Below are 71,034 nucleotides of genomic sequence, written 5' to 3'. Positions count from 1 at the left end.
CAACTGTGCACATTGCTTCAGATGTGGTCTAACCAGGGGATATGAAGACTGGAACTGTGCACAGTGCTCCCAGTGTGTCCTAACCAAGGGATATGGAGACCAAAACTGTGCACAGTGCTCCAAGTGTGGTCAAACAAAGGGATATGGAGAATGGAAATGAGCACAGTGCTCCAGGTGTAGCCATCCAAGGGATATGGAGAACAGAACTGTGCACAGTGCTCCAAGTGTGGTCCAACCAATGGATATGGAGACCGGAACTCTGCACAGTGCTCCAAGTGTGATCTAACAAAGAGATATGGAGACTGGAAATGTGCACAGTGCTCCAGGTGTGGCCATCCAAGGGATATGGAGAACAGAACTGTGCACAGTGCTCCAAGTGTGTTCCAACCAATGGATATGGAGACTGGAACTCTGCACAGTGCTCCTAGTGTGATCGAACTGAGGGATATAGAGACTGGAATTATGCACAGTGCTCCAAATGTGGTCTAACCAGGGGATTTGGAGACTGGAACTGTGCACAGAGCACCCAGTGTGTCCTAACCAAGGGATATGGAGACTGGAACTGTGCACAGTGATCCAAGTGTGGTCTAACGAAGGGATAAGGAGAGTTGAATGGTGCACAGTGCTCCAAGTGTAGTCTAACCAAGGGATATGGAGACTGGAATTGTGCACAGTGCTCCAGGTGTGGTCGAACCAAGAGATATGGTGAATCGAACTGTGCACAGTGCTCCAAGAGTGGTCTAACCAAGGAAATGGAGGCTGGATATGTGCACAGTCCTCCAAGTGTGATCTAACTGAAAAATATAGAGACTGGAAGTGTGCACAGTGCTCCAAGTGTGGTCTAACCAAGGGATATGGAGACTGGAATTTTGCACATTGCTCCAAGAGTGGCCTAACCAAGGGATATGGAGACCGGAACTCTGCACAGCACTCCTAGTGTGGTCTAACCAAGGGATACGGAGACTGGAGCTCTGCCCAGTGCTCTAAGTGTGGTCTACCCAGAGAATATGGAGAACGAAACTGTGCACAGTGCTCCAAGTGTGGTCTAACCAAGGGATGCGTTGAATGGAACTGTGCACAGTGATCCAAGTGTAGTCTAACCAATGGATATCGAGACTGGATCTGTGCACAGTGCTCCAAGTGTGGTCTAACCGAGGGATACGGAGACCTGAACTGTGCACAGAGCTACAATTTTGCTCTTACCAAGGGATAAGGAGATTTGAACGGTGCACAGTGCTCCAGGTTTGGTCTAACCAAGGGATATGGAGAATGGAACTGTGCACAATGCTCCAGGTGTGGTCTCACCAAGGGATATGGAGACCAGAACTGTGCACAGTGCTCCTAGTGTGGTCTAACAAGGTGACATGGAGACTGGAACTGTGCACAGTGCTTCATGTGTGGTCTAACCAAGAGATATGGAGACTGGAACTCTGCACAGTGCTCCAGGTATGGTCTAACTAAGGGATTTGGAGACTGGAAATGTGCATAGTCCTCCAAGTGTGGTCTACCCAGGGGATATGAAGACCACAAATGTGCACAGTGCTCCTAGTGTGGTCTAACCAAGGGATATGGAGACCAGAACTGTGCACAGTGCTCCAGATGTGGTCTAACCAAGGGATATGGAGACCAGAACTGTGCACAGTGCTCCAAGTGTGGTCTAACCAAGGGACATGGAGACCAGAACTGTGTACAGTGCTCCAAGTCTGGTCTCACCAAGGGATAAGGAGACTGGAACTGTGCACACTACTCCAAGTTTGGTCTAAGCAAGGGATATGGAAACCAGAACTGTGCACAGTACACCAAGTGTGGTCTAACAGAGGAATACAGAGACTGGAGATGTGCACAATGCTCCAGGTGTGGTCTACCCAAGGGATATGGAGACCGGAACTCTGCACAGTGCTCCAAGTGTGGTGTAACCAGGGGATATGGAGACTGGAACTGTGCACAGTGCTTCAAGTGTGGTCTAACCGAGGGATATGGACACTGGTACTGCGCACAGTGCTCCTGGTTTGTCCTAACCAAGGGATATGGAGACTGGAACTGCGCACAGTGCTCCCGGTTTGTCCTAACCAAGGGATATGGTGACTGGAAATATGCACATTGCTCCAAGTGTGATCTAACTGAGTGATATAGAGACTGGAACTGTGCACAGTGCTCCAGGTGTGGTCTAACCAAGGGATATGGAGACTGGAAATGTGCACTGTGCTCCAAGTGTGATCTAACTGAGGGATATGGAGACTGGAACTGTACACAGTGCTCAATTGTGATCTAACCAAGGGAAATGGGGTCTGGAACTGTGTACAGTGCTCTAAGTGTGGTCTAACCAAGGGATACGGATACTGAAACTGTGCACAGTGCTCCAAGTGTGGCCTAACCAAGGGATATGGAGACCGGAACTCTGCACAGCACTCCTCGTGTGGTCTAACCAAGGAATATGGATACTGTAACTGTGCACAGTGCTCCAGGTGTGGTCTAACCCAGGGATATGCAGACCAGAACTTTGCACAGTGCTCCAAGAATGATCTAACTGAGGGAGATGGAGATGGAACTGTGCACAGTACTCCAGGTGTGGTCTAACCCACGGATATGCAGACCAGAACTTTGCACAGTACTCCAAAAATGATCGAACTGAGGGAGATGGAGACTGGAACTGTGCACAGTGCACCAAGTGTGGTCTAACCAAGGGATGCAGTGACTGGAAATGTGCACAGTGCTCCAACTGTGGTCCAACCAGGGGATATGGAGACAGGAACTGTGCACAGTGCTCCCAGTGTATCCTAACCAAGGGAAATGGAGATCAGAACTGTGCACAGTGCTCCAAGAGTGGTCTAACCAAGGGATATGGAGACTGGATCTGTGCACAGTGCTCTAAATGTGTTCTAACCCAAGGATATGGAGACCAGATCGGAGCACAGTGCTCCATGTCTGGTCTAACCGAGGGATATGGAGACCAGAACTGTGGACAGTGCTCCAAGTGTGGTCAAACAAAGGGATATGGAGACTGGAAATGAGCACAGTGCTCCAGGTGTGGCCATCCAAGGGATATGGAGAACAGAACTGTGCACAGTGCTCCAGGTGTGGTCCAACCAATGGATATGGAGACCGGAACTCTGCACAGGGCTCCTAACGTGATAGAACTGAGGGATATAGAGACTGGAATTATGCACAGTGCTCCAAATGTGGTCTAACCAGGGGATATGGAGACTGGAACTGTGCTCAGAGCTCACAGTGTGTCCTAAGCAAGGGAGATGGAGACTGGAACAGTGCACAGTGATCCAAGTGTGGTCTAACGAAGGGATAAGGAGACTTGAATGGTGGACAGTGCTCCAAGTGTGGTCTAACCAAGTGAAATGTAGAGTGGAACTTTGCACTTTGCTCCAAGTGTGGTCTAACCAAGGGAGACGGAATCTAGATCTGTGTACAGTGCTCCAAGTGTGGTTTAACCGAGGGATACGGAGATGGTAACTGTGCACAGTGCTCCAGGTATGGTCTAACCAAGGGATATGGAGACTGGAACTGTGCACAGTGCTCCGAGTGTGGTCTACCCAGGGGATATGGAGACCACAAATGTGCACAGTGCTCCTAGTGTGGTCTAACCAAGGGATATGGAGACGAGAACTGTGCACAGTGCTCCAGGTGCGGTCTAACCAAGGGATATGGAGACTGGAACTGTGCACAGAGATCCAAGAGTAGTCTAACCAAAGGTTAAGGAGACTTGAACGGTGCACAGTGCTCCCAGTGTGTCCTAACCAAGGGATATGGAGACCAGAACTGTGCACAGTGCTCCCAGAGTATCCTAACCAAGGGGAATGGAGACCAGAACTGTGCACAGTGCTCCAAGTGTGGTGTACCCAAGGGATTTGGAGCCTGGAAATGTGCAAATTGGTCCAACTGTGATCTGCCTGAGGGATATAGAGACTGGAATTGTGCGAGATCTCCAAGTGTCGTCTAACCAAGGGTTATGGAGACCGGAACTGTGCACAGTGCTCCAGGTCTGGTCTAACCAAGGGATACGCAGACTGTCAAAAGTGCACAGTGCACCATGTGTGCTTTAACCAAGGGATATGGAGACTGGAACTGTGCACAGTGCTCCAAGTGTGGTCTAACCAAGGGATATGGAAACTGGAATTGTGCACTGTGCTCCAGGTGTGGTCTAACCAAGAGATATGGAGAATGGAACTGTGCACAGTGCTCCCAGTGTGTCCTAACCAAAGGATATGGAGACTGGAACTGTGCACAGTGCTCCAAGTGTGGTCTAGCCAAGGGAAATAGAGGCAGGAAATGTGCAAAGTGCTCCAAGTGTGAGCTAACTGAGAAATATAGAGACTGGAAGTGTGCACAGTGCTCCAAGTGTGGTCTAACCAGGGGATATGGAGACTGGAACTGTGCACAGTGCTCCCAGTGTCTCCTAACCAAGGGATATGGAGACAAGAACTGTGCACAGTGCTCCAAGTGTGGTCTAACCAAGGGATATGGAGACTGGAATTTTGCACATTGCTCCAAGAGTGGCCTAACCAAGGGATGTGGAGACCAGAACTCTGCACAGCGCTCCTAGTGTGGTCTAACCAAGGGATACGGAGACTGGAGCTCTGCCCAGTGCTCTAAGTGTGGTCTAACCGAGGGATACGGAGACCAGAACTGTGCACAGAGCTACAATTTTGCTCTCACCAAGGGATAAGGAGATTTGAACGGTGCACAGTGCTCCAGGTTTGGTCTAACCAAGGGATATGGAGAAAGGAACTGTGCACAATGCTCCAAGTGTGGTCTCACCAAGGGATATGGAGACCAGAACTGTGCACAGTGCTCCTAGTGTGGTCTAACCAGGTGACATGGAGACTGGAACTGTGCACAGTGCTTCATGTGTGGTCTAACCAAGGGATATGGAGTCTGGAACTCTGCACAGAGCTCCAGGTATGGTATAACCAAGGGATTTGGAGACTGGAACTGTGCATAGTGCTCCAAGTGTGGTCTACCCAGGGGATATGGAGACCACAAATGTGCACAGTGCTCCTAGTGTGGTCTAACCAAGGGATATGGAGACCAGAACTGTGCACAGTGCTCCAAATTTGGTCTAACCAAGGGATATGGAGACCAAAACTGTGCACAGTGCTCCAAGTGTGGTCTAACCAAGGTATATGGAGACCAGAACTGTGTACAGTGCTCCAAGTCTGGTCTCATCAAGGGATACGGAGAATGGAACTGTGCACACTACTCCAAGTTTGGTCTAACCAAGGGATATGGAAACCGGAACTGTGCACATTACACCAAGTGTGGTCTAACTGACGGATACGGATACTGGAACAATGCAGAGTGCTCCAAGTGAGGTCTAACCGAGGGATAATGAGACTGGAGATGTGCACAGTGCTCCAGGTGTGGTCTACCCAAGGGATATGGAGACCGGAACTGAGCGCAGTGCTCCAAGTGTGGTGTAACCAGGGGATATGGAGACTGGAACTGTGCACAGTGCTTCAAGTGTGGTCTAAAAGGAGATATGGAGACTGGAACTGCGCACAGTGCTCCCGGTTTGTCCTAACCAAGGGATATGGAGACCAGAACTGTGCACAGTACTCCAAGTGAGGTCTAACCGAGGGATAATGAGATTGGAGATGTGCACAGTGCTCCAGGTGTGGTCTAACCAAGGGATATGGAGACTGGAAATGTGCACTGTGCTCCAAGTGTGATCTAACTGAGGGATATGGAGACTGGAACTTTGCACAGTGCTCCAAGAATCGTCTAACCAAGGGAAATGGAGACTGGAAATGTGCACAGTGCTCCAAGTATGATCCAGTGAGGGATATAGAGACTGGAACTGTGCACAGTGCTCCAACTGTGGTCTAACCAGGGGATGTGGAGACAGGAACTGTGCACAGTGCTCCGAGTGTGTCCTAACCAAGGGATATGGAGATCAGAACAGTGCACAGTGCTCCAAGTGTGGTCTAACCAAGGGATATGGAGACTGGAAATGTGCACAGTTCTCTAAGTGTGGCCTAATCAAGGAATATGGAGACCAGAACTCTGCACAGTGCTCCTAGTGTGGTCTAACCAAGGGATACAGAGACGGCAACAGTGCACAGTGCTCCAAGTGTGGTCGACCGAAGAGATATGGAGACCAGAACTGTGCACAGTGCTCCAAGTGTGCTCTAACCTGGGGTTATGGAGACAGCAACTGTGCACAGTGCTTCAAGTGTGGTCTAACCAAGGGATATGGAGACTGGAACAGTGCACAGTGCTCCCGGTTTGTCCTAACCACAGGATATGGAGATTGGAACTGTGCACAGTGCTCCCAGTGTGTCCTAACCAAAGGATATGGAGACTGGAACTGTGCACAGTGCTCCAAGTGTGGTCTAGCCAAGGGAAATAGAGGCAGGAAATGTGCAAAGTGCTCCAAGTGTGAGCTAACTGAGAAATATAGAGACTGGAAGTGTGCACAGTGCTCCAAGTGTGGTCTAACCAGGGGATATGGAGACTGGAACTGTGCACAGTGCTCCCAGTGTCTCCTAACCAAGGGATATGGAGACAAGAACTGTGCACAGTGCTCCAAGTGTGGTCTAACCAAGGGATACGGAGACTGGAGCTCTGCCCAGTGCTCTAAGTGTGGTCTACCCAGAGGATATGGAGAACGAATCTGTGCACAGTCCTCCAAGTGTCGTCTAACCAAGGGATGCGTTGACTGGAACTGTGCACAGTGCTCCAAGTGTGGTCTAACCAATGGATATGGAGACCGGATCTGTGCACAGTGCTCCAAGTGTGGTCTAACCGAGGGATACGGAGACCAGAACTGTGCACAGAGCTACAATTTTGCTCTCACCAAGGGATAAGGAGATTTGAACGGTGCACAGTGCTCCAGGTTTGGTCTAACCAAGGGATATGGAGAAAGGAACTGTGCACAATGCTCCAAGTGTGGTCTCACCAAGGGATATGGAGACCAGAACTGTGCACAGTGCTCCTAGTGTGGTCTAACCAGGTGACATGGAGACTGGAACTGTGCACAGTGCTTCATGTGTGGTCTAACCAAGGGATATGGAGTCTGGAACTCTGCACAGAGCTCCAGGTATGGTATAACCAAGGGATTTGGAGACTGGAACTGTGCATAGTGCTCCAAGTGTGGTCTACCCAGGGGATATGGAGACCACAAATGTGCACAGTGCTCCTAGTGTGGTCTAACCAAGGGATATGGAGACCAGAACTGTGCACAGTGCTCCAAATTTGGTCTAACCAAGGGATATGGAGACCAAAACTGTGCACAGTGCTCCAAGTGTGGTCTAACCAAGGTATATGGAGACCAGAACTGTGTACAGTGCTCCAAGTCTGGTCTCATCAAGGGATACGGAGAATGGAACTGTGCACACTACTCCAAGTTTGGTCTAACCAAGGGATATGGAAACCGGAACTGTGCACAGTACACCAAGTGTGGTCTAACTGACGGATACGGATACTGGAACAATGCAGAGTGCTCCAAGTGAGGTCTAACCGAGGGATAATGAGACTGGAGATGTGCACAGTGCTCCAGGTGTGGTCTACCCAAGGGATATGGAGACCGGAACTGAGCGCAGTGCTCCAAGTGTGGTGTAACCAGGGGATATGGAGACTGGAACTGTGCACAGTGCTTCAAGTGTGGTCTAAAAGGAGATATGGAGACTGGAACTGCGCACAGTGCTCCCGGTTTGTCCTAACCAAGGGATATGGAGACCAGAACTGTGCACAGTACTCCAAGTGAGGTCTAACCGAGGGATAATGAGATTGGAGATGTGCACAGTGCTCCAGGTGTGGTCTAACCAAGGGATATGGAGACCGGAAATGTGCACTGTGCTCCAAGTGTGATCTAACTGAGGGATATGGAGACTGGAACTTTGCACAGTGCTCCAAGAATCGTCTAACCAAGGGAAATGGAGACTGGAACTGTGCACAGTGCTCCAACTGTGGTCTAACCAGGGGATGTGGAGACAGGAACTGTGCACAGTGCTCCGAGTGTGTCCTAACCAAGGGATATGGAGATCAGAACAGTGCACAGTGCTCCAAGTGTGGTCTAACCAAGGGATATGGAGACTGGAAATGTACACAGTTCTCTAAGTGTGGCCTAATCAAGGAATATGGAGACCAGAACTCTGCACAGTGCTCCTAGTGTGGTCTAACCAAGGGATACAGAGACGGCAACAGTGCACAGTGCTCCAAGTGTGGTCGACCGAAGAGATATGGAGACCAGAACTGTGCACAGTGCTCCAAGTGTGCTCTAACCTGGGGTTATGGAGACAGCAACTGTGCACAGTGCTTCAAGTGTGGTCTAACCAAGGGATATGGAGACTGGAACAGTGCACAGTGCTCCCGGTTTGTCCTAACCACAGGATATGGAGATTGGAACTGTGCACAGTGTTCCAGGTGTGGTCTAACCAAGGGATATGGAGACTGGAACTGTGCACATTGCACCAAGAGTGATCTAACAGAGGGATATAGAGACTGGAACTGTGCACAGTGCTCCAGGTGTGGTCTAACCAAGGGATATGGAGACTGGAACTGTGCACAGAGATCCAAGAGTAGTCTAACCAAAGGTAAAGGAGACTTGAGCAGTGCACAGTGCGAGAAGTGTGGTCTAACCAAGGGATACGGAGACTGTCAACTGTGCACAATGCTCCAGATGTGGTCTAACCAGGGGATATGAAGAATGGAACTGTGCACAGTGCTCCCAGTGTGTCCTAACCAAGGGATATGGAGACCAGAACTGTGCACAGTGCTCCAAGTGTGGTCAAACAAAGGGATATGGAGAATGGAAATGTGCACGGTGCTCCAGGTGTGGCCATCCAAGGGATGTGGAGAACAGAACTGTGCACAGTGCTCCAAGTGTGGTCCAACCAATGGATATGGAGACCGGAACTCTGCACAGTGCTCCTAGTGTGATTGAACTGAGGGATATAGAGACTGGAATTATGCACAGTGCTCCAAATGTGGTCTAAACAGGGGATTTGGAGACTGGAACTGTGCACAGAGCTCCCAGTGTGGTCTAACCAAGAGATATGGTGAATCGAACTGTGCACTGTGCTCCCGGTGTGTCCTAACCAAGGGATATGGAGACTGGAACTGTGCACAGTCCTCCAAGTGTGGTCTAACCAAGGGATATGGAGACTGGAATTGTGCACAGTGCTCCAAGTGTGGTCTAACCAAGAGATATGGTGAATCGAACTGTGCACAGTGCTCCCGGTGTGTCCTAACCAAGGGATATGGAGACTGGAACTGTGCACAGTGCTCCAAGAGTGGTCTAACCAAGGGAAATGGAGGCTGGAAATGTGCACAGCACTCCTAGTGTGGTCTAACCAAGGGATACGGAGACTGGAGCTCTGCCTAGTGCTCTAAGTGTGGTCTACCCAGAGAATATGGAGAACGAAACTGTGCACAGTGCTCCAAGTGTGGTCTAACCAAGGGATGCGTTGAATGGAACTGTGCACAGTGCTCCAAGTGTGGTCTAACCAATGGATATGGAGACCGGAACTGTGCACAATGCTCCAGGTGTGGTCTCACCAAGGGATATGGAGACCGAAACTGTGCACAGTGCTCCTAGTGTGGTCTAACAAGGTGACATGGAGACTGGAACTGTGCACAGTGCTTCATGTGTGATCTAACCAAGGGATATGGAGACTGGAACTCTGCACAGTGCTCCAGGTATGGTCTAAGGGATATGGAGACTGGAAATGTGCATAGTCCTCCAAGTGTGGTCTACCCAGGGGATATGGAGACCACAAATGTGCACAGTGCTCCTAGTGTGGTCTAACCAAGGGATATGGAGACCAGAGCTGTGCACAGTGCTCCAAGTGTGGTCTAACCAAGGGATATGGAGACCAGAACTGCGTACAGTGCTCCAAGTCTGGTCTCACCAAGGGATACGGAGACTGGAACTGTGCACACTACTCCAGGTTTGGTCTAACCAAGGGATATGGAAACCGGAACTGTGCACAGTAAACCAAGTGTGGTCTAACTGAGGAATACGGAGACTGGAGATGTGCACAGTGCTCCAAATGTGGTCTACCCAAGGGATATGGAGACCAGAACTGTGCACAGTGCTCCAAGTGTGGTTTAACCAGGGGATATGGAGACTGGAACTGTGCACAGTGCTTCAAGTGTGGTATAACCGAGGGATATGGAGACTGGTACTGCGCACAGTGCTCCTGGTTTGTCCTAACCAAGGGATATGGAGACTGGAACTGCACACAGTGCTCCCGGTTTGTCCTAACCAAGGGATATGGAGACTGGAACTGTGCACATTGCTCCAAGTGTGATCTAACTGAGTGATTTGAGACTGGAACTGTGCACAGTGCTCCAGGTGTGGTCTAACCAAGGGATATGGAGACTGGAAATGTGCACTGTGCTCCGAGTGTGATCTAACTAAGGGATATGGAGACTGGAACTGTGCACAGTGCTCCATGAATCGTCTAACCAAGGGAAATGGAGACTGGAAATGTGCACTGTGCTCCAAGTGTGATCCAGTGAGGGATATAGAGACAGGAACTGTGCACAGTGCTCCAAGTGTGGTCTAACCAGGGGATATGGAGACAGGAACTGTGCACAGTGCTCCCAGTGTGTCCTAACCAAGGGATATGGAGATCAGAACAGTGCACAGTGCTCCAAGTGTGGCCTAACCAAGGGATATGGAGACCGGAACTCTGCACAGTGCTCCTAGTGTGGTCTAACCAAGGGATACGGAGACGGCAAAAGTGCACAGTGCTCCAACTGTGGTCTAACCGAGGGATACGGAGACTGGAGCTGTGCCCAGTGCTCCAAGTGTGGTCTACACGGGGGATATGGAGACCGGAACTCTGCACAGTGCTCCAAGTGTGGTCTAACCAGGGGATATGGAGAACGGAACTGTGCACAATGCTCCAAGTGTGGTCTATCCAAGGGATATGGAGATCAGAACTGTGCACAGTGCTCCTAGTGTGGTCTAACCAGGTGGCATGGAGACTGGAACTGTGCACAGTGCTTCATGTGTGGTCTTACCAAGGGATATGGAGACTGGAACTGTGCACAGTGCACCAAGTGTGGACTACCCAGGGGATATGGAGACCGCCAATGTGCGCAGTGCTCCTACTGTGGTCTAACCAAGGGATATGGAGACCAGAACTGTGCACAGTGCTCCAAGTCTGGTCTAACCAAAGGATATGGAGACTGGAACTGTGCACACTACTCCAAGTTAAGTCTAACCAAGGGATATGGAAACCGCAACTGTGCACAGTACACCAAGTGTGGTCTAACTGAGGGATACGGAAACTGGAACAGTGCAGAGTGCTCCAAGTGAGGTCTAACCGAGGGATAATGAGACTGGAGATGTGCACAGTGCTCCAAGTGTGGTCTACCCAAGGGATATGGAGACCGGAACTATGGACAGTACTCCAAGTGTGGTCTAACCAGGGGATATGGAGACTGGAACTGTGCACAGTGCTCCAGGTGTGGTCTAACCAAGGGATATGGAGACTGGAACTGTGCACAGTGCTCCTAGTGTGGTCTAACAAGGTGACATGGAGACTGGAACTGTGCACAGTGCTTCATGTGTGATCTAACCAAGGGATATGGAGACTGGAACTCTGCACAGTGCTCCAGGTATGGTCTAAGGGATATGGAGACTGGAAATGTGCATAGTCCTCCAAGTGTGGTCTACCCAGGGGATATGGAGACCACAAATGTGCACAGTGCTCCTAGTGTGGTCTAACCAAGGGATATGGAGACCAGAACTGTGCACAGTGCTCCAAGTGTGGTCTAACCAAGGGATATGGAGACCAGAACTGCGTACAGTGCTCCAAGTCTGGTCTCACCAAGGGATACGGAGACTGGAACTGTGCACACTACTCCAGGTTTGGTCTAACCAAGGGATATGGAAACCGGAACTGTGCACAGTAAACCAAGTGTGGTCTAACTGAGGAATACGGAGACTGGAGATGTGCACAGTGCTCCAAATGTGGTCTACCCAAGGGATATGGAGACCAGAACTGTGCACAGTGCTCCAAGTGTGGTTTAACCAGGGGATATGGAGACTGGAACTGTGCACAGTGCTTCAGGTGTGGTATAACCGAGGGATATGGAGACTGGTACTGCGCACAGTGCTCCTGGTTTGTCCTAACCAAGGGATATGGAGACTGGAACTGCACACAGTGCTCCCGGTTTGTCCTAACCAAGGGATATGGAGACTGGAACTGTGCACATTGCTCCAAGTGTGATCTAACTGAGTGATTTGAGACTGGAACTGTGCACAGTGCTCCAGGTGTGGTCTAACCAAGGGATATGGAGACTGGAAATGTGCACTGTGCTCCGAGTGTGATCTAACTAAGGGATATGGAGACTGGAACTGTGCACAGTGCTCCATGAATCGTCTAACCAAGGGAAATGGAGACTGGAAATGTGCACTGTGCTCCAAGTGTGATCTAGTGAGGGATATAGAGACAGGAACTGTGCACAGTGCTCCAAGTGTGGTCTAACCAGGGGATATGGAGACAGGAACCGTGCACAGTGCTCCCAGTGTGTCCTAACCAAGGGATATGGAGATCAGAACAGTGCACAGTGCTCCAAGTGTGGCCTAACCAAGGGATATGGAGACCGGAACTCTGCACAGTGCTCCTAGTTTGGTCCTAACCAAGGGATACGGAGACGGCAAAAGTGCACAGTGCTCCAACTGTGGTCTAACCGAGGGATACGGAGACTGGAGCTGTGCCCAGTGCTCCAAGTGTGGTCTACACGGGGGATATGGAGACCGGAACTCTGCACAGTGCTCCAAGTGTGGTCTAACCAGGGGATATGGAGAACGGAACTGTGCACAATGCTCCAAGTGTGGTCTATCCAAGGGATATGGAGACCAGAACTGTGCACAGTGCTCCTAGTGTGGTCTAACCAGGTGGCATGGAGACTGGAACTGTGCACAGTGCTTCATGTGTGGTCTTACCAAGGGATATGGAGACTGGAACTGTGCACAGTGCACCAAGTGTGGACTACCCAGGGGATATGGAGACCGCCAATGTGCGCAGTGCTCCTACTGTGGTCTAACCAAGGGATATGGAGACCAGAACTGTGCACAGTGCTCCAAGTCTGGTCTAACCAAAGGATATGGAGACTGGAACTGTGCACACTACTCCAAGTTAAGTCTAACCAAGGGATATGGAAACCGCAACTGTGCACAGTACACCAAGTGTGGTCTAACTGAGGGATACGGAGACTGGAACAGTGCAGAGTGCTCCAAGTGAGGTCTAACCGAGGGATAATGAGACTGGAGATGTGCACAGTGCTCCAAGTGTGTTCTACCCAAGGGATATGGAGACCGGAACTATGGACAGTACTCCAAGTGTGGTCTAACCAGGGGATATGGAGACTGGAACTGTGCACAGTGCTCCAGGTGTGGTCTAACCAGGGGATATGGAGACAGGAACTGTGCACAGTACTCCCAGTGTGTCCTAACCAAGGGATATGGAGATCAGAACTGTGCACAGTGCTCCAAGTTTGGTCTAACCAAGGGAAATGGAGACTGGAAATGTACACAGTGCTCCAGGTGTGGCCTAACCAAGGGATATGGAGACCGGAACTCTGCACAGTGCTCCTAGTGTGGTCTTACCAAGGGATACGGAGAACAGAACTGTGCACAGTGCTCCAAGTGTTGTCCAAACAATGGATATGGAGACCGGAACTCTGCACAGTGCTCCTAGTGTGATCGAACTGAGGGATATAGAGTCTGGAATTGTGCACAGTGCTCCAAGTGTGGTCTAACCATGAGATATGGAGACTGGAACTGTGCACAGTGCTCCCAGTATGTCCTAACCAAGGGATATGGAGACTGGAACTCTTCACAGTGCTCCAAGAGTGGTCTAACCAAGGGAAATGGAGACTGCAAATGTGCACAGTGCTCCAAGTGTGATCCAATGAGGGTTATAGAGACTGGAACTGTGCACAGTGCTCCAAGTGTGGTCCAAACAATGGATATGGAGACCGGAACTCTGCACAGTGCTCCTAGTGTGATCGAACTGAGGGATATAGAGTCTGGAATTGTGCACAGTGCTCCAAGTGTGGTCTAACCAGGGGATATGGAGACTGGAACTGTGCACAGTGATCCAAGTGTGGTCTAACGAAGTGATAAGGAGACTTGAATGGTGCACTGTGCTCCCAGTGTGGTCTAACCAAGGGATATGGAGAATGGAACGCTGCACAGTGCTCCAAGTGTGGTCTAACCAGGCGATATGGAGACTGGATATGTGCACTGTTCTCCAAGTGTGATCTAACCAAGGGATATGGAGACGGCAACTGTGCACATTGCTCCAAGTGTGGTCTAACCGAGGGATACGGAGACTGGAGCTGTGCGCAATGCTCCAAGTGTGGCCTAACCAAGGGATATGGAGACCGGAACTCTGCACAGCGCTCCGAGTGTGGTCTAACCAAGGGATACGGAGACAGCAACTGTACACAGTGCTCCCAGTGTCTCCTAACCAAGGGAAATGGAGACCAGAACTGTGCACAGTACTCCAAGTGAGGTCTAACCAAGGGATATGGAGACTGGACCTGTGCCCAGTGCTCCAGGTGTGGTCTCACCAAGGGATATGGAGACCAGAATTGTGCACAGTTCTCCAGGTGTGGTCTCACCAAGCGATATGGAGACTGGAAATGTGCAAAGTGGTCCAAGTGTCATCTAACTGAGCGATATAGAGACTGGAATTGTGCGCAGAGCTCCATGTGTCATCTAACCGAGGGATATGGAGAACGGAACTATGCACAGAGCTCCCAGTGTGGTCTAACCAAGGGTTATGGAGACCTGAACTGTGCACAGTGCTCCAAGTGTGGTGTAACCAAGAGAAATGGAGACTGGCACTGTGCACAGTGCTCCCAGTGTGGTCTAACCAAGGGATATGGAGAACTGGACTGTGCACAGTGCTCCAGGTGTGGTCTAACCGAGCGATACGGAGACCGGATCTGTGCACAGTGCTCCAAGTGTGGTCTAACCAATGGATACGGAGACCGGAACTGTGCACAGTGCTCCACGTGTGGTCTAACCAAGGGATATGGAGACCAGAACTGTGCACAGTGCTCCTTGTGTGGTCTAACCAACGGATATGGAGACTGGAACAGTGCACAGTGCTCCAAGTGTGGTCTAACCAAGGGATATGGAGACTGGAACTGCGCACAGTGCTCCAATTGTGTTCTAGCCAAGGGATAAGGTGACTTGAATGGTGCACTGTGCTCCAAGTGTTGTCTAACCGAGCGATACAGAGACTGGAACTGTACACAGTGCTCAATTGTGATCTAACCAAGGGAAATGGAGACTGGAACTGTCCACAGTGCTCTAGGTGTGGTCTTACAAAGGGGTACGGAGACTGCATCTGTGTACAGTGCTCCAAGTGTGGTCTTACCAGGGGATATGGAGACTGCAACTGTGCACAGTGCTCCAGGTATGGTCTCACCAAGCGATATGGAGACCGGAACTATGCACAGTGCTCCAAGTGTGGTCTAACCAAGGGATATGGAGACCGGAACTATGCACTGTGCTCCAAGTGTGGTCTGAGCGACACGGAGACTGGAACTGTACACAGTGCTCAGTTGTGATCTAACCAAGGGAAATGGAGACTGGAACTGTGCACAGTGCTCTAAGTGTGGTCTAACCAAGGAATATGGAGACCGGACCTGTGCCCAGTGCTCCAGGTGTGGTCTCACCAAGGGATATGGAGACCAGAATTGTGCACAGTTCTCCAGGTGTGGTCTCACCAAGCGATATGGAGACCAGAACTGTGCACAGTGCTCCAAGTGTGGTCTAAACAAGGGATATGGAGACCGGAACTGTGCACAGTGCTCAAAGTGTGGACTAACCGAATGATACGGAGACTGGAACTGTACACAGTGCTCAATTGTGATCTATCCAAGGGAAATGGAGACTGGAACTGGGCACAGTGCTCTAAGTGTGGTCTAGCCAAGGGATATGGAGATCGGAACTGTGCACAGTGCTCCAGGTGTGGTCTCACCAAGCGATATGGAGACCGGAACTGTGCACAGTGCTCCAAGTGTGGTCTAACCGAGGGATACGGAGACTGGAGCGGTGCACAGTGCCCCAAGTGTGGTCTAACCAAGTGATATGGAGACCAGAACTATGCACAGTGCTCCAGGTATTGTCTAACCAAAGGATTTGGAGACTGGAACTGTGCACAGTGCTCCCAGCGTGGTCTAACCAAGGGATATGGAGATTGGAACTGTGCACAGTGCTCCCAGTGTGTCCTAACCAAGTGATATGGTGACTGGAACTGTGCACAGTGCTCCAAGTGTCGTCTAACCAGGGGATATGGAGACCAGAACTGTGCAAAGTGCTTCAAGTGTGGTCTAACCAAGGGTTAAGGAGACTGGAACTGTGCACAGTGCTCCAAGTGTGCTCTAACCGAGCGATACGGAAACTGGAACTGTACAAAGTGCTCAGTTGTGATCTAACCAAGGGAAATGGAGACTGGAACTGTGCACAGTGCTCTAAGTGTGGTCTAACCAAGGGATATGGAGACTGGAACTGTGCACAGTGCTCCAGGTATGGTCTCACCAAGCGATATGGAGACTGGAACTGTGCACAGTGCTCCAAGTGTGGTCTAACCAAGGGATATGGAGGCCGGAACTGTGCACAGCGCTCCAAGTGTGGTCTAACCAGGGGATATAGAGACCAGATCTGTGCACAGTGCTCCAAGTGTGGTCCAACCAGGGGATATCGAGACCAGATCTGTGCACAGTGCTCCAAGTGTGGTCTAACCAAGGGATATGGAGACTGGAACTGTGCACAGTGCTCAATTGTGATCTAACCAAGGGAAATGGAGACTGGAACTCTGCACAGTGCTCTAAGTATGGTCTAACCAAGGGATATGGAGACTGGAACTGTGCACAGTGCTCAATTGTGATCTAACCAAGGGAAATGGAGAGCGGAACTGTGCACAGTGCTCCAAGTGTGGTCTAACTGAGCGATACGGAGACTGGAACTGTACACAGTGCTCAATTCTGATCTAGCCAAGGGAAATGGAGACTGGAACTGTACACAGTGCTCAGTTGTGATCTAACCAAGGGATATGGAGATTGGAACTGTGCACAGTGCTCTAAGTGTGGTCTAACCAGGGGATATAGAGACCAGATCTGTGCACTGTGCTCCAAGTGTGGTCTAACCAGGGGATATAGAGACCAGAACTGTGCCCAGTGCTCCCAGTGTGTCCTAACCAAGTGATACGGCGACTGGAACTGTGCACAGTGCTCCAAGTGTCGTCTAACCAGGGGATATGGAGACCGGAACTGTGCACAGTGCTTCAAGTGTGGTCTAACCAAGGGTTAAGGACTCTGGAACTGTGCACAGTGCTCCAAGTGTGCTCTAACCGAGCGATACGGAAACTGGAACTGTACAAAGTGCTCAGTTGTGATCTAACCAAGGGAAATGGAGACTGGAACTGTGCACAGTGCTCTAAGTGTGGTCTAACCAAGGGATATGGAGACTGGAACTGTGCACAGTGCTCCAGGTATGGTCTCACCAAGTGATATGGAGACTGGAACTGTGCACAGTGCTCCAAGTGTTGTCTCACCAAGGGATATGGAGACCGGAACTGTGCACAGTGCTCCAAGTGTGGTCTAACCAAGGGATATGGAGGCCGGAACTGTGCACAGTGCTTCAAGTGTGGTCTAACCAAGGGATATGGAGACTGGAACTGTGCACAGTGCTCCAAGTGTGGTCTAACCAGGGGATATAGAGACCAGATCTGTGCACAGTGCTCCAAGTGTGGTCTAACCAAGGGATATGGAGACTGGAACTGTGCACAGTGCTCAATTGTGATCTAACCAAGGGAAAAGGAAACTGGAACTCTGCACAGTGCTCAATTGTGATCTAACCAAGGGAAATGGAGACTGGAACTGTGCACAGTGCTCAATTGTGATCTAACCAAGGGATATGGAGACTGGAACTGTGCACAGTGCTCTAAGTGTGGTCTAACCAAGGGATATGGAGACCGGAACTGTGCACAGTGCTCAATTGTGATCTAACCAAGCGATATGGAGACCAGAACTGTGCACAGTGCTCCAAGTGTGGTCTCACCAAGGGATATGGAGACCAGAACTGTGCACATTCCTCCAAGTGTGGTCTCACCAAGCGATATGGTGACCGGAACTGTGCACAGTGCTCCAAGTGTTGTCTAACCAAGGGATATGGAGACTGGAACTGTGCATATTGCTCCCAGTGTGGTCTTACCAAGGGATATGGAGACTGGAACTTTGCATAGTGCTCCCAGAGTTTTCCCTGATGTTTTTCTTCCCTGTTGCTGTAAGCAGCGTTTGAGAAAATAACCTTTAACCCTGTCTCCGCTCACTCCTGGGGTGGGTAAATTACATTTGGGTAGGTGGCAGTTCGTGAGTTGCTTTTCAGACCTGTGGAGTTAAACCCAGCGCAGGGTTGTATATTTGAACCTGACTCCCCTCAGTGCGGACTGAAGCAGCTTTTCATTGCATTGAGAGGTTTACGGCAGGCAGTGGGTGGAGGTGGGGGTTGTTTTTTTCCCTGCACTGCTTCTGCCCTTTCAGTGTGTGGTCCCAGCCCGCAGCCCTCTCTCCCTGCCGGTTCCCAACGCTGGCTGGGCGTCTCAGTCCCCACCACCTGCGCTGGGCTCAGTATGTTACCTCTACAGGGTCACGTTGTAGCTTTGTAGGCGCTGGATTTGGTTACAGAGATAGGGAGGGTTGGGGTTGGAGCAGGTTACAGAGATAGGGAGGGTTGTATGGGCTGGAGGAGGTTACAGAGATAGGGAGGGTTGTATGGGCTGGAGGATGTTACAGAGATAGGGAGGGTTGTAAGAGCTGGAGGAGGTTACAGAGATAGGGAGGGTTGTAGGGGCTGGAGGAGGTTACAGAGATAGGGAGGGGTGTAGGGGCTCAAGGAGGTTACAGAGTTAGGGAGGGTTGTAAGAGCTGGAGGAGGTTACAGAGATGGGAGGGTTGTAGGGGCTGAAGGAGGTTACAGAGATAGGGAGGATTGTCAGGGTTCGAGGAGATTAGAGGGAGAGAGGAGTTATTTTTATAAATAGACGTTTGGGAGTACAGAATTTGAGTATTGCTGAACAATGAGACATGTCTAAGCTCTTTGTCTCGCATTCACCAAGACACTCGCAAGAATACCAATATAAGGAGGAAAAGAACAATTTATACTCTATGTGAAGAGAGTGCTGACTGGTTGGCAAGTGGCATTGCCATGGAGAATGCACCAGTGTTGGTGACTGACAGTTAACTGCCAAGCATTGTTTGAAATTTAAACCCGGCAGCTGGACCCTGATTGGTCAAGGCATTGAGGAATGAGTCAGCGAGTGGCTGTCACTCATTTTGTTTAGCTGAGACAGGTGCAATGTGTGTACGTGTTCTTTCTGCCGGCAAAGAAATGGGCCCCGTGTACTAATACATGTAGCTTCCAGTACACACAACTGTGCCACACTGCGAGCCCAAAGGACAATCATAAATTTGTCAGTGCGATTCTTAGCACGCAGGTCTCTTTTTTTTTAATCCCAGCAATACTCAAAAGTTACTTTTATCTCGTGAGCAATTTTGAAATTTCCTGTCCTCTCCAGTGAGAATTTCTCCACCCCCTCCCTGTGTTGTTGCCCATGTCGTACCTCACCAGAGCAACAGTGCCTTGCTTCAGAGCGCGGTGGAAGAATGAAGGAGGGGTTTGCATTTCAATAATACCTGACTCCGCACCAGAGCAGCGGAGTACTGTAACAGGGCGGCGCTTTTGGAAGGCACGCTCAGCTGGGAGAGGTGGCGGTGAGACAATGGGGTCGTGCCAACGGAGACTGCCACTCAGCTGCAAACCGCACCTTAACCACATCGTTCGTGCTCACACCTGCCCCCTAGAGTCTTGGAGCAGAACTGCACAGGAAACTGACCACCTTGGAGCTACACAGGTTTCACCCCTGTCACACAATTTAGAAAAGTTAAAGAGAGAGAGAGAGAGAGGGAGACAGGGAAAGAGAGATTTATTTTATAAGGCAGTGCAGAGGGGAGTGGGGGGAAGGAAGAAGCCATTCAGCCCATCGATTCTGTGCTGCTCCATCCAATCGCAATCCAATTTGCCTGACTCTGCCTCCTCCATCTGCCTCCGACTCCTGCAATTTACTTATTCAAGAATTTAATCCCTCCTGCTCTCCCCCCACACCCCCACCACCCCCCCCGCCCCCCACCCCCGCCCCAGCCCATCTGCCTACTGCCCCTTGGCGACCAAATCTGAAGGCGTAGTGTTCATTTTCACCTGTCCACTGAGGATCCCCAGCTCTACCTCACCACCACCTCTCTCGACTCCTCCACTGCTGCTAAATTATCAGGCTGCTTCTCCGACATCCAGTACCGGATGGGCAGAAATTCCCACCAATTAAATATTGGAAAGACTGAAGCCATTGTCTTCATTCCCTGCTCCAAACTCTGTTCCCTCGCTACCAACTCCATTCCTCTCCCTGGCAGCTCTCTGAGATTGAAGCCAATCTGTTCACAGCTTTGTTGTCCCATTTGATCCTGAGATGAGCTTCCGGCCTCACATCTGCGCCCTCACTAACACCGTCTATTTCCACCTCCGTAACATCGCACGACTTCACCCTGACTCAGCTCATCTGCTGCTGAAACCCTCATCCACGCCTTCATTACCTCCAGACTCGACTGTTCCAACACACGCTCTATACTCCATAAACTTGAGGCCATTCAAAACTGCTGACCACGTGCTTACTCATACCAAGTCCCATTCCGGGAGGGTTGTAGGGGCTGGAGGAGGTTACAGAGATAGGGAGGGTTGTAGGGGCTGGAGGAGGTTACAGAGATAGGGAGGGTTGTAGGGGCTGGAGGATGTTACAGAGATAGGGAGGTTTGTACGGGCTGGAGGATGTTACAGAGATAGGGAGGGTTGTAGGGGCTGGAGGAGGTTGCAGAGATAGGGAGGGTTGTAGGGGCTGGAGGAGGTTACAGAGATAGGGAGGGTTGTAGGGGCTGGAGGAGGTTACAGAGATAGGGAGGGATGTAGGAGCTGGAGGAGGTTACAGAGATAGGGAGGGTTGCAGGGGCTGGAGGAGGTTACAGAGATAGGGAGGGATGTAGGAGCTGGAGGAGGTTACAGAGATAGGGAAGGTTGTAGGGACTGGAGGTGGTTACAGAGATAGGGAGGGTTGTAGGGGTTGGAGGAGGTTACAGAGATAGGGAGGGTTGTAGGGGCTGGAGGAGGTTACAGAGATAAGGAAGGTTGTAGGGGCTGGAGGAGGTTACAGAGATAGGGAGGGTTGTAGGGGCTGGAGGAGGTTACAGAGATAGATGCTTATGTGTCTGTGTTTCTGCGTGTGCATATGTGTGTATTTCTGTCTGTGCGTGTGTGTGTTTGTGTTTCTGTCTGTGTGTGTGACTGTGTTTCTGTGTGTGTGTGTGTGTGTTTCTGGGTGTGTGTGTGACTGTGTTTCTGTCTGTGTGTTTCTGTCTCTGTGTGTGACTGTGTTTCTGTCTGTGTGTGTGCGTGTGTTTCTGTGTGTGTGACTGTGTTTCTCTGAGTGTGTGTGTGTGTGTGTGTGTTTCTGTGTGTGTGTGGCTGTGTTTCTGTGTGTGTGTGTGTGTGTGTGTGTGTTTCTGTGTGTGTGTGGCTGTGTTTCTGTGTGTGTGTGTGACTGTGTTTCTGTCTGTGTGTTTCTGTGTGTGTGTGTGTGTGTGTGTGTGTGTTTGTGTGTGTTTGTGTGTGTGTGTGCGCGCGCCCGTGAGTATGTGTGAGCACCTGTGACTGCTTTTGTTGAATCTGGTTCCCTCCCTCTCTGCCTGCCCGTGCTGGTTTATCCAGTTGAGCTGTTGAGCTCACCCTGACCCTCCCAGTTCCCTCTTTGTCTAAATGTCAAAGGTTGTGTCAGAAATGAAAGTGGATGGGAGAGCAGTATACAGGGGCGTGGGGCAAAGTTCCTCAGGACGTAGGAATGAGCCTCTCCTTACCTCTGGCATAACAGGTGCAAGCTGCAGTCAGAGAGCAACCGTCCGTGTGAGTTCCTGGGCCATGAGAGGGAGAGATTGATCCGAATTCGAGGCAGGAACTGACGTGAAGTGGGGACAGGAGGCTTGGACGATGCACACAGGTATTGGTCTGCTCTGGGCAGGCCTACTGTCAGGTGAGAACCACCTAGAGACGGAGCTAATCTGAAACTCGGCCACTGTGCACTGACAAACAACAGCAGCGAGAGTTCCGGCTTTAATTCTCTCAGCCAGACTCTAAACGTGCCAATAAACGGGAGGCAGGGAATTCTCCCGGGTGCTAATCTGTCTTAGAAAGGCAAAATACTGCCCATGTTGGATGTCTGAAATAAAAACTGCAATTACTGGAAACGTTCAGCGTCTCAGTGGAGAGAGAAACAGAGTTAATGTTTCAGCTCGATGACCTTTCACGAGACCTGCAGTTTCCAGATCCCAATCGAAACTCTTTACCCCAGTGACGGACACCATCCCTCTCCCAGGCAGCAGTTCCTACAACCCTCCCTATCTCTGTAACCTCCTCCAACCCCTACAACCCTCCGTATCTCTGTAACCTCCTCCAGCCCCTACAACCCTCCCTATCTCTGTAACCTCCTCGAGCCCCTACAACCCTCCCTATCTCTGTAACCTCCTCCAGTCCGTACAACCCTCACTATCTCTGTAACCTCCTCCAGCCCCTACAAGCCTCCCTATCTCTGTAACCTCCTCCAGCCCCTACAACCCTCCCTATCTCTGTAACCTCCTCCAGCACCTACAACCCTCACTATCTCTGTAACCTCCTCCAGCCCCTACAACCCTCCCTATCTCTGTAACCTCCTCCAGCCCCTACAACCCTCCCTATCTCTGTAACCTCCTCCACCCCTACAACCCTCCCTATCTCTGTAACCTCCTCCAGCCCCTACAACCCTCCCTATCTCTGTAAACTCCTCCAGCACCTACAACCCTCCCTATCTCTGTAACCTCCTCCAGCCCCTACAGCCCTCCCTATCTCTGTAACCTCCTCCAGCCCCTACAACACTCCCTATCCCTGTAACCTCCTCCAGCCCCTTCAACCCTCCCTATCCCTGTAACCTCCTCCAGCCCCTACAACCCTCCCATCTCTGTAACCTCCTCCAGCCCCCACAACTCTCCCTATCTCTGTAACTTCCTCCAGCCCCTACAACCCTCCCTATCTCTGTAACTTCCTCCAGCCCCTACAACCGTCCCTATCTCTGTAACCTCCTCCAGAACCTACAACCCTCCCTATCTCTGTAACCTCCTCCAGCCCCTCCAACCCTCCCTATCTCTGTAACCTCCTCCAGCCCCTACAACCCTCCCTATCTCTGTAACCTCCTCCAGCCCCTACAACACTCCCTATCCCTGTAACTTCCTCCAGCCCCTACAACACTCCCTATCCATGTAACCTCCTCCAGCCCCTACAACCCTCCCTATCCCTGTAACCTCCTCCAGCCCCTACAACCCTCCCTATCTCTGTAACCTCCTCCAGCCCCCACAACTCTCCCTATCTCTGTAACCTCCTCCAGCCCCTACAACCCTCCCTATCTCTGTAACCTCCTCCAGCACCTACAACCCTCCCTATCTCTGTAACCTCCTCCAGCCCCTACAGCCCTCCCTATCTCTGTAACCTCCTCCAGCCCCTACAACACTCCCTATCCCTGTAACCTCCTCCAGCCCCTTCAACCCTCCCTATCCCTGTAACCTCCTCCAGCCCCTACAACCCTCCCATCTCTGTAACCTCCTCCAGCCCCCACAACTCTCCCTATCTCTGTAACCTCCTCCAGCCCATACAACCCTCCCTATCTCTGTAACTTCCTCCAGCCCCTACAACCGTCCCTATCTCTGTAACCTCCTCCAGAACCTACAACCCTCCCTATCTCTGTAACCTCCTCCAGCCCCTCCAACCCTCCCTATCTCTGTAACCTCCTCCAGCCCCTACAACCCTCCCTATCTCTGTAACCTCCTCCAGCCCCTACAACACTCCCTATCCCTGTAACTTCCTCCAGCCCCTACAACACTCCCTATCCATGTAACCTCCTCCAGCCCCTACAACCCTCCCTATCCCTGTAACCTCCTCCAGCCCCTACAACCCTCCCTATCTCTGTAACCTCCTCCAGCCCCCACAACTCTCCCTATCTCTGTAACCTCCTCCAGCCCCTACAACCCTCCCTATCTCTGTAACCTCCTCCAGCCCCTACAACCCTCCCTATCTCTGTAACCTCCTCCAGCCCCTACAACCCTCCATATCTCTGTAACCTCCTCCAGCCCCTACAACCCTCCCTATCTCTGTAACCTCCTCCAGAACCTACAACCCTCCCAATCTCTGTAACCTCCTCCAGCCCCTACAACCCTCCCTATCTCTGTAGCCTCCTCCAGGCCCTACAACCCTCCCTATCTCTGTAACCTCCTCCAGCCTCTACAACCCTCCCTATCTCTGTAACCTCCTCCAGCCCCTACAACCCTCCCTATCTCTGTAACCTCCTCCAGTCCCTACGACCCTCCCTATCTCTGTAGCCTCCTCCAGGCCCTACAACCCTCCCTATCTCTGTAACCTCCTCCAGGCCCTACAATCCTCCGAGATCTCTGCGCTCCTCCAATTCCGGCCTCTTGCCCATCCCCCGATTCCCATCGCTCCACCATTGGCGGCCGTGCCTTCAGCTGCCTGGGGGCCCCGAGCTATGGAATTTCCATCTTAAAGCTCTCCACCTCCCTCTCGCGCTCTCTCTCTCTCTCTCCACCTCTACCTATCTCTCTCTGTCTATCTCTCTCTCTCCCTCTCCGCCCCTCTCTCTCCTCCTCTCTGCCTCTCTCTCTCTCCGCCTCTATCTCTCTCTGTCTCTCTCTCTCTCTTTCTCTCTCTCTCCGTCCCTCCTCCTTTAAGACACATTTTAAAAACCGAGCTCATTGACTGAGCTTATGGCTGCCTGTCCCTGATAGCTCTTGACGTGGTTGGGGCTCAAATTTTGTTGCACTACAGCCTTGGAGACCTTTCGTTCCACTGCGGGAGTAGGGGGGGGGGGGGGGGGGGGGGTGTCATATAAATATTGGTGGTGGTGCTGGATGCTTTGTGAGACCCTGTTCACCCAGGATGTGGCGTGTGAGGGTTTGAGGGAAGGTATGGGGATAGGGATCCCAGCTCATTCGGTGTCGATGGTTACAATATCCCAGCAGTGACCAAGCCTCGGTGTGGGAGCCTCGGTGAACAAGCTGAAACAGAAACCATTTCACGTCCTGTCAGAGGACCCTGAACTCACCCTCCCAGCGAACGCGCTCCTGCATCGCATCAGCACCAGGAGAGACAGACTTGCATTTGCCTAGCGCCTTTCCCCAATCTCAGGCCGTCCCAAGGCGTTTCACCAGCCAGTGAAGGGCATTTTTTTTTTGAAGTGTGGTCACTGTTGTGATGTAGAAGACGCAGCAGCCCATGTGCGCACAGCAAGATCCCACAAACAGCACTTTTTTATTGTCGTTGGCATCTTTTGATGATCTGCTTCTATCACTGCTTGTTTGTCCCTACAACCACACCAACCCCCTCCACCTCTCTGTCTCTCTATCTCTCCGCCCCCCACACACACACCTTAAACCAGCTGATATTTCAGCTCTTTCCTGGACTCGAACTCAAGTTCTGTTGAAGGGTCATGAGGACTCGAAACGTCAACTCTTTTCTTCTCCGCCGATGCTGCCAGACCTGCTGAGTTTTTCCAGGTAATTCTGTTTTTGTTTTGGATTTCCAGCATCCGCAGTTTTTTTGGTTTTAACTTTTTTAGTGATGTTGGTTGAGGGGAAAATATTGGCCCCAGGACACCGGGGAGACCTTCCCCACACCGCCACCCGCCCCCCCCCCTCCCCCCCCCCTCTTCCTCCAAACAGTGGCTGCGGGATCTTTCACACCCCCCCGAGAGGGCAGACAGGGGCCTGGGTTTAATGTCTCATCCAAAAGCCAAGGTTTCTGACAGTGCAGCACTCCCTCAATACTGACCCTCTGACAGTGCAGAACTCCCTCAGTACTGACCATCTGACAGTGCAGCACTCCCTCAGTACTGACCCTCCGACAGCGCAGCACTCCCTCAGTACTGACACTCTGACAGTGCAGCACTCCCTCAGTACTGACCCTCTGACAGTGTAGCACTCCCTCAGTACTGACCCTCTGACAGCGCAGCACTCCCTCAGTACTGACCCTCCGACAGTGCAGCACTCCCTCAGTAGTGACCCCCTGACAGTGCAGCGCTCCCTCAGTACTGACCCTCCGACAGTGCAGCACTCCCTCAGTACTGACCCTCTGACAGTGCAGCACTCCCTCAGTACTGACCCTCTGACAGTGCAGCGCTCCCTCAGTACTGACCCTCTGACAGTGCAGCACTCCCTCAGTACTGACCCACTGACAGCGCAGCACTCCCTCAGTACTGACCCTCTGACAGTGCAGCACTCCCTCAGTACTGACCCTCTGACAGTGCAGCACTCCCTCAGTACTGACCCTCTGACAGTGCAGCACTCCCTCAGTACTGACCCTCTGACAGTGCAGCACTCCTTCAGTACTGACCCTCTGACAGTGCAGCACTCCCCAAGTACTGACCCTCTGACAGTGCAGCACTCCCTCAGTCCCGCGGACCCAATCGTACAAACTTTCACCTCTCACCTTTCACCCCAGGCCTGGCGGAGTGTATCGAGATCCAAGCTAACAGCCCAGTGAGGGCTGTCGTGGGAGACATCACGAGCCTGGAGGTTGTTTACAAAAGCATTCACCCCCCCCATGTCGACTGGGCCCGGGGTAAGACCTTTGCCAGTTGGAAGGTGGGTCAGAGCACATCGTTAGACGTGTCCCTGGCTTTCAAGGGTCGGCTGAGGGTTAACACCAGCTCGGCGTCGATTGAACTCCTTAACACAACTCTCTCCGACAATGGGACTTACGTTGTCTCCTTAACTGCGGTGGACGAGGAGCCGAGCAGCAGGACCGTCACGCTCCGAGTGTATGGTGAGTAGCTAGGCTCCGCGAAACCTCAACCCGAATTTTGCTGTTCGAATCATTGTTTTGGCGGCCGAATCATTTCGGAAGGAATCACGGGTTTGGGCCCGGCTCGATCGACCGGTGTCCGATTCTGACCCACTAGCCCACTTTGGGGAAGAAGGTGCAGGCCTTGGAGGGAGACCGTGAAGGAGAATTGACTGGTAAACTCCCAGGGATGAGGGGGGGCTTAAGAACGTTCGAACACGTGAATTAGGATCAGGGGGAGGCCACTCAGCCCCTTCGAGCTGCTCCTGCCACTCAATAAGATCATGGCTGACCTCCCTTCCACCACCAAACTCCACTTTCCCCCCCTTAACTCCCAATAAACCTTGTCTCCCTTGTTGGTCAAGAACCTATCTACCTCTGCCTTAAAAATAGTCAATGACCCATCCTCCACCGCTCTCTAGGGAAGAGAATTCCGCAGACTCATGACCCTCTCAGAGAAAAAAAATTCTCACCTCTGTTTGAACTGGGAGGGCTCTTACTTTGGTACTGTGCCCCCCGCCCCCTCTCCTAGGTCTGACCTCTCCCACTAGGGGAAACATCCCTTTAGCATCCGCACTGTCAAGTCCCCTCAGGATCTGATATGTCTCAATAAGATCGCACCCCCCTCATTCGTCTAAACTCCAGTGGATACAGGCCCAACCTGCTCAACCTTTCCATCATAAGATAAGCCCCCCCCCCACCACCCACTCCCCTCATGCCCGGTATTAGTCAAGTGAACCTTCCCTGAACTGCTTCCAACGCAATTATATCTCTTCTCAAATAAGGGGACCAAGATTGCACATCGTACTCCAGATGTGGCCTCACCTACGCCAAGTCCATGTGGAGTGACTGGGAGAAGCTGGGATTGTTCTCCTTACAGCGGAGAAGGTTAAGGGGGAGATTGAATCGAGGCGTTCAGAATCATGAGGGGGTTTGGATAGAGTCAATGAGGAGAAAGTGTTTCCAGTGGCAGGAGGGTCGGTAACCAGAGGGACTCAGATTGAAGAGAATCAGGAAAAGAACCAGAGGGGGAGATGAGGAGGATTTTTGTTCTGACACAGCGAGTTGTTGTGATCTGGAAGGTGCTGCCTGAAAGGGCGGTGGAAGCAGATTCAATAGGAACTTTCCAAAGGGGGGATTGGATAAATACTTGAGGGGGGAAAATGTTGCAGGTCTATCAGGGGAAAGAGCCGGGGGGCACAGACATTGGGGACCAATTGGACAGATCTTTCAAAGAGCCAGCTCGGGCACGCTGGTCCAAATGGCCTCCTGTGTCCTCTATATACATTATGGCTGTGATAACCTGCAAGTGGAGATCAGTCCAGAGAAGTGGGAGGTAATGCATTCAGGGAAGGTAGGGGAATCCACAATAAACGGACAGATCCTGAGGAGCCTGGAATAACAGTGTGAATGTGCACAGATCCCTGAAGACAGCTAAAGCATCCAAGGAAGCAGGTGGGAGTCTGTCCCCTGTTAACCGAGGCGTCAAATCGAAGAACAGGGAGCTTAATGCTCGTACCTTTACCCATTTCATGGGATGTGGGTGTCGCTGACCAGGTCAGCATTTGTTGCCCATCCCTAATTGCCCTTGAACTGAGGGGCTTGCTCAGCCATTTCAGAGGGGCAGTTAAGAGTCAACCACATCGCTGTGGGGTCTGGAGTCACGTTTGGCCAGACCGGGGTAAGGACGGCAGATTTCCCCTCCCTAAAGGGCTTTAGTGAACCAGATGGGGTTTTTACAGCAATCGATGATAGTTCCATGGTCACCATGACCGAAACTGGCTTTTCAATCCCTGATTTATTCACCGAATTTAAATTACAGCAGCTGCCCTGGTGCGATTCAGACCCCATGCCCCCACCCTCCAGAGCATTAGCATTAAGAGTCCAGTGGCATTAGCACTACACCACCACCCCCCCACCCACCCCTCTGTCTGAAACACCTGTTGGGCCACAGCTAGAGTACTGTGCTCAGCTCTGGACACCACGTTACTGTAAGGAGGTGATCACAGGGGAGAGAGAGAGGGCGCAGAGCAGATTTACACAGGAGGTTTCTGGGAGAGTTTTAAGAATGGGGGAAGATTAGGTTGGTTCCTTTGGAGCAGAGGAGGCTGAGGGGAGATTTAATTGCGCTTCATAAAACTACGATTGGCTGTGACCAAGCGGCGAGGGAGGAGCTATTCCTCTTAACAGAGAGGTCAAGAGTCCGATGCCACAGATAGAAAACAACTAGTCTAAGCATTGACCAGAAACTGAATTGGACGAGCCATATAAATACTGCGGCTGCAAGAGCAGGTCAGAGGCTGGGAATCCTGTGGTGAGTAACTCACCTCCTGACTCCCCAAAGCCTGTCCACCATCTACAAGGCACAAGTCAGGAGTGTGAGGGAATACTCTCCACTTGCCTGGATGAGTGTAGCTCCCACAATACTCAAGAAGCTCGACACCATCCAGGACAAAGCAGCCCCGCTTGATTGGCACCCCATCCACAAACATTCACTCCCTCCACCACCGACACACAGTAGCAGCAGTGTGTGTACCATCTACAAGATGCACTGCAGGAATTCACCAAGGCTCCTTAGACAGCACCTTCCAAACCCGCGACCTCTACCATCTAGAAGGACGAGGGCAGCAGACACATGGGAACACCACTACCTGGAAGTTCCCCTCCAAGTCACTCACCATCCTGACTTGGAAATATATCGGCCGTTCCTTCACTGTCGCTGGGTCAAAATCCTGGAACTCCCTCCCTAACAGCACGGTGGGTGTACCTACACCACATGGACTGCAGCGGGTCAAGAAGGCAGCTCACCCCCACCTTCTCAAGGGGCAATTAGAGATGGGTAATAATTTCTGGCCTATCCAGTGACACCCACATCCTGTTAAAAAAGATAAAAATAATGCGGGGGTGGGGTGGGGAGCGGAGGAGAAATTTTCCAAAGCAGAGAGTTGGTCAGGGGCCTGGAACTCACTGGCCGACAGGGTGGGAGAGGCAGAAAAGCTCATGATGCAAGCACTCCGGACCAAGAGCTGGACATGGGATTAGACTGGGTGGCACTCTTGTGGGCTGGCACAGAGGTGACGGGCTGAATGGCCCTCCCTCCGCGCCGGCGATATCTCCGCATTCCTGTTTCCCTGACTGACACTGGTCTCCCTCTCCTCTGACCCTCCACCCAGAGCTCATCAAGGGCGTCAAGGTGGTGACACCCGTGGGTGACGTGAAGGAGGGTGAACCCAAGGTGACCATGACCTGCACCATGGCAACGGGGACATGGGACACCCTGATATGGACCAAGGACGGCAAGCAGATCGTCAGTGATGCTCACACAGTGATAGCCGGCGATGAGTTAACAATTAAGGACGTGATTAGAGGGGACAGTGGAACGTATACCTGCTCCGTACAAAACCCCTTCAGCAATGATGCATCCCACAAGCTGCTCAGGATCTACTGTAAGTATTCCACAGACTTCTACTTCACTTGGGAAAGCGCCAGGTATCAGATTGGCCAAGTGGGTTTGGCCCTCGATAGCTCTCTCTTTCTTTCTCTCTCTCTCTCTCTCTCTCTTTCTCTCGTTTTCTCTCTCTCCCCTCTGAGTCAGAAAGTCGTGTGCTCGAGTCTGCGCTCCAAAGACTTGAGCCCCATAATCCAAGTCAGCATTCCAAGAGAGTGCTGAGGGAGTGCTGCACTGTCGGAGGGTCAGTACTGAGGGAGTGCAGTACTGAGGGAGTGCAGTACTGATCCTCCCACACTCCATCAGTACTGACCCTCTGACAGTGCAGAACTCCCTCAGTACTGACTCTCTGACAGTGCAGCACTCCCTCAGTACTGTCCCTCTGACCTCCAGAGAGAGGATTTGGAGGCAGTTGAAGATCCTGAGGGGAGGGGGCAAGAGCTGGGCTAGGAAATGGGGGACCGTACAGGAATAGATAAGGCTGGAAGAAAATTGGTTGGGTTGGCTTGGAGGAGGGGGGAGTGGCCTTGGCCCTCGGGGGAGTGGGGGAAATGTGACACATCGGGTGGGGGAACTCAGTGGCAGACAAATATGACAGGTCGGGGGTCAGGGGGCAGGGAGGGGGTCATTGAGCAAGTGGCGCAGGATGGGGACTAAATTTTGAAGCGGGGATGGAGGAGGGGAGAACCGTGAACGGCGACAGCTATTCGACCACAGGGGCATCGCGATCCGGATACCATGTCCACGTGACTCCTTTCTTTCTCCCCCCCAACCCCCCCCCCCTCCCCAGATGGTCCGGACGTGCCCACCGTCAGCATCGTGTCCTCGCTGGACCCCGAGCCCTCCCGCTTCGTCCTGGTCAATTCCACCGTCAACCTGACCTGCGCCACCAGCTCCGAGCCGCCCGCCCAGCACTTCTGGAGCGTCGGGGAGAGCGGCGACACCAGCGTGCCCTCCGACCCCACCCTGACCCTGGAGCGTGTCCAACTGGACCAGGCCGGGGTGTACAGCTGCATCGTCGTGAACACCAAGATGGGCCGCAGCGTGAGGAAGACCCTGACCCTTAACGTCTACGGTGAGTGCCAGCGCGGCACGCGGCTCTCCTTGGGGCACTCCGGCGCCAAGCAGCCTGGGACAGAAACTCGCAGCCAGGCACTGAGTGATTCAGGGAGTGGGCCAGTCAGTGGCAAATGCAGTTTAGTATTTGGAGTGGGTGGGTGGGTAGGCACAGGGGGTCGTTGGGGGTGGGGGGGGTGGGGGGTGGGGGGAGGGGTGGGGGAGTGTGCGGAACATACGAACTCGGATCAGGAGTTAGGTCACTCAGCCCCTCGAGCCTCCTCCGCCACTCAATAAGATCTTGGCTCATCGGATAGTAACCTGAAAGCTGCATCCCCGCCCACCCCCAGTAACCTACCTCCCTCTTTCTTACCAAGAATCTATCCACCTCCGCCTTAAAAACATTTAAAGACTCTACTTTTCAGGAAGGGAGCTCTAACTCGGAGTGACAAACATTTCGCCTCATCTCTGCTTTGAATGGGCGGCCCCTTGTTTTTAAGCAGTGACCCCTAGTTCTAGACTCTTCCCCGCAAGAGGGGACATCCACTCCCCATCCACCCCTTCGAGTCCCCTCGGGGTCTCACAGGTTTGAACCTTTTTTAAAATTCCACCCGCTGCTGTTGGTGGGATTTGAACCCATGACCCCCGGGGAACAAGGCTGGTGCAGCTGGATTACTGGCCCACCGACGTTACTACTCCCCCTTGGAACTGGGAGCTATTCACTTTGGACCAAAAACATCAGGGAATTTCTAACGGAGAAGCTGTGGAGGGAGCCCAGAGCTTTTGTTACCACGTAGCGGGTGACGTGTGCCAGACCGATCAAATCCACCAGGGAAACTTGATCACGACTGTTTTGCGATTTGTATTTATTTCGAGACGCATGCCCTGAATTCAGAAGTAATAAGACTACCACGGCTTCAGAGGATTTTAGAAAACCAAATGAAACATTTATTAACAAAAGCAGAGATTTGAAGCACATACATAGGTCTATAAATTACTAACTCCTAAAACCCCTCATTAACCTGGCTCCCAGTTACGTCTCCGTTAAGGCAATAGCCAAAACAAATAGATTTAAACAGACCCAGGCAAAGCAACACGATGCCCTAGGCAGGAGGATTCAAAGTGAGTTTTCTAGGCTTTGGTTCCTGTAAACAGCAACTTGATGCACAGAGGCTGGAGGCTTTTCACACTCGTGTTAGATCTTAGAACATCTTCTACTCTTACACACAGCCTCATCTCCTTTATACATGTTTCTCCCTTTTTAATGCAAATTCCATTGTTCCCTTATGTTTTTGCTACTTTACTTTTCTCCTAATATAAATCTTTTCATAGTACTCATATTATCACTAACCTTTGGGAAAAATAACCTCACTGTTTGGCTTGGCTTCTTCTGGCTAGGTGTAACATCTTACCATCTCCTTGAAATTCAAACTAACCTAATTTAGCTATAAATGCAAATTTCCCTCACATTCTAAAACTTCAGCCATGTTTACGTATTTAGCATTTCAAACCTGGCTTCTTGTTGATGACTCAAAGCCTCCAGAGCGGCTGTCCCCAATTCAATTACATACCCCTACCCCTACCCCTACCCCCACCCCACACACACACACACACACACACAGGCACACACACACACACACGTTCATACACACACACACACACACACACACACACACACACACAGGCACACATACACACACGTTCATATAAACACACACAGACATAGGCACACACACACACACACACACACACACACGTTCACACACACAGGTGCACACACACACACACACACACACACACACACACACACACACACACACACACATAAACACACACACACACACACGTTCACACACACACACACACACACACAAACTACCCAAACCCCACAATGAACCCACTTTTACAATAGATCACAATAATATTATGAAAATTGTTATATTTTTGTTACCGTTCTGAGACCCCAACTCCAGTACCCGTAAAAGGTTGGCAGGCGGGTACAAGAACGGTTAATAGGGTTGCACCTTCCTGAACTGGCGATGGAAGGTTGATGTGTCTTATTTGTCCATGACAACATAAACGGAGAGGAAGAGAATAAAAGTGGCATAAAAGGGAGTGACCTTTAAGTTAAAACACAATTAATGCAATCACTCATCTATCTACAAAACGCATGAAGAAACTCATCAGATACAGTAATGGAAACTAACCTCAGTGTTATAATTTTGCATGTCGCTCCTTATGGGTCAAATAATCCGAGCTCTAATAGTAAGCCTAGCTTCACATAATCCAATAATTAGAATCTTCAGCTGATACCAAAAATAATCATCTTCATGGCTTGTCCAACAGATCTTAAATTCTTCTTCTGTTCTCTGCCAGGAGGCAGTCCCAACCCCCCCATTGGGCATTACATTTCGAAGCTGGGATAGAGGCGACGGGGGCGGGGTGGGGGGGGGCTATGAACAGTTGCCAACTATTCGACTGCTTGTGGCATCACACTCCAGCTTTCCTCGTGCCAAACCCACCCCAGCCAGAGCAGGGAAAAGGCCAAGCCTTTTGCATGCCTGTTGTGGCCTGTTGCTCTGGATAGGGACTGTGGAGACTCCAATTTTCTTTCCACTACATGGCTGACCACCTGCTATCGGTGTGTGGTTGAAGGATTTAACAGGTTGATACTCCACCTGTTTGGACACGTCCCCTGTCTACATCACCCCATTAAATCCTGGGTGGGATTATGAACCCAGAACTTCCACCTCAGAGGTCGGGATGCTTAAACCACCACGCCACAATGCCGCTTCGTAAGGGTTGAGCTATAATAAATTTAACAAGTATTCCGACGTTGAACTCAACCTTTGCTTCACCTGAGGTAGCTATCGTAGTCACTGAAAGTAATAAAATTGTCAATTGGTTCAATGCATGGGCAGATTTTCGAATTAAAGCCATTGTGAACCATGAAGGTTCGCAACTGTCCAGAATACCTTAAACATCGAGCGTTGCTGAAAGGAGGAGACACTCTGTCGAAGCTTTGCATTTTGCGCTCCTCAGGACAGATTGCAGGAATACCAACTCTTCCCAAGCCAAAACCACCTTCTCCCGACCACACAAATGAGTAAATCAATTTCAGTGCTGGTGTGATGCCAGATGTGTAGGCTGTACGTGCCAAAGACTGGGGATTGTGTCAGATGTCCCTTTGACTGTTGGCATCAGGCTCGTACCAAGCTTGACAAACTCAGAACACAGTGTCCAACATCAGATGTGATTTCGCAATTGGACAACACTTGCTAAACAACCCCGATTGTGCCAAGAGCCACTCTAACAACCAATTTAAGATTATCAGTAAGGCTCACAGTGCAGCTCACTTACACATGCTAGAAGCCACATATATTCACACACAGGGCCCTGTCCTTTGGCAGACAGAAGGAGCAAGTCCACACATTGCACATTTCTCAATGAAACAAAAGCTTGGGGGACAGAGTTCATTCCCCGTGTAACGCCTTGACCAATCAGAGCCAACCTGCCTCTTTGAATTTAAATAAAAGCTTGGCAGTTAACTGTTCCCTGTGCATTCTCCATGGTGACACCTCTACCAATCAGAATCCATTTTCCAACCAATCAGCGGTGCCTTCTCATGCAGTATAAATTGTTGTTTCCTTTACGATTGGTATTCTGGTGATTTGTCCTGATGAGTGCAAGATGAAAAGTTTTGGCAGCTTGTCTCTTTTGTCAGCAAAACTCCAGTTCTGTATGACTATTATCATCCCAGTTGATGCGACTACTGCACAAGTCAGATCCCAAGGTGAAACCCGGCTTGATAGATCCCAACTTTTATTTTTTGTTTAGATATGTGGAGAGTGGCTACTGAACAGAGTCACTGGAGTCAGCTGGTGGACTTTTAACAAAAGAGTAAAACATTTATTAAACAAGAAAAGATGAACTATATAACAATACTCCTTCACCCACAACTATACTTTTACAGAAATATACAGATCTGTAAGGATAACGCAAGTTACAAAAGCTATCTTATACTCTCATATTCACACTAAGTACACAGTCCATTTAAACCAATAGGCAACCTGTGGTCACACACACCACACTCTGAAACCAAGTGATAGATGCCACCCCAAGCAGATGCTATGGATCCTCCACAATTCCCCATGAGAGGTTTGTCACACGGTGAGCCAACCGGTCTCACTGCACTCTGTATTTCACATGAGGTTTTCCCTGAAGAACCCACTTTGGAATCTTCTCCCAAGCGACGCTCTCTCTCAGACGCCTTCCACAAGGGTCCACCTCCAGGGTTTCGAACTCTCCTCCCGACATTCCTCTCCCCTGGATCACCATGTGCATTCAGGTTTCCTTCCACTCTCTCTCAGACTCAGCCATGCCAACAGAGTACCACTGCTTCACATGCCCATAGTAAAGAGTCACAGACATTCGCCTGTCTCCTTGGATCTACTGGCTGCTCACAAGCCTATTTTGCTTTAAATCTGCATCCTACAGCTTTCTCCCTTCAAGCCTGGAGCCTTCCTCGGCTCCTCGCTTTAACTTCACTCTTCCAGATTCCTGTTCTTTCTCTTTGACTACTTAAAGGGCTTCTTGGGCCTTTCTCGTTTTCTTTTAGGACCTGCTCCCTGCAGTTCCCTCTCCCAGTAGACTGCTGGCAACTCGGTATCTCCCTTGAGATCCAGAACTCACTTGACATTCACTCTTACATTCATTTTACAGCAACTCATCGAAGATTCTTCGAGTTATTGCCCTCAGCAACCTGCTTGTATGTCAGCTAGAGAGAGACTTAAACTGCTCCCTTAACCGGACAGCATAATGACCAACTGAAGTCAAACTGCTTTCAGTTCCTCTGTGTGGGCTTCCTGCTGCTGAGCAACAGCACAATTTTTTTTTTTCCCTACCTTGTGTTTGCTTTGCCTTCCCTTCAAGAGTCGTAAAATCTCATTAAAATTCCGGCACCTCCTAAAGTGAAATTCAGTCTTGAGTTTGCCTTTTTCTTAACACACCAGTATAGAAACATCATCTTAAACTTCATTCCGAACACCCACAAACACAAATATAACTTACTTAAAGCTATCTCTAGTTCCTAACACTATCAAATAGGCCTTTCCACAAATGTAAACTTATAACCTGCAAAAACGTTAATTCCCTTATGCAATTTATCATTCCCAGACATCATCCACGCCTGTGCCTTCAACATCTCGAATAACCCTCTTGCTATTTCAAAAGGGCAAGCTATAGTAACAGAGAGTATTTCAATATTGCTGAAAAGAGAGAAGTGCTGTTAGTTGTCGCCCTGCACTCAAACAGACAAGTGCAAGAATGTCAAATTTCAAACCATCACAATTTATAGGACTGGTGGGGGGGGGTGGGGGGGGGGAAGGGTCGGTTGGCAAGTCAACTCTGATTGGCCGAGGCGTTGCCGTGGAGACAGCGGCGGGGAACCATAGGCTCCCCCAGCGCCCCCGGCGATCAAAGATAGGGCGCAGGGCTGGAACACGTTCCTGTGTATGAGCATACGTCACTTCGAGAAGCATGACCACCTCAACTGATTACCTTAAAAAATTCAGCAGCCCCTATTTTCAGCAATGTTCGAGTCATTCAGAGCACCTAACAACATTTTATCAATAAAAAAATATGTCACCTTCCCTGAGACAAAAAATAAACAGGAGAGAGATATTGTGCGGAAGTTGAAGTCGCATTAGCCTGGGGTGGGGGTGGGGGGTAATGCTTCGGGGCGAAGTGTGTCCCGCTCTAAGGCAGTGATCCATTGCTGCAACATTTGGGGGGGTGGGGATGGGGGGCAGGGCTTGTGGTTGTGGATTGGTCCACCTCGTTGCAGTTTGTGGGATCTTGCTGTGCCAAAATCGGCTGCTGCATCGCAACAGTGACCACACCTCAACCAAAAAAAAGCCCTTCATTGGCCGCGAAACACTTTGGGACATCCTGAGGTGAGGGGAAAGGTGCTGGAGAAATGCAAGGTCTTGAGTCCATTCCCTCCCTCCCTCTCGATCTCCGGTCTCGATCGATGACCGGAACTGAACAGAGCATTTTTCTCGATGCAAAAATAAGTTCGTCGCTAATAAACCGAATGGGGAAATTCAGGAGAAACCTCTTTACCCAGAGAGTGGGGAGAATGTGGGACTCGCTCCCACAGGGAGTGGTGGAGGCGAATAGTGTCGATGTATTTAAGGGGAGAAGCTGGATAAACACATGAGGGAGAGAGGAATAGAAGCATAAGGGGGATGGGGTGAGATGGAGAGGGGGTGGGAGGAGGCTCGTGTGGAGCAGCACAGAGCAGATGGGCAGAACGGCCTCATCCGGTGGCTGGGGATTCGATGAATTTGGACGCGTTGCCTTAGCCTCTTTGTTTCCCTGACAGAGCTGCCTTGGGGGGAGCCATCTTGTTCGATGGTGTCCGTGGAGAACCACAGGACCCTGCAGTTTTCCTGCGCCTGGCGGGGCGGATACCCCAGGGCTCGGATCCACTGGCTGGGCCTGTCACGGAACATCAGCGCAGACTCCCAGCTCGTCCTCAACGAGAACTCGCCCGCCCGGCTGTCGGGGGAGAACGTGACGTGTGTGGCCCTTCACAGCGCGGCCGTCAAGTACTGCACCCTCCGGCCAAGTAAGACCTCGGAGTTCCAACAACACCCGGCTGCCTTTATGTAGTGCCGGTCAGAGAGAATCCCCAGGGGGTTACGCAGAAGCGGCTGCCCGAATACAACCGGAGCCTAAAGGGAGAGAGAAGGGTCAGGCGAGCAAAAGCTCGCTCAAAGAGGGAGCCTGAATGGAGCAGAGATAGAAAGGAAGAGAGAGAGGGGGAGAGGTCGAGGGAGGGAATTCCAGAGCTCAGGGCCCCCCAGGCAGCTGAAGGCACGGCCACCAATGGTGGAGCGATGGGAATCGGGGGATGGTCAAGAGGCCGGAATTGGAGGAGCGCAGAGATCTCGGAGGGTTGTAGGGGCTGGAGGAGGTTACAGAGATAGGGAGGGTTCTGCAGCTGGAGGTGGTCACAGAGATAGGGAGGGTTGTAGGGACTGGAGGAGGTTGCAGATGTAGGGAGGATTGTACGGTCTGGAGGAGGTTACAGAGATAGGGAGGGTTGTAGGGGCTGGAGTATGTTACAGAGATAGGGAGGGTTGTAGGGGTTAGAGGAGGTTACAGAGATAGGGAGAGTTGTAGGGGCTGGAGGAGGTTACAAGAGATAGGGAGAGTTGTAGGGGCTGGAGGAGGTTACAAGAGGTAGGGAGGGTTGTAGGGATTGGAGGAGGTTACAGACATGGGAAGAGTTGTAGGGGCTGGAAGAGATTACAGAGATAGGGAGGGTTGTAGAGGCTGGAGGAGTTTACAGAGATAGGGAAAGTTGTAAGGGCTGAAGGAGGTTACAGAGATAGGGAGGGTTGTAGGGGCTGGAGGAGGTTACAGAGATAGGGAAGGTTGTAAGGGCTGGAGGAGGTTAAAGAGATAGGGAGGGTTGTAGGGGCTGGAGGAGGTTACAGAGATAGGAAGGGTTGTAGATGCTGGAGGAGGTTACAGGTATAGGGAGGGTTGTAGGGGCTGGAGGAGGTTACTGAGATAGGGAGGGTTGTAGGGGCTGGAGAAGGTTACAGAGATAGGGAGGGTTGTAGGGGCTGGTGGAGGTTACGGAGATAGGGAGGGTTGTAGGGGCTGGAGGAGGTTACAGAGATAGGGAGGGTTGTAGGGGCTGGAGGAGGTTACAGAGATAGGGAGGGTTGTAGGGGCTGGAGGAGGTTACAGAGATAAGGCGGGTTGTAGGAGCTGGGAAAGGTAACAGAGATAAGGAGGGTTGTAGGGGTTGGAGGAGGTTACTGAGATAGAGTTGTAGGGGCTGGAGGAGATTACAGAGATATGGAGGGTTGTAGAGGCTGGAGGAGGTTACAGAGATAGGGAGGGTTGTAGGGGCTGGAGGAGCTAACAGAGATAGGGAGGGTTGTGGGGGCTGGAGGAGGTTACAGAGATAGGGAGGGTTGTAGGGGCTGGAGTATGTTACAGAGATAGGGAGGGTTGTAGGGGTTAGAGGAGGTTACAGAGATAGGGAGAGTTGTAGGGGCTGGAGGAGGTTACAAGAGATAGGGAGAGTTGTAGGGGCTGGAGGAGGTTACAAGAGGTAGGGAGGGTTGTAGGGATTGGAGGAGGTTACAGACATGGGAAGAGTTGTAGGGGCTGGAAGAGATTACAGAGATAGGGAGGGTTGTAGAGGCTGGAGGAGATTACAGAGATAGGGAAAGTTGTAAGGGCTGAAGGAGGTTACAAGAGATAGGGAGAGTTGTAGGGGCTGGAGGAGGTTACAAGAGGTAGGGAGGGTTGTAGGGATTGGAGGAGGTTACAGACATGGGAAGAGTTGTAGGGGCTGGAAGAGATTACAGAGATAGGGAGGGTTGTAGAGGCTGGAGGAGATTACAGAGATAGGGAAAGTTGTAAGGGCTGAAGGAGGTTACAGAGATAGGGAGGGTTGTAGGGGCTGGAGGAGGTTACAGAGATAGGGAAGGTTGTAAGGGCTGGAGGAGGTTAAAGAGATAGGGAGGGTTGTAGGGGCTGGAGGAGGTTACAGAGATAGGAAGGGTTGTAGATGCTGGAGGAGGTTACAGGTATAGGGAGGGTTGTAGGGGCTGGAGGAGGTTACTGAGATAGGGAGGGTTGTAGAGGCTGGAGAAGGTTACAGAGATAGGGAGGGTTGTAGGGGCTGGAGGAGGTTACAGAGATAGGGAGGGTTGTAGGGGCTGGAGGAGGTTACAGAGATAGGGAGGGTTGTAGGGGCTGGAGGAGGTTACAGAGATAGGGAGGGTTGTAGGGGCTGGAGGAGGTTACAGAGATAAGGCGGGTTGTAGGAGCTGGGAAAGGTAACAGAGATAAGGAGGGTTGTAGGGGTTGGAGGAGGTTACTGAGATAGAGTTGTAGGGGCTGGAGGAGATTACAGAGATATGGAGGGTTGTAGAGGCTGGAGGAGGTTACAGAGATAGGGAGGGTTGTAGGGGCTGGAGGAGGTTACAGAGATAGGGAGGGTTGTGGGGGCTGGAGGAGGTTACTGAGATAGCGAGGGTTGAAGTGGCTGGAGGAGGTAACAGAGATAGGGAGGGTTGAAGGGGCTGGAGGAGGTTACAGAGATCGGGAGGGTTGTAGGGGCTGGAGGAGATAACAGAGATAGTGAGGGTTGTAAGGGTTGGAGGAGGTTACAGAGATAGAGAGGGTTTTAGGGGCTGGAGGAGGTTACAGAGATAGGGAAGGTTGTAGGGGCTGGAGGTGGTTACAGAGATAGGGAGGGTTGTAGGGGCTGGAGGAGTTTACAGAGAGCGGGAGGGTTGTAGGGGCTGGAGGAGTTTACCAAGATAGCGAGGGTTGTAGGGGCTGGAGGAGGTTACAGAGATATGGCGGGTTGTAGGGGCTGGAGGAGGTTACAGAGATAGGGAGGATTGTAGGGGCTGGAGGAGGTTACAGAGATAACCTGCAATTGTTCCTTATTTACCCTATCGAAACTCTTTATTATTGTGAAGCCGCAATAAATTCTCCCTTTAACAGCCTCTGCTCCAGGGAGGATGATTTTCATGAAGATTCATTTGATTTCCTCTGTATCTTCTGTACCCCAAAGTGGGATTGATACAGGGCTCTGGGGAGAGAGTGGGACAGTGGGATTAGTTTGGGATTGATACAGGACAATGGGGAGAGAGTGGGGCTGTGGGATTAGTTTGGGAGATATACAGGGCTATGGGGAGAGAGTGGGGCAGTGGGATTAGTTTGGGATTGATACAGGGCTGTGGGGAGAGAGTGGGACAGTGGGATTAGTTTGGGGATTGATACAGGGCTATGGGGATATTGAGCAGGGCAGTGGGATTAGTTTGGGATTGATACAGGGTTATGAGGAGAGAGTGGGGCAGTGGGATTAGTTGGGGATTGATACAGGGCTATGGGGAGAGAGTGGGGCAGTGGGTGTAGTTTGGGATTGATACTGGGCTATGGGGAGATAGTGGGGTAGTGGGATTAGTTTGGGATTGATACAGGGCTATGGGGAGAGTGCGGGACAATGGGTGTAGTTTGGGATTGATACTGGGCTATGGGGAGAGAGTGGGACAGTGGGATTAGTTTGGGGATTGATACAGGGCTATGGGGAGAGAGTGGGACGGTGGGATTAGTTTGGGATTGATACAGGGTATGGGGAGATAGTGGGGCAGTGGGATTAGTTTGGGATTGATACAGGGCTATGGGGAGAGAGTGGGACAGTGGGATTAGTTTGGGGATTGATACAGGGCTATGGGGAGAGAGTGGGACGGTGGGATTAGTTTGGGATTGATACAGGGTATGGGGAGATAGTGGGGCAGTGGGATTAGTTTGGGATTGATACAGGGCTATGGGGAGAGAGTGGGACAGTGGGATTAGTTTGGGATTGATACAGGGCTATGGGGAGAGCGGGGCAGTGGGATTAGTTTGGGGATTGATACAGGGCTATGGGGAGAGATGAGGCAGTGGGATTAGTTGGGAATTAATACAGGGCTATGGGGAGTAAGCAGGGCAGTGGGATTAGTTTGGGATTGATACAGGGCTATGGGGAGTGAGCGGGGCAGTGGGATTAGTTTGGGATTGATACAGGGCTATGAGGAGTGAGCGGGGCAATGGGATTAGTTTGGGATTGATACAGGGCTATGGGGAGTGAGCAGGGCAGTGGGATTAGTTTGGGATTGATACAGGGCTATGGGGAGTGAGCGGAGCAGTGGGATTAGTTTGGGATTGATACAGGGCTATGGGGAGTGAGCAGGGCAGTGGGATTAGTTTGGGATTGATACAGGGCTATGGGGAGTGAGCGGGGCAGTGGGATTAGTTTGGGATTGATACAGGGCTATGGGGAGTGAGCGGGGCAATGGGATTAGTTTGGGATTGATACAGGGCTATGGGGAGTGAGCAGGGCAGTGGGATTAGTTTGGGATTGATACAGGGCTATGGGGAGTGAGCGGGACAGTGGGATTAGTTTGGGATTGATACAGGGCTATGGGGAGAGAGTGAGGCAGTGGGATTAGTTTGGGATTGATACAGGGCTATGGGGAGTGAGCAGGGCAGTGGGATTAGTTTGGGATTGATACAGGGCTGTGGGGAGAGAGTGGGGCAGTAGGATTAGTTTGGGATTGATACAGGACTATGGGGAGAGAGTGGGACAGTGGGATTAGTTTGGGTTTGATACAGGGCTATGGGGAGAGAGTGGGACAGTGGGATTAGTTTGGGATTGATACAGGGCTATAGGGAGAGAGCGGGGCAGTGGGATTAGTTTGGGATTGATACAGGGCTATGCGGAGAGAGTGGGACAGTGGGATTAGTTTGGGGATTGATACAGGGCTATGGGGAGAGCGGGGCAGTGGGTTTAGTTTGGGGATTGATACAGGGCTATGAGGAGAGAGTGAGGAAGTGGGATTAGTTTGGGATTGATACAGGGCTATGGGGAGTGAGTAGGGCAGTGGGATTAGTTTGGGATTGATACAGGGCTATGGGGAGTGAGCGGGGCAGTGGGATTAGTTTGGGATTGATACAGAGCTATGGGGAGTGAGCAGGGCAGTGGGATTAGTTTGGGATTGCTCCCTCGGACTGATTGTATATTCTTTATTCCCAGTGGCTCCGTGGGTCACCCTATCCCGATGGACAGTCAGGGAGACTCAGAGCGATGTCACAGTGACCCTGAAATGTGAGGTTGGTTCGAATCCAGCTGCCGTTATCCACTGGTTCAAGGGACAGAAAGAGTTAGTGAGTGAGGGGAAACTCATCATCTCACTCAACCGCTCGGAAATACAAATCCAGGATTTCTCCGTACGGAATGACACTGGGAATTACAGCTGTTCCTGCAGAAATCCTCTGGGAGAGAGCAGACCCAGTCTGATGCTCACAGGTATGAATGGAGACTCTAGACTGAGCCCATAGGCATTCACTTGAGAATTATATAGCCTTTCTAGCACAGAAACAGGCCATTCGGCCCATCTGCTCTGCATTGATGTTTTGGCTCAACATGAGCCTCCTCCATTCCCCTCTCCACCTCACCCCATCCCCATATCCTTCTATTCCTCTCTCCCTCATGTGTTTATCCAGCTTCCCCCTTAAATACATCGACACTATTCACCTCCACCACTCCCTGTGGGAGCGAGTCCCACATTCTCCCCACTCTCTGGGTAAAGGGGTTTCTCCTGAATTCCCCATTGGGTTTATTAGTGATGATCGTATATCGATGGCCCCTAGTTCTGGTCTCCCCACACCCCCACCCCCCAACACAATTGGAAACATCTTCTCTATGTCTACCCTATCGAAACCCTTTCATCATTTTAAAGACCTTGATCAGGTCACCACTCAGCCTTCTCTTTTCTAGAGAATAGAGACCCAGCCTGTTCAGTCTTTCCTGAGAGTTATAAAGTCTCAGTTCTGTTAGTATACTTGGAAACCTTTTTTTGCACTTTCTCAATGTCCCTGTAACCTTTCTGTAAAATGGAGACTGGAACTGTGCACAGTGCTCCAAGTGTGGTCTAACCAAGGGATATGGAGACTGGAACTGTGCACAGTGCTCCAGGTGTGGTCTAACCAAGGGATATGGAGACTGGAACTGTGCACAGTGCTCCAGGTGTGGTCTAACCAAGGGATATGGAGACTGGAACTGTGCACAGTGCTCCAGGTGTGGTCTAACCAAGGGATATGGAGACTGGAACTGTGCAGAGTGCTCCAAGTGTGGTCTAACCAAGGGATATGGAGAATGGAACTGTGCACAGTGCTCCCAGTGTGGTCTAACCAGGGGAAATGGAGACCAGAACTGTCCACAGTGCTCCAAGTGTGGTCTAACCAACACTTGATACAAGTTAAATGCCGTCTCTCTCAGCCTCGGAATAGCTCTCTTGTTTGTTTAATGGATCTGTGCAGTTCCCACTCTCTAGAATGGGGAGGCTCCTGATTCCATCAACAGTTTGAGAAGGTGGTGATGGGTCACCTTCTTGAGCCGTTTCAGTCCTGTGTGGTGAAGGAGCTCCCACGGAGCCGTTAGGGAGACAGTTCCAGGATTTTGACCCAGTGACGATGAAGGAACGGTCAAGCGATGGAGTCAAGGAAGGAAGGAGTGAGAAAAGGAGAGGGATGGAGTAAGACTGAGAGGGATGGAGAAGGCAAGAGGGTGAGTGGAAGGGAGGAATAGTGGGATGAGGGAGTGAATGCGAGAGGGGTTGGGGGGTGTTGAGGGAAGAAGGCATGGGGTGAGGGAGAGACCCAGAGGGGAAGGGAGGGTGGGAAGGGTGACGAAGGGCAGAAGGGAGAGAGAGTGAGAAAGAGGGATTGAGAGAAAGAGGAGGAGAGGGCAGAAGATGGATGGAGTGTAATTGGTGAGGAGAGGGTGAGGGAGACAGGGAGAGAGAGGAGGGAAGAGGGATGGAGAGAGAGAGAGTAGGGGAGAGGGATGGAGAGAGAGGGAGGAGGGGAGAGGGATAGAGAGAAAGGGGAGGAGAGAGGGATGGAGAGAGAGAGAGGAGGGAAGAGGGATGGAGAGAGAGAGAGTAGGGGAGAGGGATGGAGAGAGAGGGAGGAGGGGAGAGGGATAGAGAGAAAGGGGAGGAGAGAGGGATGGAGAGAGAGAGGAGGGAAGAGGGATGGAGAGAGAAAGAGAGTAGGGGAGAGGGATGGAGAGAGAGAGGAGGAAAGAGGGATGGAGAGGGAGAGAGGAGGGAAGAGGGATGGAGAGAGAGAGGAGGGTAGAGGGATGGAGAGAGAGAGGAGGAGAGAGGGATGGAGAGAGAGAGGAGGGGAGAGGGATGGAGAGAGAGAGGAGGGGAGAGGGATAGAGAGAGAGAGAGGAGGAGAGAGGGCTGGAGAGAGAGGAGGGGAGAGGGATGGAGAGAGAGGGAACGAGACGGAGAGAGGGAGGGAACAGAAAGAGAGAGGAGTGAGAGTGACAGATGGATGGATTGATGGATCGGTAGCCACTCAGGTTGAGTGGGGGCTGGGGAGGGGGTTTGGTTCGGATAGAATCGTGTCAGGAGGGGAGGATAGAGACGGTCGTGGGTGGAGGGAGGGGGCGGGGTTGGTGGGGGAGGGATGGATGGATGAAGGGAGGCAGATGGAGATGGAGGGAAGGGGATGGAGGGGAGGGGATTGTACCGGAACCCCCCCACTGTGCTCTGACGATCTGGCTCTTCCCCCCCTCCCCCCCACCCTCCCCCACAGCCCCCCAGGTCTCTGGCCTGACCGTGCGTCGACTCAATGGGACAGCGGCCTCCATCGCCTGGAGCACACGGGACTCTGACGTGGTCACCTCGTTCCTGGTGCAGTCGCAGAGCAACACACAGAGGGTCTCCTCCTCCTCCTCCTCCTCCTCCTCCTCCTCCTGGGTAACCCTGAAGGAGGCTGGCATGGCGGAGCGCACTGCCACCATCACCCAGCTCCGGGAGGAGCAGGGCTACTTCTTCCGAGTGCTTCCGCTGACGGGAACTCAACCGGGGGAGGCGTCGCCAGCCCAGTCGATCGCGCCCACCGTCGACAGTAAGTGACCAGCAGGAACGGGTGGGGCGGCGGAGGGGGGTGGGATGGGGGTGGGATGAGGAGGGGGGTGGCGGTGGTGGGGGGGTGGGGGGCAGGGGGGGAGGGGTAAACCTGCATTTGTATAGCGCCCTTCACCACCTCAGAGCCTCGCGCACACCCTTCGCAGGCAACGAGCCCTCTCTCTCTTTGAAGGGCATTCGCCGCCGCGGTAGCGGGAACTGCAGCAAGGCCAAGGGTCCTGCACAGCAAGATCCCATGAACCGCGTGCGTTTTAACCACCCGGACGTATTCGCTGGGGTTCTGGGGTGCGGGTGGAGGGGTTTTGGGGAGTCGAAGGTTTTTGGGGGGTGTGGGTGAAGGGGTTTTGGGGGGCGGGTGTAGGGGCTTTGGGGTGGTCGAGGGGTTTTGGGGGGGCGGGTGGAGGGGTTTTGGGGGGTCGAGGGGTTTTGGGGGGGGTGAAGGGGTTTTGGGGGGTGGGTGGAGGGGTTTTGGGGGGGTCGAAGGGTCTTGGGGGTGTGGGTGGAGGGGTTTTGAAGTTTCAATGTGTTTTGGGGGGGGTCAAAGTGTTTTGGGGGGGTTCAGGGGTTTTGGGGGGGCGGGTGGAGGGGTTTTGGGGGGTCAAGGGGTTCTGGGGGAGGTGGAGGGGTTTTGGGGGGTCGAGGGGTTTTGGGGCAGGTGGAGGGGTTTTGGGGGGCGGGTAGAGGGGTTTTGGGGGGGTGGAGGGGTTTTGGGGGTCAAGGGGTTTTGGGGTGGGTGAAGGGGTTTTGGGAGGTCGAGGGGATTTGGGGGGTTGAGGGGTTTTGGGGCAGGTGGAGGGGTTTTGGGGGGCGGGTAGGGGGTTTTGGGGGGGTGGAGGGGTTTTGGGGCAGGTGGAGGGGTTTTGGGGGGCGGGTAGGGGGTTTTGGGGGGGTGGAGGGGTTTTGGGGGTCGAGGGGTTTTGAGGGGTCAAGGGGTTTTGGGGGGTGGGTGGAGGGGTTTTGGGAGGTGGAGGGGTTTTGGGGGGTGGAGGGGTTTTGGGAGGTCGAGAGGTTTTGGGGGGGGGGCGGGTGGAAGGGTTTTGGGGGGTTGAGGGGTTTTGGGGGGTGCGGGTGGAGGGGTTTTGGGGGGTGGAGGGGTTTTGGGGGGTCGAGGGGTTTTGGCGGGTCGAGGGGTTTTGGAGGGCATGTGGAGGGGTTTTGGGGGGGTCGAGGGGTTTTGGGGGGGCGGTGGAGGGGTTTTGGGGGGTCGAGGGGTTCTGGGGGAGGTGGAGGGGTTTTGGGGGGGTCGAGGGGTTTTGGGGCAGGTGGAGGGGTTTTGGGGGGCGGGTAGAGGGGTTTTGGGGGGGGTGGAGGGGTTTTGGGGGGTGGATGGAGGGGTTTTGGGGGGTGGATGGAGGTGTTTTGGGGGGTTGGGGTGTTTTGGGGTGGGTGAAGGGGTTTTGGGAGGTCGAGGGGTTTTGGGGGGTTGAGGGGTTTTGGGGCAGGTGGAGGGGTTTTGGGGGGCGGGTAGGGGGTTTTGGGGGGGTGGAGGGGTTTTGGGGGTCGAGGGGTTTTGAGGGGTCGACGGGTTTTGGGGGGTGGGTGGAGGGGTTTTGGGGGGTGGAGGGGTTTTGGGGGGTGGAGGGGTTTTGGGAGGTCGAGAGGTTTTGGGGGGGCGGGTGGAAGGGTTTTGGGGGGGGTCGAGGGGTTTTGGGGGCGGCGGGTGGAGGGGTTTTGGGGGGGTTTGAGGGCTTTTGGGTGGGTGAAGCGGTTTTGGGGGGTGCGGGTGGAGGGGTTTTGGGGGGTCGAGGGGTTTTGGGGGGTCGATGGGTTTTGGAGGGCATGTGGAGGGGTTTTGGGGGGGTCGAGGGGTTTTGGGGGGGCGGGTGGAGGGGTTTTGAGGGGGGTCGAGGGGTTTTGGGGGTGGCGGTGATGAGGGAGGTGGGTGTGGTGGGGGTTGTGTCCCGGGGGCATTTATTCCTCTGATTGGCGCTGCTTAGACCAAACGGAATGGGGGCTTCACTCTCGTTGCCGCTGCTGGGATCCTGCTGTGCACGGTTGTGCGGGCCATGTTTCCGCAGCACCGTGGGAAGTAGAAAGGAGGCGAGAGGCGCTACGGAAATGTAACCCTTTACCCGCTTTGGGCCGGCATGTTGGTATCGTGTGATCACACCGATGTAAGCGTGAGGCGTGTTGGGGTGACAATGTATAACAGGGGGAGAGTCTTGTCCCCATTTCTGCCCAGATTCATCCTCTCTCACTCATTGTCCTTTACAGATCGTCTGAGTGGCGGTGCCATCGCTGGGATTGTTTTGGGCTGTGTAGTGGGAGCCTTACTGATTATCCTGCTGATTGTGTTTTTGATCCGGCATCGATGTAAGGCTCTGGCTCTGTGTGTGTGCACGTGTGTGTGTGCACGTGTGTGTGTGCACGTGTGTGTGTGTGCATGTCTGCACATGCATGTGTGTGTACATGTGTATGTGTGCATGTATGTATGCGTGCTTGTATGTGTGTGCGTGTGCACATGCGTGTTTGTGTACAAGTGTACGTGTGCATGTGTGTGTGTGCATGTGCACACGTGCGTGTGTATGCTTTTGTGTGTGCGCATGTATGTGTGCATGTGTGTATGCATGTGCATGCATGGGTGTGTGTGTGCATTTGTGTATGTGCACACCTGTGTGTGTTTGTGTGCGCGTGTGTGTGTGTGTGTGTGCTTATGTGTGTGTATGTGCATGTGTGTGTGTGTGTGCGCATGCGCATGCATGTGCGTGTGTGTGTGGCTGCGTATGCATGTGTGTGTGCAGCTGCATGCGTGTGTATGTGTGTGCCTGTGCATGCATGTGTGCGTGTGTGTGTGTGCGTGTGCATGCGTGTGTGTATGCGCTTGTGTGTGTGTTCAATACAAGTGTCTGCCACATCACTGCATTACCACACGAGGACTCAGAGTTCGACACCGCAGTACAATGCCCTCAAGGCCCTTCACAGGAGCGATAGTCAAACAGAATTTAACCTCGAGCCACATCTGGAGAATATTAGGGACAAGCGACCAAACGCTTGGTCAAAGAGGCCAGTTTTTAAGGAGCATCTTAAATGAGGAGAGAGGGAGAGAGAGAGAAGGGGCGAGAGGTATAGCAGGGGAATTCCAGAGCTCAGGGCCCCCCAGGCAGCTGAAGGCACGGCCACCAATGGCGGAGCGATGGGAATCGGGGGATGGTCAAGAGGCCGGAATTGGGGGAGCACAGTGATCTCGGAGGGTTGTAGGGGCTGGAGGAAGTTACAGAGATAGGGAGGGTTGTAGGGGCTGGAGGAGGTTACAGAGATAGGGAGGGTTGTAGGGACTGGAGGAGGTTACAGAGATAGGGAGGGTTGTAGGGACTGGAGGAGGTTACAGAGATAGGGAGGGTTGTAGGGACTGGATGAGGTTACTGAGATAGGGAGGGTTGTAGGGACTGGAGGAGGGTACAGCAATAGGGAGGGTTGTAGGGACTGGAGGAGGTTACAGAGATAGGGAGAGTTGTGAGGGCTGGAGGAGGTTACAGAGATGGAGGGTTGTAGGGGCTGGAGGAGGTTGCAAAGATGGAGGGTTGTAGGGGCTGGAGGAGGTTACAGAGATAGGGAGGATTGTAGGGACTGGAGGAGGTTACAGAGATAGGAGCTGGAGGAGTTTACAGAAATAGGGAGGGTTGTAGGGGCTGGAGGAGGTTACAGAGATAGGGAGGGTTGTAGGGTTGGAGGAGGTTACAGAGATAGGGAGGGTTGTAGGGGCTGGAGCAGCTTACAGAGATAGGTAGGGTTGTAGGGTCTGGAAGAGGTTACAGAGATAGGGAGGGTTGTAGGGGCTGGAGGAGTTTACAGAGGTAGGGAGGGTTGTAGGGGCTGGAGGAGGTAACAGAGATAGGGAGGGATATAGGGTCTGGAAGAGGTTACAGAGATAGAGAGGGTTGTAGGAGGTTACAGAGATAGGGAGGGTTGTAGGGGCTGGAGGAGGTTACAGAGATAGGGAGGATTGTAGGCGCTGGAGGAGGTGACAGAGACAGGGAGGGTTGTAGGGGCTGGAGGAGGTGACAGAGATAGGGAGGGTTGTAGGGGCTGGAGGAGGTTACAGAGATAGGGAGGGATGTAGGGTCTGGAGGAGGTTAAAGAGATAGGGAGGGTTGTAGGGGCTGGAGGAGGTTACAGAGATAGGGTGGGATGTAAGGTCTGGAGGAGGTTGCAGAGATAGGGAGAGTTGTAGGGTCTGGAGGAGGTCACAGAGATGGGGAGGGGTGTAGGTGCTGGAGGAGGTTACAGACAGATGAAGGGTTGTAGGGTCTGGAGGAGGTCACAGAGATGGGGAGGGGTGTAGGTGCTGGAGGAGGTTACAGACAGATGAAGGGTTGTAGGGTCTGGAGGAGGTCACAGAGATGGGGAGGGGTGTAGGTGCTGGAGGAGGTTACAGACAGATGAAGGGTTGTAGGGTCTGGAGGAGGTTACAGAGACAGGGAGGGGGGTGGTTATTCGGCAGTGGTGAGCAGAGGCTGTGAATTTGGAAATGGAGGTGTTACTAGATCAGGGGCCAATGGTGATGACTGAATCCGGCAAGTGGGGGGATGCTGAGCGAAGGGGACTCAGTGCGAGTTGGGACACGGGGACAGCAGAGTTTGGGATGAGCTGAGGTTTACAGAGGGTGGGGGATGGGAGGCTGGGCAGGAGAGGGTTGGGATAGTCGAATGTGGAGGGTACAGAGATGCCGATGAGGTTTTTTGGACGTACATTGGGCTGTCTTTAATCTTAATGCCCCTTTCATGTCTTCACCTGGGGATTCTGGTGTGGGAGTAGTTGAGCGGGGGAGGGGGTTACACTTACTGGGACGCTCTGGTTTCAATTATATTTCAATTTAATTTCTGCTTCCATTCAGATAAAAATAAAAAAGCCGTGACTGGAAGGCAAAGGGCAAGCGAGAAGGTAAGACGTTAGTGAGCAGCAACTTTGTAAGGTATTGGTGTGGCCAGACTGGAAACACATTCATCGTCCCTGATCAACAACGCTGAGTCTACTCCTGGCTGTGCTCAGGACCTCAAAAGTCAGCTTCACTCTCCCCCTCTCCCGCTCATTCCCCATCTCGAACTCTCGCCTCCCAGTCAGAGAGTTGTGGGTCCACGTCCCCGCGATCCAAGTGGACACTCCCCACCCAGTCACCACTATGGGACCGCTGCACTGTTAGAGGGTCAGTACTGACGGAGTGCTGCACGTACGGAGGGTCAGTACTGAGGGAGTGCTGCACTGTCAGTGGGTCAGTACTGAGGGAGTGCTGCACTGTCGGAGGGTCAGTACTGAGGGATGCTGCACTGTCGGAGGGTCAGTACTAAGGGAGTGCTGCACTGTCGGACGGTCAGTACTGAGGGAGTGCTGCACTGTCGGAGGGTCAGTGCTGAGGGAGTGCTGCACTGTCGGAGGGTCAGTAGTGAGAGAGTGCTGCACTGTCAGAGGGTCACCACTGAGAGAGTGCTGCACTGTTGGAAGGTCAGTACTGAGGGAGTGCTGCACTGTCAGAGGATCAACACTGAGGGAGTGCTGCACTGTCAGAAGGTCAGTACTGAGGGAGTGCTGCACTGTCAGAGGGTCACCACTGAGAGAGTGCTCACTGTCGGAGGGTCAGTACTGAGGGAGTGCTGCACTGTCAGAGGGTCACCACTGAGAGAGTGCTGCACTGTCGGAGGGTCAGTACTGAGGGAGTGCTGCACTGTCAGAGGGTCAGTACTGAGGGAGTGCTGCACGGTCGGAAGGTCAGTACTGAGGGAGTGCTGGACTGTCAGAGGGTCAAAACTGAGGGAGTGCTGCACTGTCAGAAGGTCAGTACTGAGGGAGTGCTGCACTGTCGGAGGGTCAGTACTAAGGGAGTGCTGCACTGTCGGAGGGTCAGTACTGAGGAGTGCTGCACTGTCAGAGGGTCAGTACTGAGTGAGTGCTGCACTGTTAGAGGGTCACCACTGAGAGAGTGCTGCACTGTCGGAGGGTCATTAATGAGGGAGTGCTGCACTGTCGGAGGCTCAGTACTGAGGGAGTGCTGCACTGTCGGAGGCTCAGTACTGAGGGAGTGCTGCACAGTCAGAGGATCAGTACTGAGGGTGCTGCACTGTCGGAGGCTCAGTACTGAGGGGTTTCTGCACTCTCAGCGGTTCAGTACTCAGGGAGTGCTGCACTGTCAGGGGGTCAGTACTGAGGGTGCTGCACTGTCGGAGGCTCAGCACTGAGGGGTTTCTGCACTGTCGGCGGTTCAGTACTGAGGGAGTGCTGCACTGTCAGAGGGTCAGTACTGAGGGTGCTGCACTGTCAGAGGGTCAGTACTGAGGGGTTTCTGCACTGTCGGCGGTTCAGTACTGAGGGAGTGCTGCACTGTCAGAGGCGCGTGAGAAATGTAAGTTGATACCAAAATTTGAAAAATATGCACAATAAATTTTGTTGATCTTTCTGGCGTTGCTCGGATAAATAAGATTGCTCAGTCCTGGTCATCTTCCTCCTCTATTTCGTTTCAGAACAACGACTATTGGGATCACACGAGTGCGTTGCACCCAAACTCCGCCTACATTAATCGAGCCTACTCACTTTCAAACCAGAGGACATTGGAGAGGACATCCCAAGAGAATACCTCAGGGAAATCCGGCTTCACCGGCACTGTGGTATGTTGGCAGTTGGGTAACATAAACAAATTTTACCCCTGGGATCCTAGCCATTATAGGATAACAAGATGCCAAATAATTGGAGTGAATGGGAAGGTGGTATAGATCCATTGGGATTGCGTACAGTGGGAGTGAAAGGGAAGGGATTTGGGTCCATTGGGATTGTGCACAGTGGGTGTGAACAGGAAGGGGTTTGGGTCCATCGGGATTGTGTACAGTGGGAGTGAACAGGAAGGGGTTTGGGTCCATTGAAATTGTGTCGAGTGGGAATGAATGGGAAGGGGTTTCGGTCCATTGCGATTGTGTACAGTGGGAGTGAATGGGAAGGGGGGTGGGTCCATTGGGATTGTGGACAGTGGGAGTGAACGGGATGGGGTATGCTTCCATTGGGATTGTGTACAGTGGGAGTGAATGGGATTTGGTTTGCTTCCATTGGGATTGTATTCGTTGGGAGTGAATGGGAAGGGGTTTGGGTCTTTTGGGATTGTTTAAAATGGGAGTGAACTGGAAGGGGTTTTGGTCCTTTGGGATTGTGTACAGTGGGAGTGAACGGGAAGCGTTTGGGTCCATTGGGATTGTGTACAGTCGGAGTGAATGGGAAGGGGCTTGGGTCCATTGGGATTTTGTGGAGTGGGAGTGAACGGAAAGTGGTTTGGTTCCATTGGAATTGTGGACAGTGGGAGTGAACGGGAAGGGGTTTGGTTCCATTGGGAATCTGTACAGTGGGAATGAATGGGAAGGGGTTTGGGCCCATTGGGATTTTGTGCTGTGGGAGAGAATGGGAAGGGGTTTGGGAGCATTGAGATTGTGTACAGTAGGAGTGAATGGGAAGGTGTTTGGCTCTATTGGGATTGTGTGGAGTTGGAATGAATGGGGAAGGGTTTGGCTCCATTGGGATTGTGTACAGTGGGAGTGAATGGGAAGGGTTTGGTTCCATTGAGATTGTGTACAGTGGGAATGAATGTAAGGGGTTTGGGCCAATTGGGATTGTGTACAGTGGGAGAGAAAGGGAAGGGGTTTGTGTCCATTGAGATTGTGTACAGTGGGAGTGAATGGGAAGGTGTTTAGGTCCATTGGGATGTGGACAGTGGGGGTGAATGGGAAGGGGTTTGGATCAATTGGGATTGTGTAGAGTGGGAGTGAAGGGGAAGGGGTTTGGGTCCATTGGGATTGTGTAGAGTGGGAGTGAATGGGAAGGGGTTTGGGTCAATTGGGATTGTGTACAGTGGGAGTGAATGGGAAGGAGTTTGGGACCATTGGGATTGTGTACAGTGGGAGTGAATGGGAAGGGGTATGGGTCCATTGGGATTGTGTACAGTGGGAGTGAATGGGAAGGGGTTTAGGTCCATTGGGATTCTTTACAATGGGAGTGAACTGGAAGGGGTTTGGGTCCATTGGGGTTGTGTACAGTGGGAGTGAATGGGAAGGGTTTGGGTCAATTGGGATTGTGTACAGTGGGAGTGAACTGGAAGGGGCTTGGGTCCATTTAGATTTTCTACAGTGGGAATGAATGGGAAGGGGTTTGGACCCATTGGGATTGTGTACAGTGGGAGAGAACGGGAAGGGGTTTGGGTCCATTGGGATTGTGTACAGTGGGAGTGAATGGGAAGGGTTTGGGTCCATTGGGATTGTGTACAGTGGGAGTGAATGGGAAGGGGCTTGGGTCCATTGGGATTTTGTGGAGTGGGAGTGAACGGGAAGTGGTTTGAGTCCATTGGGATTGTGGACAGTAGGAGTGAACGGGAAGAGGTTTGGGTCCATTGGGATTTTGTACAGTGGGAATGAATGGGAAGGGGTTTGGGCCCATTGCGATTGTGTACAGTGGGAGAGAACAGGAAGGGGTTAAGGTCCATTGAGATTGTGTACAGTTGGAGTGAATGGGAAGGGGTTTAGCTCTATTGGGATTGTGTGCAGTGGGTGTGAATGGAAAGGGGTTTAGGTCCATTGGGATGTGGACATTGGGGGTGAATGGGAAGGGGTTTGGGTCCATTGGGCTTGTGTCCAGTGGGATTGAATGGGAAGGGGTTTGGGTCCATTGGGACTGTGTACAGTGGGAGTGAATGGGAAGGGGTTTGGGTCCATTGGGATTGTGTACAGTGGGAGTGAATGGGAGGGAGTTTGGGTCCATTGGGATTGTGTACAGAAGGGATTGAATGGGAAGGGGTTTGGGTCCATTGGGATTGTGCACAGTGGGAGTGTATGGGAGGGGGTTTGGTACTGTTGGGATTGTTTAGAGTGCGAGTGAATGGGAAGCGTTTGGGTCCATTGAGACTGTGTACAATGGGAGTTAATGGGAAGTGGTTTGGGTCCATTGGGATTGTGTACAGTGGGAGTGAATGGGAAGGGGGGTGGGTCCATTGGGATTGTGAACAGTGGGAGTGACTGGGAAGTGGTTTGGGTCCATTGGGATTGTGTACAGTGGGAGTGAATGGGAAGGGGTTTGGGTCCATTGGGATTGTGGACAGTGGGATGAATGGGAAGGTGTTTGGATCAATTGGGATTGTGGACAGTGGGAGTGAATGGGAGGGTTTTGGTTCCATTGGGATTGTGTACAGTGGTAGTGAATGGGAATGGATTTGTGTCCATTTGGATTGTGTCCAGTGGGAGTGAATGTGAAGGGGGTTGGGTCCATTGGGATTGTGTACAGTGGGAGTGAATGGGAAGGGGTTTGGGTCCATTGGGATTGTGTAGAGTGGGAGTGAACGGGAAGGGTTTGGGTCCATTGAGATTGTGGACAGTGGGAGTGAACGGGAAGGGGTTTGGTTCCATTGGGAATCTGTACAGTGGGAATGAATGGGAAGGGGTTTGGGCCCATTGGGATTTTGTGCTGTGGGAGAGAATGGGAAGGGGTTTGGGAGCATTGAGATTGTGTACAGTAGGAGTGAATGGGAAGGTGTTTGGCTCTATTGGGATTGTGTGGAGTTGGAATGAATGGGGAAGGGTTTGGCTCCATTGGGATTGTGTACAGTGGGAGTGAATGGGAAGGGTTTGGTTCCATTGAGATTGTGTACAGTGGGAATGAATGTAAGGGGTTTGGGCCAATTGGGATTGTGTACAGTGGGAGAGAAAGGGAAGGGGTTTGTGTCCATTGAGATTGTGTACAGTGGGAGTGAATGGGAAGGTGTTTAGGTCCATTGGGATGTGGACAGTGGGGGTGAATGGGAAGGGGTTTGGTTCAATTGGGATTGTGTAGAGTGGGAGTGAAGGGGAAGGGGTTTGGGTCCATTGGGATTGTGTAGAGTGGGAGTGAATGGGAAGGGGTTTGGGTCAATTGGGATTGTGTACAGTGGGAGTGAATGGGAAGGAGTTTGGGACCATTGGGATTGTGTACAGTGGGAGTGAATGGGAAGGGGTATGGGTCCATTGGGATTGTGTACAGTGGGAGTGAATGGGAAGGGGTTTAGGTCCATTGGGATTCTTTACAATGGGAGTGAACTGGAAGGGGTTTGGGTCCATTGGGGTTGTGTACAGTGGGAGTGAATGGGAAGGGTTTGGGTCAATTGGGATTGTGTACAGTGGGAGTGAACTGGAAGGGGCTTGGTTCCATTGGGATTTTCTACAGTGGGAATGAATGGGAAGGGGTTTGGACCCATTGGGATTGTGTACAGTGGGAGAGAACGGGAAGGGGTTTGGGTCCATTGGGATTGTGTACAGTGGGAGTGAATGGGAAGGGTTTGGGTCCATTGGGATTGTGTACAGTGGGAGTGAATGGGAAGGGGCTTGGGTCCATTGGGATTTTGTGGAGTGGGAGTGAACGGGAAGTGGTTTGGGTCCATTGGGATTGTGGACAGTAGGAGTGAACGGGAAGAGGTTTGGGTCCATTGGGATTTTGTACAGTGGGAATGAATGGGAAGGGGTTTGGGCCCATTGGGATTGTGTACAGTGGGAGAGAACGGGAAGGGGTTAAGGTCCATTGAGATTGTGTACAGTTGGAGTGAATGGGAAGGGGTTTAGCTCTATTGGGATTGTGTGCAGTGGGTGTGAATGGAAAGGGGTTTAGGTCCATTGGGATGTGGACAGTGGGGGTGAATGGGAAGGGGTTTGGGTCCATTGGGCTTGTGTCCAGTGGGATTGAATGGGAAGGGGTTTGGGTCCATTGGGACTGTGTACAGTGGGAGTGAATGGGAAGGGGTTTGGGTCCATTGGGATTGTGTACAGTGGGAGTGAATGGGAGGGAGTTTGGGTCCATTGGGATTGTGTACAGAAGGGATTGAATGGGAAGGGGTTTGGGTCCATTGGGATTGTGCACAGTGGGAGTGTATGGGAGGGGGTTTGGTACTATTGGGATTGTTTAGAGTGCGAGTGAATGGGAAGCGTTTGGGTCCATTGAGACTGTGTACAATGGGAGTTAATGGGAAGTGGTTTGGGTCCATTGGGATTGTGTACAGTGGGAGTGAATGGGAAGGGGGGTGGGTCCATTGGGATTGTGAACAGTGGGAGTGACTGGGAAGGGGTTTGGGTCCATTGGGATTGTGTACAGTGGGAGTGAATGGGAAGGGGTTTGGGTCCATTGGGATTGTGGACAGTGGGATGAATGGGAAGGTGTTTGGATCCATTGGGATTGTGGACAGTGGGAGTGAATGGGAGGGTTTTGGTTCCATTGGGATTGTGTACAGTGGTAGTGAATGGGAATGGATTTGTGTCCATTTGGATTGTGTCCAGTGGGAGTGAATGTGAAGGGGGTTGGGTCCATTGGGATTGTGTACAGTGGGAGTGAATGGGAAGGGGTTTGGGTCCATTGGGATTGTGTAGAGTGGGAGTGAACGGGAAGGGTTTGGGTCCATTGGGATTGTGTACAGTGGGAGTGAATGGGAAGGGGTTTGGGTCCATTGGGATTGTGTACAGTGGGAGTGAATGGGAAGGGGTATGGATCCATTGATATTGTGTACAGTGGGAGTGAATGGGAAGGGGTATGGTTCCATTGTGGTTGTGTACAGTGGGAGTGAATGGGATTGGTTTTGCTTCCATTGGGATTGTGTACAGTGGGAGTGAATGGGAATGGGTTTGGGTCCATTGGGATTGTTTACAATGCGACGTAACTGGAAGGGGTTTGGGTCCATTGGGATTGTTTACAGTGGAAGTGAACGGGAAGGGTTTGGGTCCATTGGGATTGTGTACAGTGGGAGTGAATGGGAAGGGGATTGGGTCCATTGGGATTTTGTGGAGTGGGAGTGAACGGGAAGTGGTTTGGGTCCATTGGAATTGTGGACAGTGGGAGTGAACGGGAAGGGGTGTGGGTCCATTTGGATTTTGTACAGTGGGAATGAATGGGAAGGGAATTTGGGTCCATTGGGATTGTGGACAGTGGGAGTGAACGGGAAGGGCTTTGGGTCCATTGGGATTGTGTACATTGGGAGTGACTGGGAAGGGGTTTCGCTCCATTGGGATTGTGGACAGTGGGTTGAATGGGAAGGGGTTTGGGTCCATTGGGATTGTGGACAGTGGGAGTAAATGGGAAGGGGTTTGGGTCCATTGGGATTGTGTACAGTGGGAGAGAATGGGAAGGGGTTTGGGTCCATTGGGATTGTGTACAGTGGGAGTGAATGCGAAGGGGTTTGGGTCAATTGGGATAGTGTACAGTGGGAGTGAATGGGAAGGGGTATGTCTCCATTAGGATTGTGTACAGTGGGAGTGAATGGGAAGGAGTTTGGGTCCATTGGGATTGTGCACAGTGGGAGTGAATGGGAAGGCGTATGGGTCCATTGGGATTGTGTACAGTGGGAGTGAATGGGAAGGGTTTGGGTCCATTGGGATTGTGTACAGTGGGAGTGAATAGGAAGGGGCTTGGGTCCATTGGGATTTTGTGGTGTGGGAGTGAATGGAAAGGGGTTTAGGTCCATTCGGATGTGGACAGTGGGGGTGAATGGGAAAGGGTTTGGGTCCATTGGGCTTGTGTCCAGTGGGATTGAATGGGAAGGGGTTTGGGTCCATTGGGACTGTGTACAGTGGGAGTGAATGGGAAGGGGTTTGGGTCCATTGGGATTGTGTACAGTGGGAGTGAATGGGAAGGGGGTTGGGTCCATTGGGATTGTGTACAGTGGGGCTGAATGGAAAGGGGTTTGGGTCCATTGGGATTGTGTACAGTGGGACTGAATGGGAAGGGGTTTGGGTCCATTGGGATTGTGTACAGAAGGGATTGAATGTGAAGGGGTTTGGGTCCATTGGGATTGTGCACAGTGGGAGTGTATGGGAGGGGGTTTGGTACTATTGGGATTGTTTAGCGTGGGAGTGAATGGGGAAGGGTTTGGGTCCATTGAGATTGTGTACAGGGGGAGTGAATGGGAAGGGGTTTGGTTCCATTGGGATGATGTAGAGTGGGAGTGAACGGGTAGGGTTTGGGTCCATTGGGATTGTGGACAGTGGGAGTGAACGGGAAGGAGTTTGTGTCCGTTGGGATTGTGTACAGTTGGAGTGAATGGGAAGGGGTTTGGGTCCATTGGGATTGTGTACAGTTGGAGTGAATGGGAAGGGGTTTTGGTCCATTGGGATTGTGTACAGTGGGTGTGAATGGGAAGGAGTTTGGGTCCATTGGGATTGTGTACTGTGGGAGTGAATGGGAAGGCTTTTGGGTCCATTGGGATTGGGTACAGTGGGAGTGAATGGGATTGGGTTTGCTTCCATTATGATTGTGTACAGTGGGAGTGAATGGGAAGGGGTTTGGGTCCATTGGGATTGTTTACAATGGGAGTGAACTGGAAGGGGTTTGGGTCCATTGGGATTGTGTACAGTGGGAGTGAATGGGAAAGGTTTGGGTCCATTGGGATTGTGTACAGTGGGAGTGAATGGGAAGGGGCTTGGGTCCATTGGGATTTTGTGGAGTGGGAGTGAACGGGAAGTGGTTTGGGTCCATTGGGATTGTGGACAGTAGGAGTGAACGGGAAGAGGTTTGGGTCCATTGGGATTTTGTACAGTGGGAATGAATGGGAAGGGGTTTGGGCCCATTGGGATTGTGTACAGTGGGAGAGAACGGGAAGGGGTTAAGGTCCATTGAGATTGTGTACAGTTGTAGTGAATGGGAAGGGGTTTAGCTCTATTGGGATTGTGTACAGTGGGTGTGAATGGAAAGGGGTTTAGGTCCATTGGGATGTGGACAGTGGGGGTGAATGGGAAGGGGTTTGGGTCCATTGGGCTTGTGTCCAGTGGGATTGAATGGGAAGGGGTTTGGGTCCATTGGGACTGTGTACAGTGGGAGTGAATGGGAAGGGGTTTGGGTCCATTGGGATTGTGTACAGTGGGAGTGAATGGGAGGGGGTTTGGGTCCATTGGGATTGTGTACAGAAGGGATTGAATGGGAAGGGGTTTGGGTCCATTGGGATTGTGCACAGTGGGAGTGTATGGGAGGGGGTTTGGTACTATTGGGATTGTTTAGAGTGCGAGTGAATGGGAAGCGTTTGGGTCCATTGAGACTGTGTACAATGGGAGTTATTGGGAAGTGGTTTGGGTCCATTGGGATTGTGTACAGTGGGAGTGAATGGGAAGGGGGGTGGGTCCATTTGGATTGTGAACAGTGGGAGTGACTGGGAAGGGGTTTGCGTCCATTGGGATTGTGTACAGTGGGAGTGAATGGGAAGGGGTTTGGGTCCATTGGGATTGTGGACAGTGGGATGAATGGGAAGGTGTTTGGATCCATTGGGATTGTGGACAGTGGGAGTGAATGGGAGGGTTTTGGTTCCATTGGGATTGTGTACAGTGGTAGTGAATGGGAATGGGTTTGTGTCCATTTGGATTGTGTCCAGTGGGAGTGAATGTGAAGGGGGTTGGGTCCATTGGGATTGTGTACAGTGGGAGTGAATGGGAAGGGGTTTGGGTCCATTGGGATTGTGTAGAGTGGGAGTGAACGGGAAGGGTTTGGGTCCATTGGGATTGTGTACAGTGGGAGTGAATGGGAAGGGGTTTGGGTCCATTGGGATTGTGTACAGTGGGAGTGAATGGGAAGGGGTATGGATCCATTGGGATTTTGTACAGTGGGAGTGAATGGGAAGGGGTATGGTTCCATTGAGATTGTTTACAATGCGAGTGAACTGGAAGGGGTTTGGGTCCATTGGGATTGTTTACAGTGGAAGTGAATGGGAAGGGTTTGGGTCCATTGGGATTGTGTACAGTGGGAGTGAATGGGAAGGGGATTGGGTCCATTGGGATTTTGTGGATTGGGAGTGAACGGGAAGTGGTTTGGGTCCATTGGAATTGTGGACAGTGGGAGTGAACGGGAAGGGGTGTGGGTCCATTTGGATTTTGTACAGTGGGAATGAATGGGAAGGGAATTTGGGTCCATTGGGATTGTGGACAGTGGGAGTGAATGGGAAGGGTTTGGTTCCATTGAGATTGTGTACAGTGGGAATGAATGGCAAGGGGTTTGGGCCAATTGGGATTGTGTACAGTGGGAGAGAAAGGGAAGGGGTTTGTGTCCATTGAGATTGTGTACAGTGGGAGTGAATGGGAATGTGTTTAGGTCCATTGGGATGTGGACAGTGGGGGTGAATGGGAAGGGGTTTGGTTCAATTGGGATTGTGTAGAGTGGGAGTGAAGGGGAAGGGGTTTGGGTCCATTGGGATTGTGTAGAGTGGGAGTGAATGGGAAGGGGTTTGGGTCAATTGGGATTGTGTACAGTGGGAGTGAATGGGAAGGAGTTTGGGACCATTGGGATTGTGTACAGTGGGAGTGAATGGGAAGGGGTATGGGTCCATTGGGATTGTGTACAGTGGGAGTGAATGTGATTGGGTGTGCTTCCAGTGGGATTGTGTACAGTGGGAGTGAATGGGAAGGGGTTTAGGTCCATTGGGATTCTTTACAATGGGAGTGAACTGGAAGGGGTTTGGGTCCATTGGGGTTGTGTACAGTGGGAGTGAATGGGAAGAGTTTGGGTCAATTGGGATTGTGTACAGTGGGAGTGAATGGGAAGGGGCTTGGGTCCATTTAGATTTTCTACAGTGGGAATGAATGGGAAGGGGTTTGGACCCATTGGGATTGTGTACAGTGGGAGAGAACGGGAAGGGGTTTGGGTCCATTGGGATTGTGTACAGTGGGAGTGAATGGGAAGGGTTTGGGTCCATTGGGATTGTGTACAGTGGGAGTGAATGGGAAGGGGCTTGGGTGCATTGGGATTTTGTGGAGTGGGAGTGAACGGGAAGTGGTTTGGGTCCATTGGGATTGTGGACAGTAGGAGTGAACGGGAAGAGGTTTGGGTCCATTGGGATTTTGTACAGTGGGAATGAATGGGAAGGGGTTTGGGCCCATTGGGATTGTGTACAGTGGGAGAGAACGGGAAGGCGTTAAGGTCCATTGAGATTGTGTACAGTTGGAGTGAATGGGAAGGGGTTTAGCTCTATTGGGATTGTGTACATTGGGTGTGAATGGAAAGGGGTTTAGGTCCATTGGGATGTCGACAGTGGGGGTGAATGGGAAGGGGTTTGGGTCCATTGGGCTTGTGTCCAGTGGGATTGAATGGGAAGGGGTTTGGGTCCATTGGGACTGTGTACAGTGGGAGTGAATGGGAAGGGGTTTGGGTCCATTGGGATTGTGTACAGTGGGAGTGAATGGGAGGGAGTTTGGGTCCATTGGGATTGTGTACAGAAGGGATTGAATGGGAAGGGGTTTGGGTCCATTGGGATTGTGCACAGTGGGAGTGTATGGGAGGGGGTTTGGTACTATTGGGATTGTTTAGAGTGCGAGTGAATGGGAAGCGTTTGGGTCCATTGAGACTGTGTACAATGGGAGTTAATGGGAAGTGGTTTGGGTCCATTGGGATTGTGTACAGTGGGAGTGAATGGGAAGGGGGTGGGTCCATTGGGATTGTGAACAGTGGGAGTGACTGGGAAGGGGTTTGGGTCCATTGGGACTGTGTACAGTGGGAGTGAATGGGAAGGGGTTTGGGTCCATTGGGATTGTGGACAGTGGGATGAATGGGAAGGTGTTTGGATCCATTGGGATTGTGGACAGTGGGAGTGAATGGGAGGGTTTTGGTTCCATTGGGATTGTGTACAGTGGTAGTGAATGGGAATGGGTTTGTGTCCATTTGGATTGTGTCCAGTGGGAGTGAATGTGAAGGGGGTTGGGTCCATTTGGATTGTGTACAGTGGGAGTGAATGGGAAGGGGTTTGGGTCCATTGGGATTGTGTAGAGTGGGAGTGAACGGGAAGGGTTTGGGTCCATTGGGATTGTGTACAGTGGGAGTGAATGGGAAGGGGTTTGGGTCCATTGGGATTGTGTACAGTGGGAGTGAATGGGAAGGGGTATGGATCCATTGGGATTTTGTACAGTGGGAGTGAATGGGAAGGGGTATGGTTCCATTGAGATTGTGTACAGTGGGAGAGAATGGGAATGGGTTTGGCTCCATTGGGATTGTTTACAATGCGAGTGAACTGGAAGGGGTTTGGGTCCATTGGGATTGTTTACAGTGGAAGTGAACGGGAAGGGTTTGGGTCCATTGGGATTGTGTACAGTGGGAGTGAATGGGAAGGGGATTGGGTCCATTGGGATTTTGTGGAGTGGGAGTGAACGGGAAGTGGTTTGGGTCCATTGGAATTGTGGACAGTGGGAGTGAACGGGAAGGGGTGTGGGTCCATTTGGATTTTGTACAGTGGGAATGAATGGGAAGGGAATTTGGGTCCATTGGGATTGTGGACAGTGGGAGTGAACGGGAAGGGCTTTGGGTCCATTGGGATTGTGTACATTGGGAGTGACTGGGAAGGGGTTTCGCTCCATTGCGATTGTGGACAGTGGGATGAATGGGAAGGGGTTTTGGTCCATTGGGATTGTGGACAGTGGGAGTGAATGGGAAGGGGTTTGGGTCCATTGGGATTGCTTACAGTGGGAGTGAACTGGAAGGGGTTTGGATCCATTGGGATTGTGTACAGTGGGAGTGAATGGGAAGGGGTTTGGGTCCATTGGGATTGTGTACAGTGGGAGTGAATGGGAAGGGGTTTGGGTCCATTGGGATTGTGTACAGTGGGAGTGAATGGGAAGGGGTTTGGGTCCATTCGGATTGTGTACAGTGGGAGTGAATGGGAAGGGGTTTGGGTCCATTGGGATTGTGTACAGTGGGAGTGAATGGGAAGGGGTTTGGGTCCATTGGGATTGTGTACAGTGGGAGTGAATGGGAAGGGGTTTGGGTCCATTGGGATTGTGTACAGTGGGAGTGAATGGGAAGGGGTTTGGGTCCATTGGGATTGTGTACAGTGGGAGTGAATGGAAGGGGTTTGGGTCCATTGGGATTGTGTACAGTGGGAGTGAATGGGAAGGGGTTTGGGTCCATTGGGATTGTGTACAGTGGGAGTGAATGGGAAGGGGTTTGGGTCCATTGGGATTGTGTACAGTGGGGCTGAATGGAAAGGGGTTTGGGTCCATTGGGATTGTGTACAGTGGGAGTGAATGGGAAGGGGTTTGGGTCCATTGGGATTGTGTAGAGTGGGAGTGAACGGGAAGGGTTTGGGTCCATTGGGATTGTGTACAGTGGGAGTGAATGGGAAGGGGTTTGGGTCCATTGGGATTGTGTACAGTGGGAGTGAATGGGAATGGGTTTGGGTTCATTGGGATTGTTTACAATGCGAGTGAACTGGAAGGGGTTTGGGTCCATTTGGATTGTTTACAGTGGAAGTGAACGGGAAGGGTTTGGGTCCATTGGGATTGTGTACAGTGGGAGTGAATGGGAAGGGGATTGGGTCCATTGGGATTTTGTGGAGTGGGAGTGAACGGGAAGTGGTTTGTGTCCATTGGAATTGTGGACAGTGGGAGTGACTGGGAAGGGGTTTCGCTCCATTGGGATTGTGGACAGTGGGATGAATGGGAAGGGGTTTTGGTCCATTGGGATTGTGGACAGTGGGAGTAAATGGGAAGGGGTTTGGGTCCATTGGGATTGTGTACAGTGGGAGAGAATGGGAAGGGGTTTGGGTCCATTGGGATTGTGTACAGTGGGAGTGAATGCGAAGGGGTTTGGGTCAATTGGGATAGTGTACAGTGGGAGTGAATGGGAAGGGGTATGTCTCCATTAGGATTGTGTACAGTGGGAGTGAATGGGAAGGAGTTTGGGTCCATTGGGATTGTGCACAGTGGGAGTGAATGGGAAGGCGTATGGGTCCATTGGGATTTTGTACAGTGGGAGTGAATGGGATTGGGTTTGCTTCCATTGTGATTGTGTACAGTAGGAGTGAATGGGAAGGGGTTTGGGTCCATTGGGATTGCTTACAATGGGAGTGAACTGGAAGGGGTTTGGATCCATTGGGATTGTGTACAGTGGGAGTGAATGGGAAGGGTTTGGGTCCATTGGGATTGTGTACAGTGGGAGTGAATAGGAAGGGGCTTGGGTCCATTGGGATTTTGTGGTGTGGGAGTGAATGGAAAGGGGTTTAGGTCCATTCGGATGTGGACAGTGGGGGTGAATGGGAAAGGGTTTGGGTCCATTGGGCTTGTGTCCAGTGGGATTGAATGGGAAGGGGTTTGGGTCCATTGGGACTGTGTACAGTGGGAGTGAATGGGAAGGGGTTTGGGTCCATTGGGATTGTGTACAGTGGGAGTGAATGGGAAGGGGGTTGGGTCCATTGGGATTGTGTACAGTGGGGCTGAATGGAAAGGGGTTTGGGTCCATTGGGATTGTGTACAGTGGGACTGAATGGGAAGGGGTTTGGGTCCATTGGGATTGTGTACAGAAGGGATTGAATGGGAAGGGGTTTGGGTCCATTGGGATTGTGCACAGTGGGAGTGTATGGGAGTGGGTTTGGTACTATTGGGATTGTTTAGAGTGGGAGTGAATGGGGAAGGGTTTGGGTCCATTGAGATTGTGTACAGTGGGAGTGAATGGGAAGGGTTTGGGTCCATTGAGAATGTGTACAATGGGAGTTAATGTGAAGTCGTTTGAGTCCATTGGGATTGTGTACAGTGGGAGTGAATGGGAAGGGGTGTGGGTCCATTGGAATTGTGAACAGTGGGAGTGAACGGGAAGGGGTTTGGGTCCTTTGGGATTGTGTACAGTGGGAGTTAATGGGAAGGGGTTTGGGTCCATTGGGATTGTGTACAGTGGGAGTGAATGGGAAGGGGTTTGGGTCCATTGGGATTGTGGACAGTGGGATGAATGGGAAGGTGTTTGAGTCCATTGGGATTGTGGACAGTGGGAGTGAATGGGAGGGGTTTGGGTGAATTGGGATTGTGTACAGTGGGAGTGAATGGGAATGGGTTTGGGTCCATTCGGATTGTGTACAGTGGGAGTGAATGCGAAGGGGGTTGGGTCCGTTGGGATTGTGTACAGTGGGAGTGAATGGGAAGGGGTTTGGGTCCATTGGGATTGTGTAGAGTGGGAGTGAACGGGAAGGGTTTGGGTCCATTGGGATTGTGTACAGTGGGAGTGAAGGGGAAGGGGTTTGGGTCCATTGGGATTGTGTACAGTGGGAGTGAATGGGAAGGGGTATGGATCCTTTGGGATTGTGTACAGTGGGAGTGAATGGGAAGGAGTTTGCGTCCATTAGGGCTGTGTACAGTGGGAGTGAATGGGAAGGGGTTTGGGTCCATTGGGATTGTGTACAGTGGGAGTGAATGGGAAGGGCGTTGGGTCCATTGGGATTGTGTACAGTGGGGCTGAATGGAAAGCGGTTTGGGCCCGTTGGGATTTTGTGCTGTGGGAGAGAATGGGAAGGGGTTTGGGAGCATTGAGATTGTGTACAGTAGGAGTGAATGGGAAGGTGTTTGGCTCTATTGGGATTGTGTGGAGTTGGAATGAATGGGGAAGGGTTTGGCTCCATTGGGATTGTGTACAGTGGGAGTGAATGGGAGGGGTTTGGGTGAATTGGGATTGTGTACAGTGGGAGTGAATGGGAATGGGTTTGGGTCCATTCGGATTGTGTACAGTGGGAGTGAATGCGAAGGGGGTTGGGTCCGTTGGGATTGTGTACAGTGGGAGTGAATGGGAAGGGGTTTGGGTCCATTGGGATTGTGTGGTGTGGGAGTGAATGGAAAGGGGTTTAGGTCCATTCGGATGTGGACAGTGGGGGTGAATGGGAAAGGGTTTGGGTCCATTGGGCTTGTGTCCAGTGGGATTGAATGGGAAGGGGTTTGGGTCCATTGGGACTGTGTACAGTGGGAGTGAATGGGAAGGGGTTTGGGTCCATTGGGATTGTGTACAGTGGGAGTGAATGGGAAGGGGGTTGGGTCCATTGGGATTGTGTACAGTGGGGCTGAATGGAAAGGGGTTTGGGTCCATTGGGATTGTGTACAGTGGGACTGAACGGGAAGGGTTTGGGTCCATTGGGATTGTGTACAGTGGGAGTGAATGGGAAGGGGTTTGGGTCCATTGGGATTGTGTACAGTGGGAGTGAATGGGAAGGGGTATGGATCCATTGGGATTTTGTACAGTGGGAGTGAATGGGAAGGGGTATGGTTCCATTGAGATTGTGTACAGTGGGAGTGAATGGGAATGGGTTTGGGTCCATTGGGATTGTTTACAATGCGAGTGAACTGGAAGGGGTTTGGGTCCATTGGGATTGTTTACAGTGGAAGTGAACGGGAAGGGTTTGGGTCCATTGGGATTGTGTACAGTGGGAGTGAATGGGAAGGGGATTGGGTCCATTGGGATTTTGTGGAGTGGGAGTGAACGGGAAGTGGTTTGGGTCCATTGGAATTGTGGACAGTGGGAGTGAACGGGAAGGGGTGTGGGTCCATTTGGATTTTGTACAGTGGGAATGAATGGGAAGGGAATTTGGGTCCATTGGGATTGTGGACAGTGGGAGTGAACGGGAAGGGCTTTGGGTCCATTGGGATTGTGTACATTGGGAGTGACTGGGAAGGGGTTTCGCTCCATTGGGATTGTGGACAGTGGGAGTGAATGGGAAGGGGTTTGGGTCCATTGGGATTGTGGACAGTGGGAGTAAATGGGAAGGGGTTTGGGTCCATTGGGATTGTGTACAGTGGGAGAGAATGGGAAGGGGTTTGGGTCCATTGGGATTGTGTACAGTGGGAGTGAATGCGAAGGGGTTTGGGTCAATTGGGATAGTGTACAGTGGGAGTGAATGGGAAGGGGTATGTCTCCATTAGGATTGTGTACAGTGGGAGTGAATGGGAAGGAGTTTGGGTCCATTGGGATTGTGCACAGTGGGAGTGAATGGGAAGGCGTATGGGTCCATTGGGATTTTGTACAGTGGGAGTGAATGGGATTGGGTTTGCTTCCATTGTGATTGTGTACAGTAGGAGTGAATGGGAAGGGGTTTGGGTCCATTGGGATTGCTTACAGTGGGAGTGAACTGGAAGGGGTTTGGATCCATTGGGATTGTGTACAGTGGGAGTGAATGGGAAGGGTTTGGGTCCATTGGGATTGTGTACAGTGGGAGTGAATGGGAAGGGGTTTGGGTCCATTGGGATTGTGTACAGTGGGAGTGAATGGAAGGGGTTTGGTCCATTGGAATTGTTTACAGTGGGAGTGAATGGGAAGGGGTTTGGGTCCATTGGGATTGTGTACAGTGGGAGTGAATGGGAAGGGGTTTGGGTCCATTGGGATTGTGTACAGTGGGAGTGAATGGGAAGGGGTTTGGGTCCATTGGGATTGTGTACAGTGGGAGTGAATGGGAAGGGGTTTGGGTCCATTGGGATTGTGTACAGTGGGAGTGAATGGGAAGGGGTTTGGGTCCATTGGGATTGTGTACAGTGGGAGTGAATGGGAAGGGGTTTGGGTCCATTGGGATTGTGTACAGTGGGAGTGAATGGGAAGGGGTTTGGGTCCATTGGGATTGTGTACAGTGGGAGTGAATGGGAAGGGGTTTGGGTCCATTGGGATTGTGCACAGTGGGAGAGAACGGGAAGGGGTTTGGGTCATTGGGATTGTGTACAGTGGGAGTGAATGGAAGGGGTTTGGGTCCATTGGGTTGTGTACTGTGGGATTGAATGGGAAGGCGTTTGGTTCAATTGGGATTGTGTACAGTGGGAGTGAATGGGAAGGGGTTTGGGTCCATTGGGATTGTGTACAGTGGGAGTGAATGGGAAGGGGTTTGGGTCCATTGGGATTGTGTACAGTGGGAGTGAATGGGAATGGGTTTGGGTCCATTGGGATTGTGTACAGTGGGAGTGAATGGGAAGGGGTTTGGGTCCATTGGGATTGTGTACAGTGGGATTTAACGGGAAGATTTTGGGTCCATTGGGATTGTGTACAGTGGGAGTGAATGGGAAGTGGTTTGGGTCCATTGGGATTGTGTACAGTTGGAGTGAACGGGAAGGGGTTTGGGTCCATTGGATTGTGTACAGTGGGAGTGAACGGAAAATGTTTTGGGTCCATTGGGATTCTTTACAGTGGGAGTGAAAGGTAAGGGGTTTGGGTCCATTGGGATTGTGTACAGTGGGAGTGAATGGGAAGGGGTTCGGATCCATTGGGATTGTGTACAGTGGGAGTGAATGGGAAGGGGTTTGGTCCATTGGGATTGTGTACAGTGGGAGTGAATGGGAAGGGGTTTGGGTCCATTGGGATTGTGTACAGTGGGAGTGAATGGGAAGGGATTTGGGTCCATTGGGATTGTGTACAGTGGGAGTGAATGGAAGAGGTTTGGCTCCATTGTGATTGTGTACAGTGGGAGTGCACAGGAAGGGTGTTTGGTTCCATTGGGATTGTGTACAGTGGAAGTGAACGGGAAGGGGTTTGGGTCCATTGGGATTGTGTACAGTGGGAGTGAATGGGAAGGGGTTTGGGTCCATTGGGATTGTGTACAGTGGGAGTGAATGGGAAGGGGTTTGGGTCCATTGGGATTGTGTACAGTGGGAGTGAATGGGAAGGGGTTTGGGTCCATTGGGATTGTGTACAGTGGGAGTGAATGGGAAGGGTTTGGGTCCATTGGGATTGTGTACAGTGGGAGTGAATGGGAATGGGTTTGGGTCCATTGGGATTGTGTACAGTGGGAGTGAATGCGAAGGGGGTTGGGTCCATTGGGATTGTGTACAGTGGGAGTGAATGGGAAGGGGTTTGGTTCCATTGAGATTGTGTACAGTGGGAGTGAATGGGAATGGGTTTGGGTCCATTGGGATTGTGTACAATGCGAGTGAACTGGAAGGGGTTTTGGTGCATTGGGATTGTGTACAGTGGGAGTGAACGGGAAGGGTTTGGGTCCATTGGGATTGTGTACAGTGGGAGTGAATGGGAAGGGGATTGATTCCATTGGGATTTGTGTAAGTGGGAGTGAACGGGAAGTGGTTTGGGTCCATTGGAATTGTGGACAGTGGGAGTGAACTGGGAAGGGGTGTGGGTCCATTGGATTTTGTACAGTGGGAATGAATGGGAAGGGAGTTTGGGTCCATTGGGATTGTGGACAGTGGGAGTGAACGGGAAGGGCTTTGGGTCCATTGGGATTGTGTACATTGGGAGTGACTGGGAAGGGGTTTCGCTCCATTGGGATTGTGGACAGTGGGATGAATGGGAAGGGGTTTTGGTCCATTGGGATTGTGGACAGTGGGAGTAAATGGGAAGGGGTTTGGGTCCATTGGGATTGTGTACAGTGGGAGAGAATGGGAAGGGGTTTGGGTCCATTGGGATTGTGTACAGTGGGAGTGAATGCGAAGGGGTTTGGGTCAATTGGGATAGTGTACAGTGGGAGTGAATGGGAAGGGGTATGTCTCCATTAGGATTGTGTACAGTGGGAGTGAATGGGAAGGAGTTTGGGTCCATTGGGATTGTGCACAGTGGGAGTGAATGGGAAGGCGTATGGGTCCATTGGGATTTTGTACAGTGGGAGTGAATGGGATTGGGTTTGCTTCCATTGTGATTGTGTACAGTAGGAGTGAATGGGAAGGGGTTTGGGTCCATTGGGATTGCTTACAATGGGAGTGAACTGGAAGGGGTTTGGATCCATTGGGATTGTGTACAGTGGGAGTGAATGGGAAGGGTTTGGGTCCATTGGGATTGTGTACAGTGGGAGTGAATAGGAAGGGGCTTGGGTCCATTGGGATTTGTGTAGTGGGAGTGAATGGAAGGGGTTTAGGTCCATTCGGATGTGGACAGTGGGGGTGAATGGGAAGGGTTTGGGTCCATTGGGCTTGTGTCCAGTGGGATTGAATGGGAAGGGGTTTGGGTCCATTGGGACTGTGTACAGTGGGAGTGAATGGGAAGGGGTTTGGGTCCATTGGGATTGTGTACAGTGGGAGTGAATGGGAAGGGGGTTGGGTCCATTGGGATTGTGTACAGTGGGAGTGAATGGAACTGTGTTTGGGTCCATTGGGATTGTGTATAGTACGAGTAAACGGGAAGGGGTTTGGTTCCATTGGGATTGTGTACAGAGGGATTGAATGCAAGAGGTTTGGGTCCATTGGGATTGTGTACAGTGGGAGTGAACAGGAAGGGTTTTGGTTCCATTGGGATTGTGTACAGTGGGAGTGAACGGGAAGGATTTCGGTTCCATTGGGATTGTGCACAGTCGGAGTGAATGGGAAGGTTTTTGGTATTGGGATTGTGTACAGTGGGAGAGAATGGGAAGGGGTGTCGGTCCA

The 71,034-nt window shown here is 51.8% G+C and overlaps 1 protein-coding gene across 1 annotated transcript; it reads left to right on the top strand.

Moving 5' to 3' along the window:
• The first annotated feature begins 21,867 nt into the window (after positions 1-21,867).
• vsig10l (V-set and immunoglobulin domain containing 10 like) lies at positions 21,868-52,652 on the top strand. Its single transcript, XM_041181247.1, has 11 exons — positions 21,868-22,118; positions 26,624-26,947; positions 30,139-30,411; positions 31,204-31,488; positions 37,855-38,100; positions 43,087-43,359; positions 45,663-45,977; positions 48,212-48,310; positions 50,832-50,878; positions 52,450-52,593; positions 52,644-52,652. Exons 1-11 carry the CDS (start codon positions 22,076-22,078, stop codon positions 52,650-52,652), a joined length of 2,058 nt encoding a protein of 685 aa, XP_041037181.1. The 5' UTR covers positions 21,868-22,075.
• The last annotated feature ends 18,382 nt before the right edge of the window (positions 52,653-71,034 follow it).

The sequence above is a fragment of the Carcharodon carcharias genome (genome assembly GCF_017639515.1).
Source record: "Carcharodon carcharias isolate sCarCar2 chromosome 29 unlocalized genomic scaffold, sCarCar2.pri SUPER_29_unloc_3, whole genome shotgun sequence".
Taxonomy (NCBI): Eukaryota; Metazoa; Chordata; class Chondrichthyes; order Lamniformes; family Lamnidae; genus Carcharodon; species Carcharodon carcharias.
Note: the sequence above shows the minus strand (reverse complement) of the source record. Positions and strands in the feature narration are given on the sequence as shown.

Bases quoted from the DNA above. Each gene is read 5' to 3' on its own strand.
- vsig10l (XM_041181247.1), top strand. From the start codon at position 22,076: ATGCACACAGGTATTGGTCTGCTCTGGGCAGGCCTACTGTCAG. The intron at 30,412-31,203 runs GTAAGTATTCCA...CCCCCTCCCCAG, and splicing joins CAAGCTGCTCAGGATCTACT to ATGGTCCGGACGTGCCCACC. The intron at 50,879-52,449 runs GTAAGACGTTAG...ATTTCGTTTCAG, and splicing joins GGCAAAGGGCAAGCGAGAAG to AACAACGACTATTGGGATCA.